We start from the raw sequence: 72089 nt of genomic DNA, 5'->3' as shown, positions 1-72089 counted from the left end.
AGTTTTCCATTGTATTCCAATCCTTCGGAATGAAAAATCTGTAAGTGTTGTGCTTAGTGGCCCAATAACTAGAAGCCATTCTCAATAACTAGCTGCTCAGGACACCTGGTGTGAATGTGTGGGGTTTAGCGCCTAGGCTGAATGTCCCAGGCTGTGAATGAGTAGGTGGATGAGGAGGAACTCAGATGAAAGGGTCATTGGATGGTGAACTCATTGCTACTGACTATGTGGGGGAAGAGGGGAGAAGTTAGTCAATAAGGTGGCTTGGGGGCAAGGGTGGGCCCTGGTGACATGGGCCAGGAGGAGACTGAATTCCATGACTAAACTCACAGTAATTACAATAACTGAAGCAGATGCTGAGTGGTCATGACGCATGTATTAAACATTCTGTGTTGGTTATTTCATAGACACCTCATGGGAATCCAGTATGACCATTTTTTTTCAGGTGAAGAAACAGAGATGGACAGGCTGGGTGACTTGCCAAGGCCACATAGCTGCTCTCTGGTAGGGCCAGGAATTCAAATCCACTTTCTCCTCACACGTGGTGGATCACCATCACTTTCCTTTGCTGACCTGACTTGTTGAGATCATTTGCAGTGGAGTCATTTGAGAATATATGTGATTTAATAAGTCCAACTCCACGAGTATCTGGTTACTGAGGGGCTTATTCTGGTTCTTGGCGCTGTGGGAGATATAAAACAAAGAGATGATGCCGCCTGCTCACTTTCAATTACCAGCAAAGATTTCTTATTGAGCACTCCCGTGTGCCGGGCACTGCAGTGAGTATGGCCCACACAGTCCTTTGCCTCATGCAGCCTGCAGGCTAATGGCAGTGAGACACATTACTCCAATAACCACGGCATGTGATTGACAGCTGAGACTGTGAAATCGAGAGCTTCTCAAACAATGGGGGTGCATGAATCTGCCTGGGGAGCCTTCCAGACCTCCCACACCTGGCCTAGTGTGGGCAGTCTGGAAGGCTCCTCCGGGCAGATTTTGTACACACATGTATGGTGCATGCATGTAAAGCTAGAACCAACTTCTTTTTATCCAGTCACTGAGCACCCTCAGGTCCTAAAGTCTCCACTTCTGGAAAAACACGATGGCTTCTCCCAGAGAGCCCACCAGCTAGTGGGAAGGCAGATGTGAAAACCTGGAGAGGGCTGTTCAGTTGGTCTGTGGGAGCCAAGAGAAACAAATGATTAACTTGACATTCAAGGATGACTTCACAAGGCTACGACAAGAGAGAAATGTCAAGGATGTCCCGGTTGACCACGTCTGCTTGTTCCTGCCATCCTCTCTTTTTTTGGCTCACTGCTGAAGGTGTACCCATGACCTCTTGTTCTGTGCCCCCCTGGCATCCTGTCCTTTGCAGAGCACTGCCTATACCAGCAGATGGTAAACTCTTTAGGATGGCACTTGGCACAGTGCCTGTCACATAGTAAGTGCTCAGTAGAGCTTTGTGAAATGAATGGATAGGATGAGGGGTAGCTCATTTTCAGAGGTTCAAAGGAGTGACAGAGCATAGAAGCTTCTGGGGATAGCTTTGGAGGAGTGCTGTGCCAAATCACAAAGAACTATGGAGACTACGTTAAAGATTTTGGACTTGTGTCCCGTAGGCACTGCAGATGTTTGGAAGGCTTTGAAGCAGTTGTATGTCAGCAAGGTTTGCTTTTCTGAAAGCTCAGTGTGGTGGTCTGGTGGAAGATAGGATTGGTACGGGAGAGGGTGGATTCTGGGGAGTTCCTTGGGGTGATTGCAAGAATCTACAATGACTTGTCTGTGTTTCAGGGTAGTGGGCCTGGAGACAAATGATTGCGTTCTAGTCCTATTTAGGAGGTGGGAATGCCAGGACTTGTTCAGGATTGGGTAGGGGACGTGAGGGAGAGGAAGGAGTCAAGGGTAATAATGGCTATAATCTGTGGACTACCGATGGGGTACCAGGAACCTACCTCAATTATTTATACCCCTTATAAACCACCCTTCAGGTTCTGAGTTATTATCCCTGTTTTAAGGATGAGGAAACTGAGGCTAAAGAGTAAGCAAAAGAGTGAGATTTCAGCAGTGCTAGCCAGAGGAGCTTTGGAGGCGAGGTTATCACTCCCTGCTGTCGAGAATTCAGGCAAGCTGGAGAGCTTACGGGGAACTAATGAGGTCAGTTTTAAGCATGTTCAGTGATCAGGAGATAACCCAAAGGAAATGCCTTCTAGACAGCTGGAAATGTAGGATGAGAGGTGAGGAGAGAGTTTGAGACTACGGGGAAGATTTGAGAATCACGGGCAAATGGGCGATGGTTGAAACCTCAGTGCAAAAGCAGTTCCGGGAAGTGGTGGGGGTGAGTGCTGGTCCCAGGAGAGAGACAGAAATGGGCAGTGAGGAAACAGCATGGGCCAGGACCAGTGCAGACTCTTTTGTTAGAAGTTTGGCTCTGAAGGGGAAGGGAGGCGGGGCAGTTGCTAGATGGACGCAGGATGAAGGGAAGGAGCATTTCATGGTGTTTGTTCATTCATTTGTTTTTAAAGCATGGGAAGCCTTGAGTGGGTTAATGGGCTGAGGAAAGGAGGAAAGCCGCTGGCTAGGAGGCCATAGGTTTTTCTCCAGTGGACATTTGAATTGATGAATGTCCTCTGTACATGCTTGAATTGGGTGACCATGTCAGAAGGGCTCTGGAGGAGGTAGCAGTCACCTGCATTCATGCGTTGGTTCCCCAGTCCTCATGTGCATGTTTCTCAGGAGAGTGAAGGACTTCCTCTTTATGGACAATTAGGTAGCTGGATGGTAACTCAACAGCTTCCAAAGAGGGCAGGAGGCTGTCATCCCTGGAGACAGAGGGCTTTAAAAGCAGCATGGAGGCTGGTATCCGGGAACTTCTTGCCTTCTGTTCACATATGAAAAATGCATGGCTTTTCATCACTACTGTCCTTCTGGCAGGGCATTCTGAGTAGCAACACAGGGGTTAGCACACAGTCTCAGTGCCATGGGCCATCCTGGTCCCCATTATGCTTCACATCTGTGCCCCAAAAAGGACTGGGCTCTGTCTCCATGGCTGATGCTGGCGGAGGCTGTGGGGATATGGTAGTGAACAAAACAGGTTTGCCTCTTGGAGCTGACATTCTAGTGGAGGGAAGCAGACAACAAAAGAGTTAACAGGGAAATTTACACTAAACATGTCAGGTGGAGAGATGTGCTGTTAACTGATTGTATAGCAGAGTAAGGGGCTGGGGAACATGGGGAGGGGGTTGCAATTTTACTTTGTAAAAGGTGGTCAGGGAAGGTCCCTGAGAACGTGGTATTTGATCAGACAGCTGCAGGAGGTATGGACAGCTGTGGAGATAATGAGAGAGGCATGGTCTAGCACAGAGGGACAGTAAATGCAAAGGCCCTGGGGCAGGAGCTAACTACAACAAGAGCCAGTTGAAGCCCCCACAAATGTATGTGATCCTCTTGTCTCTTGGCTTCAGTCTGGCTCTGTGGTTCTTAAACTTGCCCCCAATTTGTGAATCCATGGGGCAGAGCTTTGGAGCACATGAACCTGGATTCGAATCCCAGCTTTGCTCCTTTGTACTTACTTTGCCAACTGGGCACCTACTGGAGAGAATCACAGGCTCTTTGAGTGCCTTTCAGTTGGAGGGGAACCTTGGGCATCTCCCTAGTGCCCCTCATTCTACTTGCAAGGAAACCGATACCCAAAGAGAGTGGTTCCTTACCTAAGGTCACACATGGTGGCCAAATGACCCCTTTTCTCAGTTTTGTTAGAAAACAAGATATCTTAACTGGCTCTTTCATCATCTCCCTGATTTTTATTTGTAGTCAACACCAAAAACTCTACAGCTTATTTAGGTCTGTAAAAGCCTGTTCACCATTCTCCAAAGAATACAGAAAAGAACCACAAAAGATTCCCTGCTCCCTGCTTCCCGCACTGGCTCATTGGGTTAGACACACCTTGGGCCAACCAGCGAGTAGCCATCTTCAGAGTGGATAGATGGATGGGTTAAGATAATGAGGCAGCACACACAGTTCTTTCGAACATTTGAAATCACCTCACTACCTTGTAAGACACGAAAAACTCAGCCATCCACACCAGGGGTCAGCATGTTTTTCCTGAAAGAGAAGATAGCATCGATTTTCTGTCACAACTACTTAACTCTGCCCTTGTGGCACAAAAGCAGCCATCAAAAATACACCAGATTTCCAGAAGGGTCTGCAATCATAAAAAGCTAGGAATCACCAATTTTTGCCCTAAAACTGAGGGCATATTTCGTCATGCCACTTGGGAGGGCCTACCCTGGGAGATCTACTGGAATATCATGGAAAGTTTCCACTTGGACTCCTTAACCACAAGGGTAGGACAGATGCCAAGTCTTTCCTTACATCAAATCTAATCTCTTACATCTCTCATTGAATCCTAGAATTAAAACCAAGTAGCTTCAAAAGCATCATGAAGATATTCTAACTCTTTCACAAACTCAGCCTGGAGAGTCTGAGCCTCCGACCTGCCTTCCTGCCTTTCTTGTCTGCGCTGGACATGCCTCAGCCACTTCTGGACAATGTGTTTCCACCAATCTGAAACTTTTCATGAGTCTCCACCCACTATTTATTTTTAATTAAAAAATTTTAAATAGACACATAATAATTGTACATATTTATGGGGCACATAGTGAGTTTCAATACTTACAATGTATGGTGATCTAATCAGGGTAATTCACATATTATTCATCTCAACATTTATCATTTTTTTGTGTTGGGAACATTCCAACTCCTCTCTTCTACATAATAAATTATTGTTGACTGTAGTCACCCTACAGTGCTATAGAACACTAGAACTCATTCCTCCCATCTAGCTGTCATTTGGTATCCTTTAACCAATCCTTTCCTACTCTCTCTCCCCTCCACCTTTCCCAGCCTCTAGTAACCACTATTCTACTCTCTACTTCTTTGAGATCAACTTGTTTAGCTTCCATATATGAATGAGAATATGCATTATTTAATTTTCTGTTCCTGGCTTATTTCACTTAATGTAATGTCCCCCAGGCTCATCATGTTGCCATGAATGACAGAATTCCTTCTTTTTTATGGTTGAGTAATATTCCATTGTGTATAGATATCATATTTTCTTTATCAATTTATCTGTTATTGGACATCTGGGTTGATTCCATATCTTGGATATTGTGAATAGTGCTGCACTAAACATGGAGATGCAGATATCTCTTTGATATGTTGAGTTCCTTTCTTTGGGGTATATACCCGGTAATGGGATTGCTGGATTATGTGGTAGTTTTATTTGTAGTTTTTTATATACCCAGTAATGGGATTGCCAGATCATGTGGTAGTTTTATTTGTAGTTTTTTTGAGACACCTCCATACTGTTCTCCATAGTGGCTGCACTAGTTTGCATTCCTACCAATAGTGTATAAAAGTTCTGGTTTCTCTGCATCTTTATCAGCATTTGTTATTTTTTGTCTTTTTGACAATATAGCCATTCTAACTGGGATGAGACGATATCTCATTGTGGTTTTGATTTGCATGCCCCTGATGAATAGTGATGTTGAGCATTTTTTATACATTTGTTGATTATTTCTGGTTTTTTTGAGAAATGTCTGTTAAGATTTTTTACTCATTTTTAAATCATATTTTTGCTGTTGAGTTCCTTGTATATTCTGGATATCAGTCCCTTGTAAGATGAATAGAATGCACATATTTTCTTCCATTCTGTAGGTTGTCTTTTCACTCTGTTGATTGTTTCCTTTTCTGTGTTGAAGCTTTTTATTTTGATATAATCTTATTTGTCTACTTTTGCTTTTGTTTTCTATGCTTTTGAGGTCTTATTTATAAATTCTTTTCCCAGACCAATGTCCTGAAGTGTTTCCCCTATATTTTCTTCTAGTAGTGTTTTATAGTTTTGGGTCTTAGGTTTAAGTCTTTAATCCATTTTGAATTGGTTTTTGTATAAGGTGAGAGATAAGGATCTGGTTTCTTTCTTTTGCATATGGAGATCCAGTTTTTCTGGCACCCTTTATTGGAGAGACTGTCCTTTCCCCAGTGAATGTTCTTGGTGCTTTTAAAAAAATCTGTCGGCTGTAAATATGTGGCTCTATTTCTGGGTGTTCTATTCTGTTCCATTGGTCTATTTATCTGTTTTTATGCCAGTACCATGCTATTTTGGTTCCTACAGTGCCTTATTTCCTTTGTGTTGCTATGAAGGAATACCTGAGGTTGGGTAACCTATACAGAAAAGGGGTTTATTTGGCTTACGGTTCTGTGGGCTGTATAAGAAGCATGGCACTGGCATTAACGTCAAGTGAGGGCCTCGAGCTGTTTCCAATCATGGCAGAAGGGGAAGGGGAGCTGGCATGTACAGAGATCACATGGTTAGAGGAGGCAAGCAAGAGAGAGAGAAGGAGGTGCCAGGCTCTTTTTAACAAGCAGTTCTCATGGGAAATAATAGAGCATGAACTCACTCACTACTGTGAAGACGAGGGTGGCAGCCAGTCATTCATAAGGGATCTGCCCCTATGACAAAAACACCTCCCACTAGTTCCCACGTACTAACACCGCCACACTGGGGATTAAATTTTAAAATGTGATTTGGAGAGGTAAACAAACCATATCCAGACAATACCATATAGCTATGTAGTATATTTTGTAATCTGGTAGTGTAGTGCCTCCAGCTTTTTTCTTTTTTCTTGGGATTGCTTTGGCTATTAGGGGGCTTTTCTGGATCCATACGAATCTTAGGATTGCCTTTTCTGCTTCTGTGAAGAATGTCATTAGTATTTTGATAGAGATTACATGGAATCTGTAGATCACTTTGGGTAGTATGGTCATTTTAACAATATTAATTCTTATGGTCCATGAACATGGGATGCTGATATGGTTTGGCTGTATCCCCACCCAAATCTCATCTTGAATTGTAGCTCCCTTAATTCCCATGTGTTGTGGGAGGGACCCAGTGGGAGATAATTGAGTCATAGGGGCAGTTTCACCCATTCTGTTCTCCTGGTAGTGAATAAGTCTCATGAGATCCGACGGTTTTATAAGCAGAAACCCCTTTTACTTGGTTCTCTCATTCTCTCTTGCCTGCTGCCACGTAAGACATGCCTTTCACCTTTCATCATCATCGTGAGGCCTCCCCAGCCACGTGGAACTGTGAGTCCATTGAAGCTCTTTTTCTTTATAAATTACCCAGTCTCAGGTGTGTCTTTATCAGCAGCGTGAAAATGGGCTAATACAGGTGCCTTTTATCTTTGCTGTCCTCCTCAATTTCTTTCACCAATATTTTATAGTTTTTCTTGTAGAAATCTTTCACCTCTTTGGTTAAGTTTATTCCTAGGCATTTGATTGTTTTTGTAGCTATTGTCAATGAGATTGCTTTTTTGATTTATTTTTCAGCTAGTTTGTTGTTGGTGTATAGAAATGCTACTAACTTTTGTATGTTGATTTTGTATCCTGCAATTTTACTGAATTCATTTTTTAGCTCTAAGAGTATTTTTGTGAAATCTTTATGTATATATATATATGCATGTATGTATATAAGAGCATGTTATCAGCAAAGAGGGACAATTTGACTTTCCTCTTTCCAATTTGGATGCTGTGTATTTATTTCTCTTGCCTAATTGTTCTGGCTAGTAATTACAGTACTATGTTGAACAAGAGTGTTGAGAGTAGGCATCCTTGTCTTGTTCCAGTTCCTAGAGGAAAAGCTTTTTAAGTTTCCCCATTCAATACGATGTTTTGGGTTGGTTTGTTATACATGGCCTTTACTGCATTGAGTTATGTTCCTTCTATATCTAATTTGTTGAGAGTTTTTGTCATGCAGGGCTGTTGAATTTTATCTAATGCTTTTTCTGTGTATATTGAGATGATCATTTAGTTTTTGTCCTTTATTCTGTTGATGTGTTGTATCACATTTACTGATTTGTTATGTTGGAACATCCTTGTATCTCTGGGCTAAATCTCACTTCATCATGGTGAATAATCTTTTTGATGTGCTGTTGGATTTGGTTTGCCTGCATTTTTTTGGAGGATTTTTGCACCTCTGTTCATCAGAGATATTGGCCTGCAGTTTCCTTTTGTGTTGTGTCTTTATCTGGTTTTGGTATTAGAGTGATGCTGGAATGAGGCTCCACTGTCTAAGAACAATAGGGTGTTGTAGATTTTATCATTGTTCTTGCCTCAAGATGTGGCAGTGCCTCCTCCTGAAGCAGGAGAGAGAAGGGAGACTCTGGCTTCTTTTATGGGCAACAATGGCAGGTCCCTGTCCTGGGTGCTGGGAGGGAGTTGTGGTAAATAGGCATACAAAGGGTTTATTCTCCAGCCCCCCTTAACATACCATAAGACACTACCAAGGAGGGTGGTCTAGTAACATTGGTCTCCAGGTGTGCTCCTGGCTTCCTGATGTGAACAGATACCATTTAGGCCCACAGAAATTTCCTTTAATTTTTTACTGGATCCCATGACTGCTGACTTGCCCATTACCTTATGCTATGTGTTTCTTTAGTTCCTATCTCTTTAACCTGGGGAACTTTTCTGTGCTGTGTGTGTGTGTTTTTTTTTTATCATAGTACCATTTTAACTGTAAAATATCAAAAGCAAACCAACATCCAACAATGGCTAAATTATCCATTCAATGAAATGTCATGCAACCATTAACATGACATTTAAAACTATTTTTTAGCTTGGAATATTGTTCAAAATATGTTAAATAGAAAAAAGGCAGGATATAAGATTGGAGGTACTGTGATTTTCTTTCTGTAGGTCTTGCAGGAAGCAGGAGTCACACTTGAGCTGGGTAATTGAGGGGAATGTGGGCTGGAGGTCGGGAAACCTCAAGGGATAGAGCCATATCCTGGGGCTGGAGACAGTGAGGATGATAGGATGTGGTTGGCAGTGCAAAGGAAAATGTTACAGATGACTCCACTGTTTCTAGCTTGGCACTTGGGTTGGAAGGTGCCACCAACAGAGACAGGGACTATGGGAGAAACCACATGGTGGAGGGATGAGTTGGTTTTCATCATGTTGGTGTTGAATTGTCCTGGGGCTATTCAGGGGGTCTTTGGAACCATGGAACTGGAGCCCTCTTCCATGATCTTCTGAGTATCAGTTTCTTGGCTATTCTATTTTCTCTTTTCCCATGTTGCCACATGCTGTCTGTACCTGTCGTGATTCACGAAAGAGGGCCGTCTCTCTCAAGATAGAACTACAGTGTGTCTCTTCATTCTCAGGAACAGGATCAACAGCTTCCAACTGTAAGTGATGTTAGGCCTGGTGCAAGAGAAATCCAGTGGATTCTTGAGTTTTGGAGATATGTATAGACATGCCTGGCCAGGGTAGGAAGAAGGGACAAGCAGGGATGTGGAAGTGAGAACAGCTTAGCTTGGGTAGGGAGCCCCATCAATCATCTCCTTTGTCTTGTACCCCTTTCTCTTCCCTGGAGGTGAGGATAGGGGTGATTTGGGATGAAGCAGGGCCTGCCGCCTTTCCCATTTCCTCTCTCCTTGTGTTGTTTCTTCTGTCACCTATTGTTGAGTAGGATGGCTTCAGCATTCTATCCCTGCAATGTGACTCACACTTTAAAAATGGTCTCAAGGATGTCTCTATAACCTTTAGGGTTGTTGGGACAGTGGAAGTCGCAGCAGGCTGGAGTGTTCCCTCTGGATCTTACCCTTCTTGTTTATGTGGTTTCTCCAAAGTTGAGTGGATTTGCATCTGGTTAGAGTGGTGTGGCTGAGAGAGAGAGAGAGAGAGAGAGAGAGAGAAGGGAGAGAGAAAGGAAGAGAGACAGTGAGTAAACAATGCTGAGGGCAGAGCTAGGCTTGGTAGAGAGGCTCATCTCTGGTACTTCCTAGCCATATGATCTTTGGGTACATATTTTCACCCCTCTAAGCCTCAGTTTTCCCCCTTTATTGTTTGCTGGTTATGTAAGCCACTTGTGCTTATCATGGAAAACCAAATGTTATTTATTGTCTTGAAACCTAACTCTAATGTCATTAGTGCATTCTTTCCTTTCAGTCATTTTTTTTTTTTTTTTTAAGCAGGGGCGAGCGTGTGTCTTTAAACATACTTAGGACCATACTGTATATTTAGTTTTGCTTTTTTCCACTGAATCATTTTTTCATGACAATTAAAATTCCTTAAAAATTCTTTTTCATATCTAAATAATAATTCTTCACATTGTAGTGTAGTTCTCTGACGTACATAACCAATCAGTTCTTTGTTCATCATTTTGGCTTTTCGTCTGTTTTGACTGTTTTCAATGATGCTGCAGTGACCATTTTTACATTTAAACCCTTATTTTCAGTCTCTGGTTTGTTTTAGGATAGATACTAAATGTTCCTTTACTGGCTCAAGGCGTTAATGCATTTTGAGGGTCTCATTCAATATGGTCAGATTGCTTTCTACAAAACCTTTACCAAATTACACTCGATGGGCAGTGTCTGAGTGAGAGTTCCTTCTGAATGTGCCTTGTCCAACGTTCCTTATTGCCTTTGTACAACCTTCACTAATTTGATAGGTGAAAAGTGACATATCATTTTAATTTGAATTTGTGTTTGATAACTGGTGAGTCTGGATGTTGTTTGAAGCATTAATTGGTAGATTACTCTTCTATGAATTGTGCTTTCATATTTTTTCTTGCCTATTTTCCTTGTCAGGTCTCAGTGGGTAGGCTGAGACCTATATGTAGGACTCATGTGAGTCCTATACATAGGACCAGCAGTAGGACACTTAGGTTGATCTCATATCTTGGCTATTGTGAATAGTGCTGCAATAAATATGGAAGTGTAGATATTTCTTTGATCTACTGATTTCCTTATTTTGGATATATACCCAGTAGTGGGATTGCTATGCTGGATCATATGGTAGTTCTACTTGTAGTTTTTTTTTCTTTTTTCTTTTTTAAGAGAGCCTCATACTGCTTTCCATAATGGCTACACTAATTTACATTCCCATCAACAGGAGAAACATGGGTTTTTGGTGCACCGGGAATGGTTCTCAGCCCTAACTGCACAGGAACATGTGGGTGGGGCTCTAAACTTGTATCGGTGCCTGGACCCCATCCCAGAATGTATGTACTTCTTTCTGTTTTTCTTTTTCTTTTTTTTTTAGATGGAGTTTTGCTCTTGTTGTCCAGGCTGGAGTGCAATGGTGCGACCTCAGCTCACCACAACCTCTGCCTCCTGGGTTCAAGTGATTCTCCTGCCTCAACCTCCCGAGTAGCTGGGATTACAGGCATGTGCCACCACGTCTGGCTAATTTTGTATTTTTAGTAGAGACAGGGTTTCTCCATGTTGGTCAGGCTGGTCTCGAACCCCCAACCTTAAGTGATCCGCCTGCCTCGGCCTCCCAAAGTGCTGGGATTACAGGCGTGAGCCACTGTGCCTGGCCGAGATTTCATCTCTTCAGAAACAGAGTTGAACTGGGACCCCATTTGGAGAAAGCTTGGGGCAGTGAGAAGCAAAGTGCAATCTGGTAGAATCTCTCAGTAGCTGGTTCCCTGGGCCACTTAACCTTTCTACGTCTCTCTCTCTCTCTCTCTCTCGATTTGTAAAACAGGAGCAATGATACTTACCTTGTAGGTAAGTGACATGCAGGCAGGTACTTAAAGTAAAGCAGTATATGAAACCTTCTAAGATATGAGGAAGCAGGAAATGACACTCACGGCTAACACATTCACTAGAGTTTTGTCTCTCTGTGTGTGTGTGTGATTCTTTCTTCTTGGAATATGTCTTCAACTGTCAAAATCTCCTTACAATTCCAGATTAAACACCTTTGGTCTCTGATAGTCACAGCCAGGTTCCTACCTGGGAATAACTAAAAAATGTTCCACATGTAACAAACTGCAGCTTGAAGTTTCCGTTACATTGAGCAGTCCTGTGCATCTAGGTGTTCTGTTCAAGCATGAAGTTTGATGAAACTGCTCGAGCTCATGAAATCTGTAGTTGTCACAAGGCTTAGAGGGGCAGTTAATACCTAGATTTACTTTGTGGGACAAGTGCAGTGATGTATTTATAGTCTAGAATGATAATTGTACAAATACAGAATGGGCAGCACTTTACCTACTCGATAAATTTGCATTAAATTTACAAACATGCAGGCACTGGGTCTGTAAAACGACACGAGGTTGTTCACTGACAGACGAATGGATAAACGAATTGTGGTACATCCACACAATGGAATAGTATTCAGCTTTGGAAAGGAAGGAGATTATGACACATGCTATAACATGGATGAACTTTGAAGACGTTATGCTGAGCAAAACATGCCAGTCACAGAGGGGAACATACTCTGTGATTCCACTTATACGAGGGTCTAGAGCAGTCAAATTCATGGAGACAAAAAGTAGAATGGTGGGTGCCAGGGTCTCAGGGGAGGGACAGAAAGGGAGCTAGTGTTTAATGGGGGGACATCATTTCAGTTTGGAAGGATGAAGGTCTCTGGTGATGGATGGTGGTGATGGTGGCACAACAATGTGAATGGACTTAGTGCCACTGAAGTCTACACTTAGACATGGTGAAAACGGTAAATCTTGTGTTATGTGTAGTTCACTACAATTAAAAAAAAAAAGACAAGGGAGTCAGTCAGAAAGGTTCACATATGACAGGAAGCCATTTCTATGAAACGCCCAGAGAGGTAAATCCATAGAGACAGAAAGTGCATTTGTGGTTTCCAGGGGCTGGGAGGAGGAGTAAATGGGGCGTGACTGCTAATGGGAGGAGGAGTCTTTGTGAGGATGATGAAATTCTTTTTGGAACTGGGTAGAGATGGTGGTTGCACAACATTGCAAATGTACTTAATGACACTGAGCTGTACACTTTAGAGTGGTTAAAATAGTAAATGTAATGTGATGTCTGTTTCACCACAGTGAAAGCAACCCCCACCCCCGCAGTGTGCTGCAGATGTGCACCTGCAGGCAGGTGGTGTTTTCGTTCCCCGTTGCTGCCGTAACAAATGATCACAAACCCGCTGCTTCAAGCAACACAGATCTATCGTCTTACAGTTCTGGAGGTCAGAAGTCTAAAATAGGAAGTTCTAGGGGAAGAACCCTTTTCCTTGCCTTTCCTGTCACCTTGAGGCTGCCTGAATTCCTTGGCTCTTGGCTCCTTCCGTCTCCAAAGCCAGCAACATCCGGTTGAGTCCTTCTCTGGCGGCATCATTCTGACACTGACTCTTCTTCCTCCCTCTCCCTCACTTAAGGACCCTTGTCCTTCAAGTGTAAAGACCTGGCCAATCCAGGATAATCTCCCCACCCATCTCACATCTGCCCGATCGCTATTGTCATGTAAGGTAACATATGTGCAGCTCCCAGGGGTTAGGCCACGAACATCTTTGGGGGCTGTTACTGTGCCACCACGGGCGGTAACGAGCTGAGTCTTGTGCACCCTGCTCAAGGGCTGGGTCCTGCAGATGAGGTGAGGAGATACTTCTGGCATCCTTATGGCTCCCTGTTTGATTCTGGGGGGGGGGCCCTAGGTAAAGGCCAGGCTCTGCTAATCTGGGCCAGGAGCTCTCCTCTCTGCTCTCCCTGACTTCTGTGCTCACTGGCCCTGCAGTGGCAAGGAAAAGGATTCTTCCCTTAGAACTTCCCATTTTGCACTTCTGACCTCCAGAACTGTATGGCAGGGCAGGGATAGCAGAGAGTTCAGACCCAGGAGGTGCCCACAAGGGCACTGAGCATGCGAAGACTTCCAGGCAGTCAGCTCTTCATCCCCATCACATTCTTTCTAGCCGAGGGAAATCCTCCAGATGCAGCGAGTGTGGCAAAGCCTCCCGCCGCCTCTCGGGCTGGACTCCAAGGCAGAGGGCAACCCCTGAGAAGCACGGCCATGCACAAGCTGAGACAGGGCCAGGGTCATGGCTGAATTGTGCCCCCCCACCTGCACCTCCCCCCCCCCAAAAAAACACACATGGCCTCATCCTCACCTTCTGATCTTGCAAATGTGACCTTATTTGGAAAAGGGGTCTTTGCAGAGATCATGAAGTTGAGCATTTTGAGAGGAGATGATCCTACATTACCCGAGTGGGCCTTAAATCCAATCACAAATGTCCTTATAGGGACCAAACAGAGGAGAAACGCAGACATGGAGACCCAGGGGAGAAAGCCACATGAAGAAGGAGGTGGAGATTAGGGCCAGGAGGCCACAGGCCAAGGGACACCTGGGGCCACTGGAAGCTGGGAGAGACGAGGAAGGATCATCCCCTGGAGCCTTCCCAGGGAGCACGGCCCTGCAGACAGCTTGGTTTTAGACTTCTGGCCTCCAGAACTGGGACAGAATCAGTTTCTGTGGAGTGATTAGGTCAACTGGTTTGTGGTGCTTTCTTACGGCAGCCGAGGGAAGCACACAGAGGCAGATGTATTTAGAGGGGTACCCCCTGCTGCAAGCCTCCTGGGGGCAGGGGCCATGCCACTCTCCTTCTTGAACTCTGCTGGCCACATTGTGCTCGCTCAGGAAACGGGTGCTGAGTCTACTGCTGCTTGAGGCAGAGCTTACGGATTTGTAACTGCTTCTGTGTGGTGGCAGCTCCTCCTTGCCCAGCTCCTCCTTGCCCAGCTCATCATATATCAATGATGCTGCCGCCACAAAACATCCCCCCAACCCAGCCACACTCCTCCTGTCTGCCTGCACCTCTTATCTCTGCTCACCATGGGGCCCCTCCAAGGGGCCGTCTTTGCTTCCATCTCCCGCTGTGGGCTGGCAGACACTGGCACTCCTAAGGCTCTTTTGGCATCCCTAGAGGGCCCAACAGACACCTCCCCACCAAAGAAGTGCACACCTAGATATGTCCAAATCACACACGTCACTGCTGTAATATGCTACTTACTACCCTATGAAACATCCACAAACTAGACACTCAGAAAGTGGTGTTGGAATAAGGGAGGTTCTATGGCCCTTCTTCTCCTGCCCCCCACCCATGCGCCGCCCACCATTCCTTTCCGTGGACCACTGACCTTGAAGTTTGAACACAGAACGGGCAAGTGGCCTTTGGAGCTGAGGGTGGGACATGGCCTGTTGAGAAGAGCAGGGCCAAGGAAGGACGGAAGCCTGAGAGACACTGGCAGGGGGTGGAGAAAGGCCTCCTCTCTGCCTGGCACCTCATTCATTCACTTATCCATTCATTCATTCTCCAGGCCCAGCCCCGCCTGTGGGCCTATGGTGCCACCTCCAGAGCATGGATCCTGCCCTCTGAGCTGTTGTTAATGACTTAGATTTATCTTCCCCTCGGGAGCTCTCTTCCTCTGGTGTAAGCATTATTTTTTTAGTATTTTTTCAGTGCCTGGCACTGTGCTAGGCACTAGGGATCCACATACGGCTAAAGCATCGTCCCTGCCCCTGGGGGAGGCTCTTGAGGGAAACAGGCACTGCACAGGCCATTGCCCTGGAGCACAGAGGTGTGGCACTCAGCTCCTTGTGGGGTTTAAGAAAAGGGTCCCTGTAGGATGCAGAACTCATTGTCTCCCCTGCACCCCAATAAAAGAAGGAAGGAAAAGGAAGCCGTGCTCTTCCTTCTACATTCCATGGCTTCATCATGGACATCCATACAGTGACCCAGCTGGACAAGCCCAAAGCCTGGCCTGCTCCTGGACTGCACCCTCTCCCCATCACATAGCTCCACTCAGAAATGCTTCTTGGCCCGCCCCAACTTCCACACCCTGGGCCTGGCCACCAGCTGGTCTCTTTGGGGCCATTTCAGTCCCTTTCCAGTCCCTCCACCACCCTGTAGCCAGAATGAGCTTCATAAATAACATGGACCCATGACCGGGTCACTTCCTTGCTGAAAACACCTCCGTGTCAGCCCTCCACTGCCTTTAGGATCAAGTCCCTGTGTTATACAGGTAGCTAGCCATGAGTGGGGCAGGTGAGGGCTCTTCCCCCTACCCACTGGAAATGTCGGGTGATGGTTCAGCAGTTATCGCATCGCCTCTCTAAAAGTAGTGCCGGCGCCAGAGAGAGGCCAGTTCCTGATGGTCCGCACCTGTTAACATTAAAGTGTTGATTAAAGGCAGGCCCCAAGGGAGAAGCAACTTCCTGGGCATGCACATTAAGAGACAAAAATGCTGAAGTATTTTATGATCTCGCGGATACACGCCACTGGAAAAAGGGAAAAAGCCTGAGGTGGGCATGTGTACAAATCCCTCAACACACTGGGCAGGTGCAGTTCTCAAGGGTAAGGAGGACACGGTGCGTGCAGAAAGCCCACCCTAAGGGAAGAATCATCGGAAAGATGTGAGCCTATAAAGTCCCAGGGTCAAGGGGGAAAGGCCCTTTTTTCTCTTTCTCTTTGACCTTCAGGTGCCCACTTGGATCTCTTCCAAGGGTTCTTTCCTATTCTAAAACCTTTTTTAATAAACTTACACCCCTGCTCTGGAACTCACCTCGGTCCCCCTTTCTGCCCTATACCCCTCAGTTGAATGCTTTCTTCTGAGGAGGCAAGAATTGCAGTTACTGCAGACGCCTACAGATTCGCCACCAGTAACTCGGGGTAACTCGGATCTCTGCCACCGCTGACACCTGTTCCTTCATGAGATTTAGAAAGTCTCTTCTGTAACAGAAAGGTACAAAGCCAAGCCAAACCTTGTGAGTGGCAAAGCGATCCATCATCAGTGATGTAGTTTGGATCTGTGTCCCCTCCCAAATCTCCTACTGAATTATCATCTGCGGTATTGGAGGTGGGGCCTGGTGGGAGGTGATTGGATCCTGGGGGTGGATTTTCCATGAATGGTTTAACACCATCCCCCTGGTGCTGTCCTCGTGATAGTGAGGAGTTCTTGTGAGATCGGGCTGTTTTAAAGTGTGTGGCACCTCACACTCTCTGTCTTGCTCCCGCTCTGGCCAGGTGACGTGCCTGCTCCCCCTTTGCCTTCTGCCATGATTGCAAGTTTCCTGAGGCCTCCCCAGAAGCAGAGTAGATGCCAACACCATGCTTCCTGTACAGCCTGCGGAACCGTGAGCCAATTAAACCTCTTTTCTCTATAAATTACCCAGTCGTCTCAGGCATTTCTTTATAGCAATGTGAGAACAGACTAATACAATCAGCAAAGTCAAAGGACAAATGACACACTAGGGAAAACTATCTCCAACTCCTATCTCAATACGCAATGAACTCTTACAGAGAAAAGGATGAAGCACCCAGTGGGAAAAATGGGTAAAGGACGTGAACAGACCGTTAAGAAGAAAGGAAATACAAGAGGCTCTTGAACCTATGAAAAGATGCACATCCCCAGACATGCACATCAAAAGACACTGAGATAATCACTTTTGGTTTGTTGGTTTGTTTGTTTTTACTGATTCAATGGGCTAAATTCTAAATGTCAGATCACACAGTGTTGGTGAGCCTGATGGGACACAGATGCCCCCACTGGTTGTTGGCAGGAGTAGACATTGGCACAACTCCCATGGAGGGCAGTTTGGCAAGATCCACTAAAAATTCAGATGCACAGAACCTTTGATCCCTCCACTGTGTGGGAGGAATATCCAGCCGACAGATGAACCCTCTCATAGATGAAAGAAATATGTTTAAGATCTTCTTCAGTGCAGCATAGCTAGTGACAGCATAAGACTGGGAAAGTTCCAAGTGTCCAGCCCGGGGAGACTGGTTAAATGACCAAAGGGAGAGTGGTATTATCTCAGGACAGGCAAGAGTGATGGGAAATGCAGATGCCACTGTCCAGGAATCAAGTTGCCATGATCCTTCATCTCTGCGTTGTGCCTGTGGGGTGGCTTTCGTGCCACAACCGCAGAGTTGAGGTCGCAAAGCTGAAAATATTGACCCTCCGGCCCTGCCCAGAAAATGTTTGCCATCCCCCGCCTTCCAATGACTCTGCTCCTTTTTGTCTGGAAGTGCTTGTCCCCGCCTGGTATTGCCTGCGCACCCCTGTCCTCAGCCTGGGTAACTCCTACTCGTAGTGCCTTTCTCGCTTAAACGGTTCCCACGGGACGCCTTCCCTGCCCACTCGGTAGGGGCAGGCGCCCTTGCCGTTGCCTCCTGTAGTCCCGTGGCTTCCCCCGTTTGGGATCTTAGCACGCATCCCACTGACTTCCAGCTGCTGCTTTCGGGATCCCCTCTGGGGGGCTGTCATCTTTTGTGGCACACCTTGACCGGGGGTGTTTTGTAATCCCGGCTCCCAGCCGTCTTATTGGCGTAGCGTGGGTGCTCCCAAAGTGCTTCTTGAATGAATGAATGTGTCTCTGTGCTCACATTACACAGGCTTTCAGCTAGATAAACACCAGAACTCCACGTTGTGGCCGACTAGAGTAACTCAGTTTACGTTCCTGCTTCATCGTAGACTGGAAAAGAAATAGCAAATGCTCCTGCTTGTGCACACTCCGATTATTCTTCCCATCTAGCATGAGCCAATCCCTAGGACAAATATGGTTTTGGGCTCCACGTGTGTGTGTATATTTTTACTCAGCACCGAGCACCGTGTTGGGGGAAGGGGGATTTATGAACGCTGCAGCCAGTGGGAGAGCAGAGAGGAGTCCCCACAGGCCCACGCAGCAGCGGTGAGCCCCGCCGGGGAGACGAGACTGGGTGTGCGAGTTGGGGCTGCCAACAGAGCCAGTGTGCTTGTAGGTTCCAAATCCACACGCTGGGGCCGTGAGCCGGGCCAGGTCAGGTCAGATAGCTCAGCTGGGCATTCTGGGTACGCTAGAAGAAAATACTTTCTTTTCCGTGATTGCCAAGGAATGGATGTGCTCAAGTAACTTCTAGCAGGTCAGTGAGGTGCCTATTTCCGAAGGCCCTCTCGCCTCTCTTGGTTCCTCCCTGTGGTTGCAGGAGGCTGGCTGCGGGCCACAGGTCGAGCCGGCCCTGGATACCGAGAGCCTCGCCTCTGCGATGGGCCGCGGGCCACAGACATTGGCGCCTGGTGACTCTCTCTGGTGGCCAGCGTCTCCAGGTTCTCGAATCCCGGTGGTGGAAGTCCCTCGTTCTGGCTGTGACATGGAGTGTCAGTGTGCCGAAACTAAGATGCTTGGCCAGCTTTTCTTTTCCTTTCTACAATTTTAATCGTGGTAAAATACACATCACATAAAGCATACCACTTTAATATACCACTTTAACCATTTTGAAATGCACAGTTAGGAGGCGTTCAGCACATTCACGGTGCTGTGCAGCCATCACCACCATCTGTCACTGGAGATCTTTGTCCTCCCAAACTAAAGCCCTGTCCCTGTTCAGCACCAACTCCCCGCACCCCTCAGCCCAAGGCAACCACCCTTCTACTTCCTGTCTCTGAATTTGACTACTCTAAGGGCCTCATGGAAGTGGAATCTTACAGTATTTGTCTTTTTGTATCTGGCCGACTTCACTTAGCATAATGTCCTCAAGGGTCATCCACCTTGTAGCTTGGCTCAGAATTTCCTGCCTTTCGAAGGCTGAATCGTATTCTGTCGTGTGCGTGGAGCACGTTTGCGTATCCATCCATGGATGGGAGCTTGGGCTGCTTTCACCTTTTGGCTACTGCGAATAGTGCTGCTATCGGCCAGGTGCGGTGGCTCATGCCTGTCATCCCAGCACTGTGGGAGGCTGAGGTGGGAAGATCCCTTGAGCCCAGGAGCTCAAGACCAGCCTGGGCAACATACTGAGACATCCCCTCTGCAAAAAACAAAATGGGTAGCTAGGTGTGGTGATGCGTGCCTGTAGTCCCAGCTACTTGAGAGGCTGAGGCAGGAGGATCACCTGAGCCCAGGAGGTGGAGGCTGCAATTAGCCATGACCACAGCACTGCACTTGGGCCTGGGCAACAGAGTGAGAGCTTGTCTCAAATAATAATAATAATAATAGTAATAACAATAAATGTTGTCAAAATGGATGTTCAAAAACCCCTTTGACTCTGCTTTCAATTTTGGGGGGTATTGCCTAAAAGTGGGGTTGCTGGGTAATTTTATGTTTCATTTTGTGAGGAGCCATCATAATATTTGCTTGCTTTTTTAAAATAAAAATAAAAATAACCAAATCTCTCCCCAACTTTGAGATAGAAAATAAAATTATTTTACTAAACAAAGTGATTGATTGTTTTGCTCTGATTCTTCCCCAGGTCCTATTACGATGACAAAGTATCATCATGGAAATAACATAGAGCTCACCTTCGGAAGTCAGGCTCCAGCTGGGACCATGGATGGGGCCAGGGTGCCCGTGACTGCCCGGCCAGAGAAGGCACCCTTCTAGGGGTCTTGTGCATTCATGTCTGTTTCCAGGGAAGGGCCCTTCCCCCTTCTGGTTCTCAAAGGGGTTCACGATCCCCAAGGCTGAGGACGTGCTGGGCTAAGGGACGCCTCCGTCAGGCCCGGTCTTGGGCTTGGAGGGATGTTATTCCGCTCCTTATTCTCTTCTTTCTTTTAGTAACTTTGTACAAAATTTGCCTTTGATCCTCTTGTCAACTGGTTTTCCCATGAAATCAGTCCTTCTGCACTTGTGGAAGGGTGGGAGAGGCTAGGTTTTCTGATTTCGCGTATGAAGGGCACTCTCTTCTGGTGACTGTGAGAACTGTGACCATCTGTCTGTCTACTTTCCATTGTACGTTCTCCGTTTGTTCTCCCTCTCCATTGTGATTTGGACTTTCTCTTTTCTTTGCCCCTATTGTGCCTGTCTTGCTTTACTTGTCTTCTATTCCCAGAAGTTTCTGCTCTGTGGGGGCCTTTGTCCTGGAGGGAAGATTTGAGAGTTAATTGGGTCCAGTCTGTTTCAGTGCCTTTAGACCTTCAGGGTGATGATGAGCCCTCCCTTGCGTCTCCTCTGGGAGACTGTGGGCTCCTGGATAGTGGGGACATTGGCCCCTACCTCTCTGTGTGCCTGGTGGCTGGCACAGGGGCTGACTCCACCCTGAGATGTCTGTGAAGACACTGGCCCACCAGCCCCACTCACCACGTGCGTGTCTCCTGGAGCAAGGGCTCGTTCAAGCCACGGGCCCCTCCTTGGTAACAAATGACAGAAACAGGCCTCCCCCACCTCCCCGAGGTCTCCTTGACCCTCCGCACCCCCGACCCCTGAGCAGGTTTATCCAAGAGCCCTGGAAGGCCTTTTGTCACTAGGCCTGCTGTGGGCCCAAGTCACCATGGGGCCCACCTGCAGGCAGGGGAGTGTGGCACTTGCTTCTCCTTCCCGCCCTCTCTCTCCCTCTCTGCCCCCAGGCCCTTCTGACCTCTGCAGCTTCACCGTCCAGCCCCCACCACCCCCCAGCATTCCCCTCCCCTTCTGAAGCCACTTGGGCCGCTCTAGCCATTAGTGGGCCCTCTGTGCTGCAGCTGGACCAGGAGATCGGCCTGCCTGCCTCCATTGACAGACTGCCCCCCACCACCTCGGGAGGGAGGCGGAGGGTGGAAGAGAGAAGCACTCACCCTGTTGCACAGCCACATGGCCAGGCTGCTTCCAGGCCTTCCCTCCCAGCATTGCAGCTCCTCCCTGGGGCAGCCAGATGCTCCCCTCTCATGGCGGCTGCCTCTGCCTTGTGCCTACCGCCCCAAGGCAGCTGACACTCGCTGAGGAGCGCCCTCCCGTGGTGGGATGGGCTCCCGGGCCCGTGGGGAGGCCCTCTCCAGGGTCCGGCTGTTGGAGAAGGTGGGCACAGGGCCTCACAGTGTGAGAACCCCCCACCCTGGGCCTGGGGCCCCCACTCCGGCTGGTCTACAGTGAGTCAGACCCGGGGATGCAGAAACACGAATGAACACGCAGTGTTCCAGCCTACCGCCCCCACGGCGGGAGCCTGCAGGCAGTGGAGGGAGCGCCTCAGGCCCGGCCTTCCTGTGTGCCCTGCCGCCTCAACCCGGGGGGCAGCTCCCGGATTTGCAGGGTCTCACAGCGGTTCTGGACGTGGCTGCGGACCACTGTGACCGCACCCTTGGAATTTCCCAGAACGTTTTCCCATGTGTCCTCAGGAAGGCTTTGAAGAGGGTGATGCACTTGAAAGACAGAAGCGGGATGCTCCATTGATTGAGGGTCCCTCTGCCCCTCTTATTGGTCAGGGCTCAGCCCGCCTCAAATCTGTCTTACCCTTGCTTCTTCCCCAAGGGCAGTTTTGGGCTTTGCCTGGGCAGGACTACAGTAGCAGTCCTTCCTTCAGGGCGTGGTCCCCACTGCCGAGGGGTGACCTGCTTGGTGTCCCGCCAGATGTCTGTCTTTGATGTGGTCCAGGCATTGTCTGCACCCAGGCTGGCCTTGGCCTCCAGGGCCTCTGCCCGGCTCTCACCCAGTGCATGTGCAGCCCTGCCTTGGGCCGGGGACTCATGGGCCCCCTGAGCCTGCCCAGGTCCCTCCTCAAGTGCCCCACCCCGGCCAGCAGAGTCCGGACACTGCAGCTGCCCTGGACTCTGCTCTGCTTCTCAGGCAGCGGGTCGCAGTGATCTCGGGGCCCACGCGGCAGCTTCCCTTCTCTGACGGCTGCCGTTCTGGGTGCCAGTTCTGTAGTGGGGAAACTGTCGTCTCTTCCTCTCGGGTCCTGGCTTCTGGTGCTAGTGTGGTGGGGGCAGAAGTCCAGTTCTCTTGTGAGTCACACCCAACTGGCCAAAGGTGTGTCCCTGTGTCTTCTCATTCAAGAGAAGTGTCCCACATTCCTTTGGCTTTTCTGGGGACACGATTTGGAGTTCCTTTTTCCCTCCGGTCACTCTGGTGTAGGGACTGGGTTTTGTCCATGTTCCCCTTTAAAATGTTGTCGGACCAGAGATGCGGCACTCTAGGTCTGGCCCGACTAGAGTCAAACAGAGCGGAAAACAATACTCTCTTCCTCTTTGTTTATGGCTTGCACTTCTAGTCACACAGCCTCAGAAAATGTGATGTGCCAGAAGCCAGGTGGAGACACCTTGAAACAGCAGCCATGCTCAATTACATCGAATGTTAACGAAGGGTTTGAGAGCAGAGGACGATATTGGATTCAGCGAGAGAAAAGTCACTGGGGATTTTGGCCAGAGCCACGGCAGTGGGAGGTATGTATAGAAGCTGTAATACAAGTGGTGTGTGTAGAAGAAGCCGTAAGACAAGTGGGCTCAAGAAGAACCCGGAGGGGAGGAGGTGCAGACAGGGAGGGAGAGGGAAAAGCCCTTCCAAGGAGCAATTCTGTGCAAGGGGAGAGAAGAGAGGGGCAGAAGCGGGAGTGGGATGTGGGAGCACGAAAGGCTCCTGCTCTTTGGAGGTGGGCGATATTAGTGCACACTGGGAAGATCAACTGAGGTGATGGGGAGAAGAGGGTGCTGGGCTAGAAGAGGGGACACCATGAGAAACGGCAGAGCGGGAGAGTGAACTGACCAGGAAAGTGGAGTAGGATTACTGGGTGGCTCTAAGGAGCAACGTGAGAGGAGCCGTGATGCATTGAAAAGGAGACCCGTTGGCAGGGTTGCGCTGGGGTCTGGCCGCATGAGCGTGATGTGAGGAGAGTGGCGTGAGGAGTGATCATAATGCCTTCCAGGATGGAGACAAGGAGGAGGTGGGAGATGTAGTAGTAGGGCTAAGTGATTGTTGGGGAATCGAGTGAGCGTGTAGGAGAGAGAGAAGGGGTGGTCAGCGGGTGGGATCCTTGGCATCAGGTATTGGTGGTAGGCAGCAGGGGATGTGACGGTGGCTGAGGTCGCATGGCTGAAAAGACTCTATGAGTTGAGAAATGCAAAGGATGGAGAGAGCAGGGAGTTAGAGGAGGATTCCAGAGGCCTGAGGAGCCAAGACAGAAAGGGTGGTGAAGACCAGGCATGGGAGATGACAGGGAGGTGTGCAGATGACTGACTGCAATAGGACAACGGTCTTGTGTCTTCTGGTCCTGCGGCAGGTGCTCCGAGGCAGGTGTGGGGCTTGGAAGCTGGGAGGCACCCATTCCGCAGGGTATGGGCAGGGCATGAGTCATGCGGGGAGAGGAATCGGCCTCTCCCTCTCTGTCCCCAGGCCCTTCTGACCTCTGCAGCTTCACCGTCCAGCCCCCACCACACCCCAGCATTCCCCTCCCCTTCAGAAGCCACTTAGGCTGCTCTAGCCATTAGTGGGCCCAAGAGAGCTGCAGTGGGGATGACACAGTCAAGGCATGGAGGCAGGTGAAGGGCGCAGTGGAAGGTGACGATAGAGGCGTTTGTGGCTGGCAGGCTCCAGCATTTCCCAGCACATGCATGAGCAAGGGGCAGTGGGAATCTCAGCCAGATTAAGGACAGCACGTGCGGTGCTTTATGCAGAAAAGAGTCTGGGTGATGAAGAACAGGCTGGGGGTGTTGGGTTTCTATGACGCCTGGGTATCTAACATACAATGATCTTAGCCTGAACCTTCTCCTGGAAGAGGGGGACAGCCAGTTGGATGTATCGCTTCCTGCTGTTGATGGGGTCAAGGGCCGGGAGAAGGGAGGTCTCTATGATTTACATGGTTTGAAAAAGAAGGAATGGTTGAGTTATACTGACTGGGCTCCAGTTCACAGACAGCATCCCGATAGATGGCTCAAAACACAGGACTGGACAAAAAGTGGGTCCCGTTTTCAACTCTGGTGCACGTCCTGAATGTTTCATTGCATCTGCAAAGTGGAGGCTGAACTAGGTGAGTACAACCGTAAGGAGACGGGCAAGAGCCATCCATGCTCTGGGCTGAGGAGCCTGGCCTGGGTGAGGAGGGGCAGTGGTCATGCCCAGTTAAATTTGGAAATGCATGGGACCCCTTCTACTCAAGATAGCCATCCTTAATGGGATGTTTGAATTTAACTGGGCTTCCAGTGTTTTTATTTGCTAAATCTGGTAATCCTAGCAGTGTAGTCTGAGAGCATGCACTTCAAAGGGACTGGGTATTTTTCAGGGAGGATTGAGGGAGAATGATGTGGAAGCCACTGTGAGAAGCAAGGAGGTCACCTATGCCACCTCCAGGCCCTGTGCTCCAAGGAGGGTGGACAAGAATAGCCCTGCTGGAAAGGGCTCAGAGGATGCGGTATCCGGGGGTGGGGGTGGGGGTGGGGAAGTCCTGTTTCCATGACAGCATGCAAGGGAGGTACAGAAAGGAGTTTCCAGGAATGTTGGCGGGCGGCAAGGCTGGGGGGCCAGTCTGTGGCAGGACACGGGGCTCTCAGCAACAGGATGCTGAGCTCTGTTGGGCTTCTCCAAAATGAGACTGGGAGGCTGTCCCATCTGGAGGATGCATGGACTTCAGTTCAAGGAGGAGACCTATTCCTCCCCTGCAGCCTCAGGAGGGTGCCTACTCAAGACAGTGGCTACCAAATGTAGACAGGCTTCCACTGAATGTCATTGCCCTGCCCAGTGGCTTGCTCTGAAACCTTATTGCTCATCACACACCTAAACCCTTTGCCCCACTGGGTAGCCTTGCCAGCCTTACTGAAAATCAATGATCAAACATGGAGGTGTTTATTTCTGCACTCTCAATTCTATGCCATTGATTTGTATGCCTAGATTTGTGGCAGTACCACACTGTCTTGACTGCCATAGCCTCATAGTAAGTTTTGAAACTGGGAAGTGCGAGTCCTCCAACTTTGTTGTTTGTTTCCAAGATTGTTTTGGTTTCAGAGTCCCTTGCAATCCCATAGGAATTTGGGGTCTGCTTTTCCATTTCTGCAAAGGGCTGTTGGGATTTTGAGAGGGATTGCATGGAATAAGTAGGTAAATTGGGGGAGTATTTTCATCTCCCTAAACAATAACAATTTTATATTATAGCAACATTACCTCTTCCAATCCATGGACACAGTATGGCTTTCCATTTGTTTAGGTCTTTTATTTCTTTCAATAGTGTTTTGTGGTTTTCAGTGTACACCTCCCTGGCTAAATTTATTCCTGAGTATTTTGTTCTCTTTAAGGCTATCGTAAATAGAAGTGTTTTCTTAATTTCCTATTCAAATTGTTCATAATGTGTGGAAATGCAAATGGATCTTGCATATTGATCTGGTATCCTATAACTTTGCTGACTTTGTCATTAGCTCTGATGGCTTTGTTTGGTGGATTCTTTGGGAGTTTCTATATATAAGAACATGCCATCTATGGGTCTAGGTCATTCTATTTCTTCTTTTCCAAATTGGATGTCTTTTGTTTCTTTTTTTTTTTTTTTTTTTTTTTTTTTTTTTGCCTAATTGCTTTGGCTACAACTTCAAGTAAACTGTTGACTAGAAGTGGTGAAAGTGAACATCTTGTCTTGGTCATGATCTTAGGGAGAGAAAGCTTTTATTTTTTCACCATCGAGCGTGATTTTAGCTGTGGATTTTTCATGAATGACCCTTTTCATGTTTAGGAAATTCTCTTCTTATTTTTCTGAGTGTCCTTATCATGAAAGAGTGTTTGATTTTCTCAGATGCTTTTTCCACACCATTTGAGATAATCACGTGGTTTGTTTCCTTCATTTTATTAATGTGGTGTATTACATTGTCTGATTTTCGTGTTGGACCACCCTCACACTGATCTCACTTGCAATAAATCTCACTTGGTCGTGGTGCATAACCCTGTTACTATGCTGCCCAATTTTGTTTGCTATTACTTTTTTTTTCTTTGGAGATGGCATTTAAGTCCGTCACCCAGGCTGGACTGCAGTGGTACCATCATAGCTTACTGCAGTCTTAAACTCCTGGGCTCAGGATATCCCCCTGCCTCAGCCTCCTGTATTTGCTAGCATTTTTTTGAGGATTTTTAAACTTTGTTTTCATGAGGGTCATTGCCTGTAGTTTTCCTATGGTGTCTTTTTCTTCCTTTAGTGTCATGGTAATGTTGGCCTCATAGAAGGAGTTGGGAAGACTCCCCTCCTCTTTTATTTTTTGGAAGAGTTTGAGAAGGAGTTATGTTAATTCTTCTTTAAAGGTGTGGTAGAGTTTACTGGTGAAGCCACTTGGTGCTGGGCTTTTATTTGTTCTGAGATTTTTGATAACAAAACCAATCTCTTTACTTGTTATAGTTCTATAGAGAGTTTCTCTTTGTTTATGAGCCAGTTTGTTAGTTGTGTGCTTCTAATAATTTGTCTGTTTCCTCTAGATTCATTCTTAATGTAAAATTTCTCATGATACACTCTTAGAGTCTTTTTTTTTTAATCCCTGTAAGGTAAGTAGCAATGTCCTTGCTTTCATTTCTGATTTAGAAATTTGGGTCTTCTCTTCGTTTTTACTATAGAAGTGGTATTACTTCTTTGTTCCTGTATTGTAAAGAGGGAGCAGCTTAGTAGGCTCCCATATGTACCTTTCTATGTAATGTTGCTTGAGCCAACATGAAGATGATGCAACATCCAAAATACATCACTGACAACTAGGTCCTGAGGGAAACAAACTTGGGATGGGTCCAAAGAACTATCGGATCCCCGGTTAGAAGAGCTTTAGACAGAACTGCATTATTTATGTTGGTAAATAGCCACAGGTTTTCTGGGAGAATGTGTGGCTGAGGGTTTCTGACCTCCACTTCCATCAATAAGCTCTGGGCCTATGAACTGACAGATCTGGACCCTTGGTGGGGGACCACAGTTTTCCACTGCAGCTGCTAACATCAGCCTTCTGCTTGCCAGCTCATGTTAGTCTTTTAATAAAAATCAAGAAATAGTCCAGTCAGCTGTCCTTACATGCAGGCCCTGAGATACTACAATCTGTAACGTTGCCACAGGTCCCTGTTCATCAAATGAGCCTGACCCCACCCTGATTGTGCTGCCCATTACGACAATGGTGCCCACCTGAGGCCTGATAATTTTGTGTCACCGTCTGGACCCTGCCATTTGAGAATCCTCTCATTGCCTGCCAGTTCCATGGCGGCGTCGCTTGCTTCCAACCATTGTTTTGAGAGGAGTCAAAGCAGAGGCTCTCAAAGATGCCGGGGCCACCCCACTAGCAAATTCCTCATTTTAGAGTGTCTTCTCAGCCCTCGAAGGGGACAACATTCACAGGTAGGGCCACTGGTCTCACATAATGAATCACATCTAATACTGCTCTCCGCTCAACCCTTTCACCAATTGGTCAATATTCTGCCAAGGCAGTTCCCATAACTCCATGTCATTTACTGTAGGCTGTTGTCCAAACGTGAAGCTGCCAGCCCAGCAGGATCTGAGGCCAGCCCCAAGACAGGGAACCCCACCTTGTAGCTCCGTGCTCCCACGTAAATACACTCTCCCCTATATTGAACTGTATTCTGTCTGCTGTCTTGCTGGTTCCGCATGCCCAAAATCCATTCCCACCTATGCTGTCCCAGGTCATGCCAAGGAGAACTAGCCAGCTTCTGCAGCTTATCTGAATATGAGGTATGTCCCACCCAAACAGAAACCGTATTTCTCTTCTGTGCTGTGATCTTTCCTATTCAAACTTCGCGCTTGTCAGAGCGATGAAAGTTAGCGGGATGGATGTTAGGTAAGACAAGCAATTTTTTTTCTTAGAGACTGGGTCTTGCTCTGTCTCCCAGGCTGGAGTGCGAGGGTGCCATCATACCTCTCTGCAGCCTCAACCTCCTGAGCTCAAGCAATCCTCCCGCCTCAGCCTTCCGAGTAGCTGGGACTATAGGCACATACCACCACGCCTGTGTAGTTTTTAAATGTTTATTATTGTGGAGACAGAGTCTTACTATGTGGCCCAGACTGGTCTCCAACTCCTAGATCCAAGCGATGCTCCCGCTTCGGCCTCTCAATGTGCTGGAATTACAGGCTCGAAGGCAACTTCCTTTACGGCAGCTCCCTTGGACGAGGTCTTTACAGAGCCTCCATGAATAAGGGGATTGCTCCCCAATTAGCAAGGGTTAGGTGGTTGCTAATGCCAGGGTGAGGGTTCAGGAGATTCTAGGTATTCAAAATTCTCATGGTCATCACTCTTACAAATCTGAGGGTTCCCCTCTTTCCCCATCAGTTGCTTACTTGGATATAGAGACCTACGAATGTGGTGTGAGCCGTCTCTGTGTGTGCAGCTCTGCCAAGCAACAGTTAAGATCAGGGCCTGATGTGCAGCAGTCTTCCTTCTGACTGGAGAAGAGGAGGTCACCTTAACCTAGCGGGCCAGGGTGGGTGACAGGCTGGGCTCTGTCATCAAACACACAGGCACCTGTGATGGAGGTCCAGCTGAGGGCAATCACGGAGGGGCCGCAGCATCTGCTCAGGCTGGAAAGGATCTCAGAGTGTATATATCCCTCAACCCACACACGTGCCCCGGATGCCTTTCAGTGACCCTGATTCAAGGAGGAGGAGAATAGATGCATGTCCGAGGCATGTCTGCCTCTCTTCAGTGGATGCCCCAGGTGTCAGTGACATCCAAGAGACACCAGGTCTCCTCCCTTCACCCCAAGCCAACAGGCACCTATGACCTCACATAGTTGGGTGAACCTGGGGCTGTGCTCTCAAAAACAGGCCGTCGGCCCATGACACTGGTGAGAATTTCTCACTGACAGGAGGAAGCAGTGCATCCTTGTTACCTTAAAGATTAGGTTGTCACCTGAGTCACCACATTCCCATCTGTTTCTATGTCACCTGAAGTCGGTCTTCAGAGCAGAGCCTTCAACCACACCTCACTTGCTCTCCCGATCTAGCATGAGGTCAGGAATGAATGAATGGGGTAGTAAAGTAATATTAGAAGCTAGAGATAAACATGGCTCCGTGAGAAAGCTGAACTCAGGTGATATGTTGGACTCGGAGAGACAGTGTTGTGGAGTAACTAAAGTGTGTTGTCTCGGTGTGTGAGGTCCACACACAGCACGGAGACGATCTGTTTCCAAATAATTGCCGGGGCCATGAGGATGTCACATGGACCGCCCAGGCAGTGTGCCCAGGAGTCTTGGTCACACTCAGGCAGAGTCTAGAGAGGGTTCCGTCGGGTCTGATGTATACACCACTTGGAAGGCTCTCTTCTAAAATTTCCTCAGAATTTCCAAGCTATTACTGCTTTGGAAGTGTGTCTATATATTTCCTAGACATTCCACCTATGGATTTGGACAATCTCAAGCATGACACAGCTGAAGTTCAAGGTGGGAGACACAGTGGTTTTAAGGTGACTCCAAACAGCTCCTCTGCCAATGTTACCCCAACACATGGCCATGTGAACACATAACATGGTCTCATGAGAACAGGTGACTTCCTCTAAGAACTAAAAAAGGACTCAGGTGCATGTGAAGGCCTTCGCGTTTATTTTAGCATCAAGTTTGAAAAACAAACTGGCTTTTCCATAACACTTATCCTCAAAAACCATCTTGTTTCAAGTTAGCCTAGCAATCTGTGGGCTTCACAACTTAGGTCTGAATTGCATCTGTTTAATATTATTCCACCAAGGGCCGGCCCCACTTAGCGGAATGAAGGCTGCCCCTGTGACCCATTTTTCCAACTCCCAGCCCTGGCGCCTCTAGCAGCCGGGAATGGCTTACCAGCCTGTGTCTAGATTGTTGGGACCTGTTGGAGCTGGCCCGTGAATAAGTCGGAAGATGAAGCTTGGTGACATTGAGACAAATGGCCACGTCTTGGGGGATTCTGGATCCAGAACAAGGAGCTGGCTTTACTCCAATTTACGGGCAGGTAGACGGGCTCCTAAGCAGTTGGGCCAGCCACATAGGTGGAGAGAAGCCAGGCCAAGAAGGAGATGGCTCTAGCTGCCCTCCACAGGGGACCGACAGTTAGAGGGAGAAGATCCATCACTGTCAGTTATGAAGACAGCCTGAAGCCTGTTCTAGGAAACAGTTCAGCCGTTGAAGGAGGGTGTGGAATTTCAGGGAAATGCAGAGCGATAATCTTGCATGAGGCTGACAAGACGCTCACTGCACACTGAGATTTCACTCAAGCACATATGGACTACGTGCAAGCCATTCGGTAACTTCATGTTTGGCCTGCAGTTTGCTTTTTGAAAAAGTATCGGAAGGTCGTGTTAACATAGGAGAAAATGACTCTCTCATGGGATTCAACTCTCGGGGCTACTTTTCAAAAAATAAACAAGCATAGCAGGGAAAAGGCAGGAATTATCTGAAAGAGGAATCTGATGGTTTCTATCCACGTATCGCCAAAAGAATGAAAAGTCTCACTGATGTTTCCATAGAAATATACATTAGGCTTTAAAAATTATTGTTGTTTAAAAGCTGATACCAGTGGCTTTTTTTGTAAAAGAATATAGGTCCTAAGCGAAAGTACCAAGTCCAGTCAAAAGACACGTTATGAAAATCAATGCTCTTGTCTTTCAAACCTATCGGGACAACTACACATCCAAAGACGTCGAGGGAATCGCAAGGGGTTGCAATCGTTTAACAAAATAGCTCTTCACGAGTTTGCGATGAAGACCTGGTGATGAATATGCCACCAGCACGTGCGAGAGATGGGCCCCAAATGAATTCCTCACATTCCCAAAGTCTCGAATATCCAGAACATACTTACACGCGTTGGGGAAGAGAGGAGGCTTCCTCATTAATTCTAGAAAGGAGGCAGCTCCCTGCGAAGGTATGGGTGCGGGGGAGGCGGGCGGGAGCTAATTAGCTGTATGGGTGGTTGCTCGTTCTCTTCTTGCCTTCTTTAAGATATTTCTGTCAAACAACTCTTTCTCCCGGTAATGCACAGGTGGTCCTCGCAGGTACTTCTCCTCTGCTGCCTTGTAATCCAGCCCATCAAGTGCGGCGATGGTACAAATCATGGCTTCCGGCAGAAGAACTTCCAGAACAAAACTGACTTTGTCATCCCTTATCAGAGTCAGCATGGTCTTGTCAATTTGCTTGTAGATTTCTTGTAAATGCTTGGCCACAACTTCCAACTGATCGTCATCCTCCAGGTATGTTTCAATGCAGTGCAAATCCCTGTGTGGCTTCAGAAACGTGGTCAGCCACCTGGACTGCTTCCTGCCTTGCAAGATGTCCAGAAGGTGGGGGTCGGCCCCCTTTCTCCTCACGATGAAGTCCACGAGCTTCTGGTTGTCTCGGTCCCGAGAGGCCCTCATCCGGTCCGGGAGGATTTTCTTGTAAGGCCTCTTCCCGCCCAGGGAGGTCTCCTCCTCCCAGTCTTCCAGGTCGCCATAATTCACCTTTGGAAAGTCAATCTGCAGGTCTCCCTCTTGGATGGCTCTCCTGATTGGGTAGCTGATGTCTGCGGCATAATAGTCCAGGAAAGAGCCCCGGAAAGAACCCCGGACCAGTCCTTCTCTGTAGTGGGAGATCAGTGAGAAGCACCAGTTGACGCTTTGCTTGTAGGCCTTCTGGGCTCTCTTCAGCAGTTTCTCTTTCTCCTTACAATCCAGGTGCTTCAGCCTTCGAAGAGGAGCTTGAATGCCCCGCTTTCCATGGTGCAGGTTGGCCTCAAGCAGGAGCACCCTCGCGGTCTTGTCTGTGTTGCTGACACTCTTGACCACTGCTGGCCAAAACGGATGATCTTGAAATTTGAACCAGACCATCGTTCCCCTTTCGATGGGATGTGGCTCCTGTGGAAAAGCAAGGCTGGGGGGCTGCCCATCCTGTTTACCGCCAGCCCTTTGAACGGTGGTGACAGGATTAGCAAGCTTAGCATCACCAGGCGTCTGAGGTCCTTGAGGTCTCCTCTGAAAATCTGGACCTGGACGCTTCCTTTTTCTATTGGCAAGCCGGAGTGAAGAAGGCAGCCTGTGCTGACGGGACCCAGAGGATGCAGCCATACCTGCCCAGCCTGGCTTCCAGGCACCCTCTCCGGGGTCCTGAATGTTCCCCGAGAAGGGAGAACATTCCGGGGATGCAGCCAGGGCCTTCTTCGGGCGGCTGTCCTGTGTCTCTTCCTTCAGAGCGGGGGGTGCAGGGCTGGTGAGACCTGGAGGCAGAGATGCACCCTCCTCCGTTACTGTGGGAGGCAGGGACATAAGAGTTGAGGCGTTTGCCCTTTTCTTCCCCTTTTTCTCACAAACATGCCGCGAAAGCGTCAGGGAATCCTGGCAGGCTCGGGGGCTTTGCAACACACGTGCTTGCATTCCAACTGGAGTAGGAGCAATGGCCATGAGGGCCTGTGACCTGTCCCTGCCCAGGGCACCTGGAGTAGGATCAATGGCCTTGTGTGTCTGAGAGGTGTCACCGTGCAGGGCGCCTGGAGTAGAAGCAATGGCCGTGTTTGCTGGCGAACTGTCACCTCGCGGGGGAGTAGGGGCAATGGCCGTTGAGCTGTCATCACCCAGGGCGCCTGGAGTAGGAGCAATGGCCCTGCATGCTGGTGACCTGTCAATGCGCGGGGTACCTGGAGTGGGAGCAATGGCCTTGCGTTTCCGTGACCTGTCAGACCTGTTACCGAGCAGGGCACCTGGAGTAGAAGCAATGGCTTTGCGTTTCCGTGACCTGTCAGACCTGTGACCACGCAGGGCACCTGGAGTAGAAGCAATGGCCTTGCGTTTCCATGACCTGTCACCTCTCAGGGCCCCTGCAGATGGGGCAATGGCCATGCGAGCTGTTGAGCTGTCACCACGCATGGTGCCTGGAGTAGGAGCAATGGCCATGTGCGCCTGAGAGCTGTCACCGTGCAGGGCGCCTGGAGTAGAAGCAATGTCCATGTGTGCTGGTGACCTGTCACCATGCAGGGCGCCTGGAGAAGGAATAATGGACGTGCGCCCTGGTGAGCTGTCACGGCCCAGGGTGCCTGGAGTTGGAACAATGGCCCTGAGTGCTGGTGACCTCTCAACGTGCAGGGTGCCTGGAGTAGAAGCAATGGCCTTGCATTTCCGTGACCTGTCAGACCTGTTACCATGCAGGGCACCTGGAGTAGAAGCAATGGCCTTGCGTTTCCATGACCTGTCACCTCGCAGGGCCCCTGGAGATGAGGCAATGGCCGTGCGCGCTGTTGAGCTGTCACCGCGCATCGTGCCTGGAGTAGGAGCAATGGCCATGTGTGCCTGAGAGCCATCACCATGCAGGGTGCCTGGAGTAGAAGGAAAGGCCATGTGCGCTGGTGGCCCGTCACCATGCAGGGCACCTGGAGAAGGAATAATGGACGTGTGGGCTGGTGAGCTGTTCCCGCCCAGGGCGCCCAGATTAGGTGCAATGGCGGTGCCTGTCGTTGACCTGTAACCGCGCCAGGCGCCTGGGTTAGGTGCAATGGCCCTGCGCGCCCATGACTTGTAACCTCGCAGGGCACCTGGAGTAGGGGCAATGGCCTTGCACGCAGATGACGTGTTTCCCCGCAGGGTCCCTGGAGTAGAAGCAATGGCGCTGCGGGCCCGTGACCTGTCCCTGTGAAGGGCGCCTGGAGTAGGGACAATGGCCGTGCGCGCTGCTGACCTGTCTCCACGCAGGGCACCTGGAGTAGGGGCAATGGCCTTGGACACAGATGACCTGTTTCCCTGCAGGGTCCCTGGAGTAGAAGCAATGGCGCTGCGTGCCCGTGACCTGTCCCTGCCAAGGGCACCTGGAGTACGGACAATGGCCGTGCGTGCTGCTGACCTGTCTCCGCGCAGGGCACCTGGAGTAGGGGCAATGGCCCTGCACACCCATGACTTGTAACCTCGCAGGGCGCCTGGAGTAGGGGTAATGTCCTTTGGCACCCGTGACCTGACACCGCACAGGACACCTGGAGTAAGGGCAATGGCTCCGCAAGCCCGTGACCTGTTGCTGCACAGGGAGCCTGGAGTAGGGGCAATGGCTCTGTGGGCCCGTGACCTGCCACCGCGCCTGGCGCCTAAGGTAGGGTCAATGGCCCTGCTCGCCTGTGACCTGTCCCCGCACAGGGAGCCTGGTTTGGGGGCAATGGACCTGCATGCCCATGACCTGCCACCGTGCTTGGTGCCTCGAGCAGGGGCAATGGCCCTGTGCGCCCGTGACCTGTCACTGTACAGGCGGCCTGGGGTAGGGGCAATGGCCCTGTGCGCCCAAGACCTGTAACCTCGCAGGGCGCTTGGCGTAGGGGCAGTGGCCCTGCGTGCCCGTGACCTGCCACTGAGCATGGCTCCTGGAGTAGGGGCAATGGCCCTGGGCGCCCCTGATCTGTCCCCGGGCAGGGCGCCTGGAGTAGGGGCAATGGCTGTGGGCTCCTGCGACCTGTCATCCCGCAGGGCACGCTTACTCTCTGAAGGGACCGTCGGTGAGCTTGGGTTTTCCCTCTTCCCAAGACTCCTCCTTAGGTCGCCTTTGCATCTCCAGTCATCTTCACGAGGGACAGAACTGGCTGGCTTTTCGGGCACCTTTTGAGAAAGCTGAGAGGGTGTGGTGCTCTCTAGTTCATGTGGTTTCCTTCCTCCACCCAGATTTGTTCTCTCTTTCAGAATCTCCAGGGCCACCCGAAGGGTTCCTCTGTACCCCATCTTCTCTCTGAGTGGGGCACCGAGCTTCGTCTGTGCCGCTGCAGAGGCGGCAATGTCTTCCATCTCAAACTTAGTTGGGGTCTTCACGTCTGTTCTTTTCACCTTGATTTTTTCATCTGCTGCGAGGATTTGAACTTCTAGAGAAATCGCCTTTTCAGGCTTCGTTTTTGGTGAAGTCCCACGTGTGCACAAAACCTTTGCTGGCCATAGTCGGCCTTTCCAAGAGCATAGGACGTACTCCGAGTCCATGATGAGCTGGGAAAAGGTAGCTAAGGGAGGCCGAGGGGTCTGCCTGCCACACCCTCTGCTACCGCAGGTCTCTCCTAAACCAAGCTGCTCTGCAGAGCATCCTTTGCCTTCAGACTGCAAAGGGGGTGCAGTGTGGGTGGGCTGTGTTCCTCCTCCTGAATCTCCCTGAGGCACTTGAACTCGTGTTTCCAATGGACAATTCTGGAGTATGCTGCAACATGGTAAAGGGAGAGCGGAAATGTATCAGGAAAGCATCCTTTCGTGAAACGCGAAGCACCCTGCTCAGTGAGGTTGATAAAATAAGGAAACGTGACAAGTGAGTCTTAGACAGAGGGATAGACAGATGGCAAGTATTTGGGATCATACAGAAGGTCCACAGAAGCTTTATTACACAGCAAACCCAAGGCCTTCTCCTAATTTTAACAATTCCGTCTTGAGGAGCACCTGCATGGGGAGGTGGGTGTACCAGCAGGGACCCCACGTTTCTTACTGAGTATTCTGTGCCTTTGGGCTCCTTGGGCGGAAACCTGGGGAAATGCTTCATGTTTTTATTTCTAGGGTGCTAGTATGGACCTGTGCTTCCCAGGAAGCCCAAGGAGGTCTCCCACATGCAGATGCTGGGTGTCGGCACCATGTCATGTGCAAGAGCACACAGAACCCAGAGCTGCGTGGCGATCATCCTGGTGATTACTGGCTACCATCGGTCGTGAGGATCGCTGCAGGCAGCGGTCACTGGCTGCCATCTGCACCTCTCTACCGTGGCTTTAAACTTTTGCCTGCCGACACCAAATCAGTGACTCTTATCCTGAAAACAAGTGTCTGTACAACGACGGGCAAGGAAAATTCCACTGTGAAATGTCAGCGTGAAGTGAATGCAAGTGAATGTTTAGTAAATGGGGAAATCTTACCCAGTGTCACATGGATCGCAGCAGGTTTGGTTCTGTGAGCTGGATCTCTTGCTGCTCACCCTGCAAGCGCTGGTGTGCAGACCCTTCAACCCCACTCTGTGCCCCTGAAGTGCACTGTTCTTCTGGCGACCCAGTGGCACCGCGTGTAGATGCTCAGGACCTATGCACTCCTAATGTCAACCTGGAAACACAAACACAGATAGGAAATTAAGCCAATCAAGTGATTTATCCTGTTCCCCTCCCCAACTCTTGAATGCATGCCCTTTTGAAACAGAACTGACGTCTTCATCTCAGGCATCACGTAGTTGTCATCTTTGTTTTCTGCCTTCTTTTGCATCTCAAACAATTTCCCTGTTATGCCACTTAGCGTATGCTAGTCTTTTTCCATTTCAGAACCTTGGGAACTAGTGCTTTCCCGAGAGCATCCCCCTAAGACAGAAGGATTCCATGTTAGCAGTCTCTCTCTCTCTCTCTCTCTCTGTGTGTGTGTGTGTGAGAGAGAGAGAGAGAGAAATGAAATGTGCTCAATGAGATTGATAAAATGAGGAAACATGACAGGTGAGTCTTGTCATGTTACTGTGTTTTTCTGATTCTCAAATAACATGAAATGGGTTAGCATAGAATATGAGATGTGTAGACAGACATATGAAAGGACATCACGTCACAGAATCTCAGTCTGCATGATAATGTGCCCGCTTCCGAGGCATTGCCGATGCGCCAATGTGCACACACACATGCACATATCATCTTCAACTGGAGCTCCTAACCTAAGAGCATAACTGGATACATTGTCTTGTGAATGCCCGTGTTCCTACCTCATTTGTGTGAACGTCTGTACAGTGAGGTTTCCCTGCTAGTTCCAAACTTTATTTAATGAAATGTCCCATATTATAGAAACGTGCACTGAAGATGCAACTCTTTTGTCAATCCTTCACTTCCCACCTTCCACATCGAAATACTCTGCTAGCCTGTTGTTGTTTTCTATAGCCATTGTACAATATTTGGTACTGTGCAATATTGGGTATCATAGCTCACTTACATATTTTAGCTCATGCATTGTGGACTTCAAATTACAGGTTTCATAGGCCAATAATTATTTTCTTAATAAATGCATGTATGTGTGTCTTTGTTCACGGGCACTGGTAGATGTAATATGAAATGTATAATGATGATGAGATATACATACTTTAGGGAAAAGTTGTACAAAACCTTTCTTAGACGAGGGTATATGAACGTACAGGTTTAATGCCCTCTTCTTTAGAGAACTCAGAGTACTGGGCTGTCAAGCACAAGTGTCAACTGAGGACCCCGAACAAAAGTGAGAAGGAATCACCAATGACCCTGGCACTTCAATCTCCCCTTAACTGGACCTGCCAGCCCATGTCACAAAACAGGTGTGACTGGGCACCCTCAAGCCCAAGTCAATGCCTACCCACATCCCCAAATGCAGAGTCTCTCCTCTCTTCCTCTCTGTCTTTCTCTCTCTACACACACACACACACACACACACACACACGTTGGAAACTCAAGGAGCCTGGCATTGATGCATAGAATCCATGCTCACTGCCTCTACACATTCCTGCAAATGTTTCTGCTTCCAGTACAAATGCTGTTTTCTTCTCCATTTAGTTTCTTATTTTAAACATAGACAGGGAAACATCTAAAGGGATGTCTAAAATTTCTACATAGGAAATACAGTAAGCATCAGCAATCCCATCACCCGGAAATGCTTATTGCAAGTATATGAGTCCACACACTCCAGAATTTTTGTCCTGTTTATACATGTATATTTCTACAAGATATTTAAAAGCTTAAAGTTTGCACAGCCATTTGAATATTCTTCAGTATTGGCATCTGGCAACATCTTTACAGGTGTGAAGCAGTTTAAGGGACTGCCTTCTACAGACCACCAAAATATCCATTGCAGCTAAGTTCGGATGGCCAAAGCCATGCCTCCTTAAGAGAGATCATCAGAAGGGAAGTGTGTGAAATCAAAATATGAAATGTTCTCTCACCACATGCGTTGGCCCATCGCCCAAATACCTTCTGTCAAGGGTTTGCATATAGTCTTGCTGGTGACTTTCTCCCCATATTTTGTACTAAGGGAAACACAATTGTTTTCCCTCCCTCTAGAGAGAGAGAGAGAGGTAGGTAGGTAGGTAGGCAGGTAGATGGGGGATAGACAGATGGATAGACAGATAGATAGATGGATGCATAGAAGTAGAGATGGATATAGATTGATGAGGTTGAATGACTCATAGGGATAGATAAAAATAGATGGATAAAAGATAGAGATAGATAAAGATATATATTAGCTAGAAGGTCTGTAGATATTCAGAATAATAGAGAGCCAGAGATAGAGACATAGATGGTGGAGACAGATGATGAAGAGATATATAGAGAGAAAGACAGTTGGATATAGAGTTAGATAAATATAATTTTATAGAAGATAGAGGCTTGATAGATATGAAGAATGATAAGAATAGATAGGTGATAGATGGATGGATAGAGATAAAGATAGAGATGGGTGAAGACAGAGAGATGATGGATGGAGAGCAGAGTGGCTAGAGATAGAGCAAGATAGCTAGACAGGTCTACATCTATGTCTGTCTAGGTTTACCTTTTCCTGTCTATATTGCAGATCCAGCTAGATCATGATGTGCAAATATTGATCTACTTCCGCATACCAGGATCTATGAGATAAAAAGGGAACATTCACTAAGCCCAACTCAGTTTTGTGAGTGAACCCAAGTTCTGAGACTATTGAGTGAGTAGGACAATGTGTTGAATATTTTACTTCAAAATGAAATCAAACACCGCCTGCACAATGAGACTAAGCAGATGAACATAAAAGGAAGACAGGATAAATAGTGAGTCTACAATCTATAACATCACAGTCCATTTTAGGCCCCTAAAGACATTATCAGTAGAGCATTTTCTATTTTTGGTGTATAACTTTTGTTCTATTCCATTTGCTCTTTAGTTGAGGGATGAAGGAACTAGAAGACCGTGAGCTTTTATTTCTCCCAACGACAGCCATGATTTGGGGGATAATTATTTTGGAAGCCCTGTGTTCATTCCTTTCTCAAGTGAGGGTTCATTTACTTTTTAGGAACAAGTAAAAGAAACACAGTCCTCAGCAGCTCTTCTCAAAGTGGGGTCCGTTTCCTGACATGGTCCCCCTCCCACCGAGAGTCATGCATCCTCCCTCCAGCACCCCTCCCTAGCATTACCAGAGCTTTGTGGAGCTCCCGTCGGCTGCTGGGTGTGTGATTTTAGACCTTCCCCCAAACAGGTGTTTCCTTCAAAGGATGAGCTGGCGGCATCCTTTAGTACAATAAAGGCACCGTGTATTAAATGGTTTCTCTAAAGGAAGTACATTCTTGTGTATTCCTACACCTTCCCTTTGCGCTGGTGAATTGCACATAAACTTTCAACGTACCTTTAGAGACAGGTCTACGCTTTCCTAGGGTTTGCAGTGCACTTGTAGCACCATTGGGTGAGAATTGGTATCGGTCCAGTTTTCCCCTTATTCTGTTCACTAATGGCATGCATCAGTAGAGGATGCAATTAGTGAACAATTGCACCGCTCTCCGACCTGGAGAGCAGAGCCGTTTGGTAGACAATAGGAGCACAATGGCCCGCCCTGGTGAAGGAGCCTGTGTTTTTCGCTTCTGTCATCGAGAAGGGGCCCTCACTGATTTTCACTCAATTCACCTCATCGTAGTTAGCGGAGTGAGACCAGGAAATTCACCTTTTACAGAACATGGGTCTCAAGGGTCAGCTACGCAGGATGAGCCCAGCATGAGTCCCGGCCTGCTCAAAGTGACAGGAGGCCTTCCAGTCCTACCCATGGTAGCTCCTCATTTGCCGGCATCAGATTTCCCTCTCCTAATGTATGCATCGTACGTTCTTACAATGAGGAGGTGAGCAAATTTCCATCCTGAAGGAGACCTGCTACATTCCTTTGAGTTCAGAAATCCTTGTGGATCTCTGCTTTAAAGGACTGACTCGGGTGACAATGCTCTGGCTCAACAGGTGTCACCTCAGGACAGTGAGTCAGGACACTCAACTCAATGCCACACACATTCACACACACACAGAGACACATGCTTCCTCACACACACACATCCATACACACACCCCCAAACACACACACATCCTCACACACACACATCCTCACATACAAACACGCACACACACGCACACGTATCCACACACATCCACACACACACCCCCAAACACACACACATCCACACACACACACACGCACACACATACACACATGTCCACACACATCCTCACACAGACACACCCACACACATGCACACACCGTCACACACACACACACAGACACACATCCTCACACGTACACCCTCACCTCCCCCCCTCCCCCGACACAGTCACATCGATAGCAGACACCTACTAGTCTTGACGTTCCTACAGCTATTCCAGCTGTCCGCTCTGTAAATATCCTTGCGATGTGTGTCTGCCGCCAGGAAAGAAACGTTTACCTTGGTTGTCATAGAAACCGAAGTGTCGTCCCGAGGTTCTGCTGGATGACGACTTGCTACGGAGAGCAGGAAGCGCCAATACATCCCCCGAGGCTCAGCGTCGAATCTGGAGCTCACTCAGTGACACCCCGCCCAATCTCACGCGGGAACCAAGAAAGGATTCGCAACAGGGCTGGGAATTCTCCTTGGCCTAGGCGCTGGGGGCAGGGGAAGTTTCACAGAACGGGTCATGGAGGGAGGCAAGTGAAGGCGTCACAGGTTCTGTTCTCCCTTGAGGCACAGGGACGTGGGAGCCAGGTTCCCTGAGGGGCCACCTTTCCCACCGCCAGAACACACGAGGTCAGGTACTTTTGTGTACCTATAGCTTAGCTCACACCGAGAACATGCGGTATTCGGTTTTCCGTTCCTGAGTTAGCTCACTTAGGATAATGGCCTGCAGTTGCATCCAAGTTGCCACAAAAGACACGATTTTGTTCTTTTTTTTTACGCCTGACTAGCATTTCATGGTGTATATACACATTTTCTTCCTCCACTCATCAGTCGATGGGCACTTAGGTCGACGCCACACGTTGGCGATTGTGAACTGTGCTGCGATAAACATACATGTGCAGCTGTCTTTTTCACATAATGACTTCGTTTCCGTTGGGTAGATACCCAGTCGTGGTATTGCTGGATCGTATGGTGTATCGACTATTAGTTCTTTAAGGAGTCTCCATACTGTTGTCCATAGGGGTTGGACTAATTTTCATTCCCACCAGCAGCGTAAAAGCATTCTTTTCCACCACATTTGCACCAACATCTATTGTTTATTGAGTTTTTAATCGTGGTCCTTCTGGCCGGGGTAAGGTGCTATCTCACCCTGGTGTTCATTGGTGTTTCCTTGATGATGAGCAATGTTGAACATTTTTTCAAATATGTCTTGTCCATTTGTATATCCTCTTTTGAGAAATGTCTGTCCACGTCATATGCCCACGTTTTAATGGGATTATTTGCTCTTTCTCCTTGCTGTTTTTGTAGACTTCCTTGCAGATTCTGCATATTAGTTCTTTGTCGCAAGCACAGTTTGCAAATATTTTCTTCCATTCTTCAGGTTACCTTGTTACTCTGTTGATAATTTCTTTGGCATATTTCTTTCGATACTTGTGTTGTTGTCAAAAATGGACTTATTTTTCATGGACCATATTTGTATGTAAACATGAATGGGCTGAAGATTATTTTTAAATTGAAATTTTCATTTAATTGATCGCTCAGGTTTTTTCAAAACACTTGAACATATATTGCATGGGTCTAAGAATTGTTATTTTTGAAAGAAATATTTATTGAAGTGAAACTCAGATAACATAAAATTAGATATTTAAGCATACCATTTGGTGGCATAAAGTAAATTCACAGTATTGCAAAATCATCCCCTCTGTCTATTTACACAACATTTGCATCAATCCCAAAGAAAACCCTGTACCCATGAGGCAGTCACTACTGATTCCCGCCTCCCTCCTTCCCTGGCATCCACTCATCCGTTTTGTAATCAGATGACATGATAACAACCTGATTTCTAAGTATCGCTAATCCTTAACATTTGCTTCTTCTGGACATTCCATATAAATGGAATCATAGGGTATGTGATCTTTTGTGTCTGGCCTATTTCACGTAACATGGTTTCCAAGTTCATCCCACGTCGTACCATGTATCAGAGCGTCATTCTTTCTCACAGCTACGGAGTATCCCGTTAGGTGGATCCATCATGTTGTGTTCATCCATTTATCTGTTGGTGGTAATGTGGGATGCTCCTATTTGGCTGTTGTCCATGGTGCTGTTAGGGACATTCATACACATGTATTTGCTTGAATGTCTGTTTTAAATTTTTCTGCATGGAATGATGGTGTCATATGTTCATTACTTTTAACATCTTCAGGAAACACCAAACTGTTTTTCGTAGCAGCCACACACCATTTTACATTCCCGTCAGCAGTGTATAAGGCTTGCAGTTTCTCCACATCTTTAACAGCAGCAATTTTTGTCTTCCTCTTAAAAGTAAACAACCTGGGGGGTGGTTAGCTGGTAGGATTGTGGTGTGATTTGCATTTCCCTAAGAGTAATGACGTTGAGCCTATGTTCTCCGTCCCTATACCCTTGCACATGCCTGGATCCTATTTTGCTTATTGCATGGGCCATCTTTTCCGTCCTCATTCATGTGTTAAACTCCTACCCACATCTCAGTATCGATCGGCAATATTTGGTCTGCTGAGTGCTTCTCTAAAAGCCAGACTCTCACCTTGATTTCTTTGAGACTACGAACGAAACAACAAAGCGTGATATTTAGGCTGTCAAATGGCCTTGAGAAAATTCTACACCACGGGCTCCTAAAACAGTGAGAAAATGTTTTGTCACGAGTCTAGGTAATCAGAAGGAGTAAATTGGCAGTGATCAAGGTGGAGTAGTATTAGCAATGTGCTGTTCTTAGAATTAGCACTGAGATGAGTTATGAAATCTTGATGTATCTATGGTACGTAGACATCTATGTATTACCTCTTGGAGCACATGGTGAAATCTCCAGATATTTTCAGACTACTATATGCCTTTTCCAGTAGTAACGTGCCATTGTGACGGAGATCAATCTGAGGCAATGTTTAACATGAGTAAGTGAAACGAGAGATAATTTTCAGTAAAGTTACTGTAGGAAACCACATTCAATTATATGATCTCACAAAGAGTCTGTAGTACAGCAAGGGCTCTGGCAGCCTTTGCCCATTGTTCCTCACCCAACACATTGGTGGCTTTCTATGAGCCAGTGAAATGCTGATGGTCACAAGCAAGTGAATTCAAAGGGAATAGGATACAGTAGCCTTACCTTTAAGCTGTTACTCGCACAGGCAGTGGGAAAGCACGATGAGAGTGAATACAGTCTTGAAGACTTTGCTAAATGTAGATGAAAGAAGGAAAATGCATGATTACAAACAGAAAGAAACTTGCAGAGCTGGTAGCAAACAAAGACAGGTACGAAAGTTAAAGATAATTTTAGAAGATGTAAAGACAATCTATAGCTGTATCTATTTGAGTCCATAGCTATGTCTTTATGTATACCCACGCCTCTATCTATCTAGAGAGAGAAAAGGATGAAAGGAAATAATACCCGGGATTTTAAATGGAATATTGTATCTGCTTGGTGGAATTATGTGTGAATTTCATTTCCTTTATAAATTATATTTTCATAACATTTTACAGTGAAGATGTATTACATTTTTAACTAGAGCACAGACTTGAAAGTAGAATTTAAGTTACCTTAGAGAGCCTCATATTATAGTATTTCTTTATTTGTTATTAATTTTAATTTTGGTATTTTGTATATAAATTTATGGGTACATGTGAAATTTTGTTACATGTATACAATGTGTAGTGATTAAGTCAGGATATTTAGGGTGTCCGTCGCCTGAGTACAATACATTTTTGTGAAGGACCGTCACCCTACTCTGCTCTCAAACACGGAATTGATTGCTTCTATCTTACTGTAGGTTTGTTCCCTTCAACGCACTTCTCTGCATCCTTCTCCTGCTGACTCACTCTTCCCAGTCTCCATTCTCTACCTCTCCATTCTCTAGCTCCATGCGATCAGATGTTTTAGCTCCCACATATAATAGAGGACATGTGATATTTGTCTTTTTATGCCTATTTTATTTCACTGACGATAATGGCCTCTAGTTCCGTCCATGCGGCTGCAAATAACATGATTTCATTCTTTCTTTTAAAGGAATAATTGTGTTCCACACACACACACACACACACACACAAATACACCTAGATATATGTATACATATATACACCATCTTGTTAAAAAACCATTCATCTGTTGATGCACACTGAAGTTGATTCCACGTCTTTGCTATTGTGAATAGTGCTATATAGTAAACATGCAAGAGCAGGTATTTTTTTATGTATTGATTTCTTTTCCTTTTGGTAGATACCCAGTCATGGGATTGCTGCATCGAATGGTAGTTCTGTTTTCAGTTTTGTTGAGAAGTCGCCATACTCTTTTCCACGGTGGCTGTAGTAGTTTACACTCTCACCAACAGGCTGTAAGATTTGCCTTTGCTTCATATTCTTGCCAACCTCTGTTATTTTGTGTCTTTTTAAATAGTGGCCATTCTGACTGAGGAAAGATGATATGTCATTGCGGTTTTGGTTTGCATTTCTGTGGTGGTTAGTGAAATTAGGCCTGTGTCTCTCACCGTATACAAAAATGAACGCAAATAGATTAAGGAGTTACATCAAAGAGCTGAGGCCGGGTGCGGTGACTCACGCCTTTAATCCCAGCACTATGGGAGGCCGAGGCGGGCGGATCATGAGGTCAGGCGATCGAGGCCATCCTGGCTAACACGGTGAAACCCCGTCTCTACTAAAATTACAGAAAATTAACCGGGCGTGGTGGCACGTGCCTGGAGTCCCAGCTACTCGGGAGGCTGAGGCAGGAGAATCGCTTGAACCCAGGAGGTGGAGGTTGCAGTGAGCCGAGATGGCGCCACTGCACTCCAGCCTGGGAGACAGAGCGAGACTCCGTCTCAAAAACAAAAGAAAACAAAACAAAACAAAACAAAGCAAAACAAAACAAGGTAAAATAAAAGAAAACACCAAAAACAACCTGAAGCTATATAAATGCTAGGAGAAAACCTAGTGAAAACTCTCTTTGACACCGGTCTAGGCAAAGAATTCCTAAGACTTTGAAAGCACAGGCAGCAAAAACGACCAAAAATAGACAAATACAGTGCATACAGCTGAAAAGCTTCTGCACAACAAAAGGCACAATCAGCAGAGTAAAGAAATAACCTATTGAATGGGAGAAGATACTCGCAAACTAATCACCCGACAGGTGACTAATATCCAGAACATACGAGGAACTCAAACGACTCGACAGGAGAAAAAGGATCCCCTTAAAAAGTGGGCCAAGGAACTGAATTGACATTTCCCAAAAGAAGACATACCGATGTCCCACAGGTGTATGAAAAAAGTGATTCACATCACTAATCATCGGAGAAATGGGAATCAAAACCCATATTAATTTATTAGTGGAAAGCAGAGGGTTCTTTATTAGCTAACTTCTGGAAGGCTAACTTTACAAATTCATTAAATGCAGCATTCTTAGAAGTTAGAAACTTGGTGTAATGATCTGTAGAGGGGGAGCCATCCAATACCTGTGTTTTCCTGCCCTTAGATGAAAATGGAAATGTGTCCATTGGATTTACTCTCAAAACTGTAATATAGACAAGTTCTACTTTGTGCTAGACATGCCATAAAATGATGTAATTCAGTCTTGATTATTTGTGGAGTAGAGACTCCATTCATATCCTGTTTTTTTACTTCTTTCTCGTTTTTCACATTTTCAATAGTTTCCTAATCTCCATGGACTGTATTTGCAAAAAGAAGACGATGGTGTCCAAAAGCCACCAGATGGAGGTGTTGAGCTGCCATTGTTAATGTCAGCCAGGCAGTCCCTGACGCATAGTGTGTGGGTATGAGAACAACCTGGATAACTTATTCCCGATGCAGATTTCACATTCCCTCCCACAGAGAGAGTTCATTTGGTAGGCCTGAAGAGGGCCATGAAATCCAAACTTTCCCAAATCCCTTTCACTGTGACCCTGATACAGGCTGGTCCACAAGTCACACTTTGAGAAACTTTGATTTCAATGGTAATGGTAGTTATGGCCATATATGAAAATAAATAGAGAAACAGTATACAGCTGGAAGAGAATTGAGCAAGACCCAAATCCCTGGAAATTCCATCTTGAAAGGGCCCCGTGGAGAAGGTGCTGCTAGAAAAGATATTGAGACGTGGCCAAAATGAAGAGAATAACAGGAGAATGTGTTGCTATGGAAGACAAAGGAAGACAAAAGGAGGGGACTGAGAAAAAGAGGAGAGTGCTCAACAGTGTTGACCGCAGCTGAGAATCAACTGAGATGAGTGCCAGAGAATGTGCATTAGATCTAGTCACATGGAGGTCACCAGTGACTTTTGAGGGAGAATCCTTTTAGAAGAGATGTGCGGGCCCACGTTGGTTTCTAGTGGATTACAGAACATGTGAGAGATGAGGCAATAGAGGCACCAAGCAGAGATAATCCTTTGGAAACTTTGACACAAACAGTAAGAGAGTGGTGGGAATTACATTGGTGGTGAATAAGGCCCAGGGATTTTCAAGTTGAAGGAGATTCGAGTATGCGCAAATGGGAATAAGAAGGATGGCAAGAGAAAGACATGCAGAAGATAGAGGGAGGAGAAAGATAATGGATAAACTAATGGATAACACGAGGTTTCTGGAAGACAGGAGGCCATGGAACCTAGAACACAGGGGCAGGGACGTCTTTCCTCCTCTAACAGAGGGAGAGACGGGGCACAGATGCAGGTAGCTTGTAGGTTTGATGGCAGAAGTTTTGGGGGATTTCGTCTGAATTGTTCTGTCACAAAACCAGCAAGGGAGTCAAATGGTGCGTGTGACAGGGAGTTGGGAGTGGAAGCAGCAAAACTGAAGGGTGAGTAGAGCAGAGAAGACAGAGAAAGTGATGCTCCTATAAGACAGAGATAGGGAACCCAAAACAGAAGAGTCAGGTAACGGAAGGAGGAAATGTAGAGAGATGGAATGGGGAGTGAGCAAGTAAGAGAGATACTGGGAGAAAGCTGGCAGCTGTCATGAAGCTCTCCTAAGGGGACTTGGGGGGAAATAGAGCTCTGGTTAAAGGGAAGGATTTCCTCTGTGGCTGAAAATAAAAATCATCATGTAGTTTTTTGGGGGCTTAATGGAGGTGAGTCATCTGTGACCCAAGGATGCGACTTAGTGTTGCTCAAGTAGAGACTGGAGGATCCACGTTCAAAGATGGCTTGCTCTCATGGCTGGCAAGCTGCAGCTGGTTATTAGCTGGAAACTTAGCTGAGGCTGGGAGCCTCTGATGCTCTCCACGGGTTTCTCCACGGGCTGCTTGAGCTTCCTCAAAGCATAATGGGTGGGTTCCCAGATCAAGTGTCCTAAAGGAGCAAGGTGGGGTTTCACGGCATTTTTGTCCTAGTCTCCATAGACAGAAATCCTCACTTGTGTGGTCCTCTCTCACACTCAGCAGCTTCATACACTGCCTGAGTCCAAGAGAAGGACATATAGGCTGCACTCCTTGATAGGAGCAGGGCCCCAGGTCACATGGAAAGAAGGTGGGAAAGAAGGTGGTACTGTGACCATCTTCAGAGAATGCAATTTGCCACAACCAGTTAAATGGTTAAAAAGGAATAACAGTGTAACATAAAAAATTTTTTTAATTTTAGCTTTAAAATTTTTATGTATACATAGTAGGTGTATATATTTATGGGGTACATGAGATTTGTTTGTTTCTGTTTGAGACAGAGTCTGGCTCTGATTTCCCAGTGTCACTGCCACTGTGGGTTCATGACTCACTGAAGCCTTGATTTCCCAGACTCACATGATCCTCCTGTCTCAGCCTCCTGAGTCACTGGGACTGCCAGGACATGCCATCATGCCTAGCTAATCTTCTTATTTTTGGTAGAAACAGGATCTCTCTGTGGTACTAAGTCTGGTCTTGAGCTCCTGGGCTTAAGTGATCCTCCCAACTCAGCCCCGCAAAGTGCTGGGACTACCAGGGTGAGCCACTGCACACAGCCCACTGTAACACTTTAAACATATTTGAAAAGGTAGAACTAATGTACATGTATTGAAACTACAACATGATACTGGAAAATATACCTTCTCAAGTTTACAAAGAACATTTACAGAAATTGATCATATGTGAGGTCACGAAGAAAACATTAGTAAGCTCCACATATAGAGATATCACAAACTACTGCTGTGGTCGTAGTACAATACAACTAAAAGCTGTAAATAAGCTCACGTGCCCCAGAACTCATAAAAATCAACTGTTAAAGAATTACTGGGTGCCGGCCTAGATATGAGGAGGAATTATCTACTTTCTGATAAATTATAATAAACCCTATAGATTTGAATCTATGACATATATTTAAAGAGGTGATCAGAGAAAAGTAGACCGCTTTGAATACTCATAACCATGACAATGGGAGTATAAAAATGAATCAGTGACATTTCTAGCTCAAGGGCTAGACATAAAACAAAGTTAAAAGGAAGCACGAACAAGTAATAATGTTAATATATAAAGCAGACATTAATGAGGGAGAAACAGAAATAGGAGACACAAATATTGAAGAGGGTCTTTTTAAATCAATGAGGCAGATGAAGCAGTAGCTAACTGAATCAAAGATGCAGAGATAGTGTTTCTGTATATATATAATAGGTACACAGACAGGTAGATAGGTAGGCAGGTAGATAGATAGCTAGATAGATAGACAGGCATAGAGATAGATAGATGATAGATAGATGTTTGCACAGGAGACACACAAGTACCAGCATACTTTGTTTGATTGTGCTTTATTGCACTTTGCAGATGCAGCTTGTTTTGGAAGGTTCCTAATGACCCTGATTTGAATAATCTGTGGGCACCATTTTTCACAGCATGTGCTCACCTCGTGTCTCTGTGTCACATTTTGGTAATTCTTACAACATCTCAAATTTTCAGTAGGACTATATCTGTTTTGGTGATCCGTGATCAGTGCTCTTTGATTTTGCTATTGTAATCACATTGGGAAGCCACAAAATGCACCCTAGAAGAAGCAAGCTTAATCAATCAATGTTGTGTGTGTTTTGACTGCTCCACTGACTGGCCTCTCCCCATCTCTCTCACTCTGCTCTGGTCTCTCTACTCCCTGTGACACGACAGAATTGAAATTAGGCCAGATAATAACCCTAGGATGGCCTCTAAAGGTTCGAGTGAAAGGAGGAATTGCAGATCTCTCACTTTAAATCAAAAGGGAGAAATTATTAAGCTCAGTGAGGAGGGCACGTTGCAAGCTGAGACAGGCCCCAAACTAGACCACCTGTGCCAAAGTCTTAGCCGGGTGGTGAAAGAAATGAAAAGTGCCACTCCGGCGAACACATGAATGATAAGGAAGCGAAACAGATTTCGTGCTGATATGCAGAGAGTTTTAGTGGACATATCATCAAACCAGCCACCAGATGCCCTTAAGCCAAGGCCTAATCCAGAGCACAGCCCTATCTTTCCTCACTTCTCTGAGGCTGAGAGAGATGAGGAAGCTGCAGAAAAAAGACAAAAAAGAAAAAACAAAACAAAACAAGACAAAAAACAAAAACAAAAAAAAGGAGAAGCTAGCAGATACTGGTTCATGGAGTGTAAGGAGAGAGGCCATCTCCATCACATAAAAGTGCAAGATGGATCATCAAGTGCTGATGGAGGCACTACAGGAAGTTCTCCAGAAGATCTAGCTGAGATCATGGGTGAAGGTGGCCGTGCTCACAACAGGTTTTCCTTCTAGATGAAACGGCCTTCTATTGGAAGAAGATACCATCTAGGACTTTTGTAGGTAGAGAGGAGAAGTCAATGCCTGGCTTCAAACTTTCAAAGGACAGGCTGACTCTCTTGTTAGGGGGCTAATGCAGCTGGTGACTGTAAGTTGAAGCCGATGCTAATTTATCGCTTTGAAAATCCTAGGGCCTTTAAGAATGATGCTAAAGCTACTCTGCCTGTGCTCCAGAAATGAAACAACAAAGCCTGGACGACAGCACATCTGTTTACATCGTGACTTACTGAAGATTTTAAGCCCACTCTTGAGACCTACTGCTCGGAAATAAAAAGATTCCCTTCCAAATATTACCACTCATTCACAGTGTGTCTGGTCACTCAAGAGCTGTCATGAAGATGTACAAGGAGGTTTTTTTTTTTTTTTATGCCTGCTAGCATGCATGAAACATTCACTCTGCAGCCCATGGATCAAGAAATGATTTTAACTTTCAAGTCTTCCTGTTTAGCAAACAGATTCCATAACGCAACGCTGTAGCTGCTATAGATAGTGATTCCTCTGAAGGATCTGAGAAAAGGAAATTGAAAACCTTCTGGAAATGATTCCCCTTTCTGCATGCCACTAAGAACATTCGTGATTTATGGGAGGAAGTCAAAATATCAACATTAAAGGATGAAGTTGATTCCAACCCTCACAAATCACTTTGAGGGGTTCACAATGTCAGTGGGGGAAGTACCTGCAGATGTGATGGAAATAGCAAGAGAACCAGAAAGAGTAGTAGAGCCTGAAGAAGAAACTGAATCACTGCAATCTCATGATCAAACTGGAAAGGACAAGGAGTTGCTTCTTACGGAAGAACAAAGAAAGTGATTTCTTGAAATGGAATGGAATCCATTCCTGGAGAAGATGCTGTGAACGTAGTAGTAGTTGAAATGACAGTACGGGATTTAGAGTATTGCATAAACTTAGTTGATACAGCAGTGGCAGGGTTTAAGAGGGTTCGTTACAACTTCGAAGAATATTCAACTATGGGTGAGTAAAATGCTATAAACAGCATTGTATGCTATGGAGACAGGTTTCATGAAAAGAAGAGTCAATCTATGTGTCAAACTTCATTGATGTCTAATTTTAAGAAATTGCCACAGCCACCCCAACTTTCACCAACCACCCCACCGATCACTCAGCAGCCATGAACATTGAGGCAACACTTCACACCAGCTAAGAGTGTATGACTCACTGACGGCTCAGGTGATATTGAGCATTTGTTATAATAAACTCTTTTTAAGTTAAGGTATGTATATATTTTTGCCATAGTGCTATTGCACATCTAATAGACTATAATATACTGTAAACTTAACTTTTACATGCAAGAAACACCAAAAAATTCATGTCACTTGCTTTATTGTGATGGTCTGGAACTAAACCCACAATATCTTTGAGGTATGCCTGTAAATAACAATAAAGAGGAAACTTTTAAAAATCAGAGGGGCTTCTTTACACATCTCTATGCCGATAACCTTGTAAAACTATATGAACTATGTAATTTCTTGTGAAAATACACTCACTATATAATTGACCCCAATAGCGCCCAAAAGGATAAAAGAACATTTGTACAGAGGAAATAGCCTTATGAAGGAAATCTCCCATATGAGACCACCAGGCACAGACTGTTTCATAGGCACTTTCTCCAAACCAAAGCCTACTCTTGAGAGCTACTGCTCAGATCAAAAGGCTCCACGCCCACCAAAACATAACCAGGTAGGGGATACAATTACAAATAAAACAATCATTTACAAAAGCAACAAAAATGATAAAAATATTTAGGCATAAAATTAAGACATATTGAAAGCACTATACAGTGCCTTTTAAAAAGACACAAAAGCAGGCTTGGACAAGTGGGTAGAAATCGTTTGTTCAGTGTTAGGACATTACGGCATCATCAAGATGTTGGTTCTCCCTAAGTGAGTTTATAAGTTTAATACAATTCCATAAAAATACCAACACCATTCCCTTTTTCCGGGAGAGAAGAAGATGATATCATAATGCCCATTTCAAAAGGCAAGAATAGCTACAAAGTCACGGAAAAGGAAGAGCTATATGGGAAAACTGGCCCCAAACACATTACAGTATACACCCAGCCTCCATAATTAAAACACTGTGGTATTCACTGGCATGGGAATAGAGAGACAGACCAAGGCAACATTCTAGAAAGTGATAAGACGACCCAGTAATATTTGCAAATTGGGAGTATGATAAAGGTAGCATTTCAAATCAGCAGGAACAAAGAGGGACTTTGCAGTAAATAAGCTGATAATGGGGAAAGTGTATGCTCTTCAACTAATGAGGACAAGAAAACCGAATTTCTGCACGGGAAGGAAAAAAAGGAATTGGTTCTCCACCTGACATCAGGCACAAAAATCAATTGTAGGTAAGTCAGGAAAAATAACTAATGGGTACTAAGCTTAATAAGTGGGTGATGAAATAATCTGTACAACAAAGCCCCATGACACAAGTTTACCCTATAACAAACCTGCACATATACCTCTGAACTTAAAGGTTAAAAAGAACATGCAAAATTAAATCTCACAATCTTTATTAGAAAATAGAGGGGAAATTTTTATGACTTCAGAGAAAAGATAAATTTATTATAAAAGGCACAGGTAAACACAGTTATAAAGCTTAGCCTCACAATATATAAGAACTGGAAGAAAAACATCTTATTAAAGTGAAAAATGGTTAATTTACCAACGTGGATATTGTACTGTAAAAGGATATGCAAACAGCCGAGAAAAAGAACTCAGTCTTATTAGTAACTGGAGAAATGCAAGATCCCAAATCCATGCCATTTCACACCCACTAGAATGACAGCATTAAGCAAAAGGCCTATTCCACCAGCGAGTCTGTGTAACAGTGGGAACACACTCTTCTGGTGGGGGATGCCTCTTGGAAACAATTGAGCACTAGGGAATATTCCCTGAGTCTATGATCCAGGAATTCCACTCTCTGATACCGTGTAAACCTTTGGCACGTATGCCAGACATCTCACTCTTCATAGCATCCTTGCTTAGAAGGGACTGACACTGGAAAGAACTGACATGTCCATAGACAGAGAACTAAGCGGATTTTTTGTAGATTAGCCCCACAGAGGTAGGTGATGGAATAGGGGAAATGAAAGCAGCATGTCTACAGGTAACCACAACATTTAATCAAAGTCAGAGCGGCCCTCTTTCACAACAGCCCTAACCACAACAATAGAGCAGCCCTCTTTCACAACAGCCCTGCCCAGAGGTGAATGGACAGGAAATGGACGCATGCAGGGTGGAGTGGCCCCACACGGGTACCTGATGCAACAGGGGAGATGAGGGCAGGACGGCACCTGCCACCCCATAGGCACCCTAAGTGACTCAACGGTGAGCTAAGGAGGAAGGGGCAGAATCCCACAGAGATAAGGAAGCAGGTCTTGTGATGTGGTGGGTGCACGGGACGCACAGCAGGAATGCCTGGGATGCAGCTGGGCGTGTTGGAAGCACACAGGGCATGGGAGGGAGCCTGGGCCCCACTTCCAGGGTGATGGCCATTTCTCCCAAAGGAGAAGGGTGGCTGGAAGGAGTCCAGGTACAAGGTCCTAGGCCACAGCCACATGGCCTCCACCTCTCAGGGCAGGGTCAGTAGCTGCTCCCCACTCCGCTCCCAGGTCCTTCTGTCCTTCCCCAGGATGAGGAGCTGGAGGACCGTAGGCGTGGAAGTCCAGTCCACAGCAGCCATGGGCCATCCCTCAGGGGAAGGCGTGCCCAGTGGGGGGGGGGCGTGGCTCCACATAGCCCCACCTCCCACATGCACTGAGCCAGCCAATCAGGAAAGGGCACCCACAGTCAGGCCAGCTGCTCTCACGAGGACCAAGGACCCAGGCCCTCAGAGGAGCATCAAGGTGCCAGGTCCTGTAGGTCCTGTGAGGAGGAGAGGTCGAGGGTACCTCAGGAGAGGACCTGGCCGGAGGGGAGACTGGGACCGTGTAGTCCGAGGTCCTCAGAGGACGAGAGTGTGGATCTTGGGGCAGCTCAGGCTGACCTGTGAGGAAATCTCCCCAGCGTCACCTGGGGCCTGGGTCAGGGAGAGTCCCCTAGGGGCAGGCTGGCGTAGGCCAGGGAAGGGAGATCGAGGGGTCCAGGTGGTCCCCAGTGCCCGGGAGCATCACTGGGTTCTGTGCATGTGCTGGAGGCTGGGGGAGAGTCCGCATGTGTCCCTCCTGCTCGACCACCCATCTGGATGGGACACTTGGTCACCGGGGGTCTGCTGGGCGTCCAGGCAGGTGAGAGGGCAGATGCCAGCACCTGACTGTCGAGGACGGGTGCACAGAGGTTCATTCCCATGCAGATGGCTGGGGAGGTCCTGTGTCACCCTACAGCTCTCCCGACCAACACGGGGTCACTTGGGGACCCGGGGCAGGGGCAATCTCTGTCCCAAGGGCACGGCAAGAATTCAGCAGAGGACCTGGAGTTCAGGTGTGCGGAGCAGGTGTGAGCTCTGCAGGCAGCCCCAGGGAAGGGCTGGATGGGACACAACGGGACAGGTGGGGACGCTGGCCTCTTCTCCCTTGTCCTTTCCTACTTCAGCAGTAGACACGGAGCATGCCAGCCCCACTCTTCTTCAACCTGGGGACCTCCCCGTTGGCTCTCATTTAACACACCTGGGTTCCTTAGTGTGTCTTTGCACTCACAAGGTTCAGGAGTCGTCTCTAGCCTCCCAGGACAGCCAGCTATGGTGTGTATGGACGGGAAGTGAGTCAGGAAGGCTGACAAGGCCCTGCTGTAAACTCAGTTTATGGTAGCCCAGGAAACGGGGCATGGACGTAAAACTGGAATGAAGGGTCAAGGAAACAGGTGCCCGCCCAAGGGGACCGTCTGTCTTATCTCCTTGCACCGGGTCGTGGGGAGCACATGGGCAGCCCGTGGCACCCTCGTTACTTTGGTGCCCACCTTGCATATGCTAAGAAGCCCTAGGTTTCTAAAGCAGTTTCAAGGGCTTTAGGTTTCCCATGGGAAGCTCCTGCCCCACGGCAGAGTTACAGATGCCCTTAGAGCTGCTCTTCTGGATGTGTGCAGTCCGTGACGTCCAAGGAGTCTGATCCGCAGTGCATGGTTATCTATGACTTCAGTCCTGGAGGGCTTGCAAAAATGTCTCTGTAAAATGGTCAGGGCTCAAGGGACTCCATGTATAGGTCTGCTTTAAAGCTTTAATTGGCAAACAGCCATACAAATCCACAAATAGTACATTTCCATGTGAAAAAAAATGTCCACAATAGCATCCTTCCTCTAAAAACGTTTGCCTTTTCAAATTTTCAGTGCAGCAGGGTATTCAGGAATGCACAGCCATCCCGAAAGTAGTCATTTTGCAGAAACAGATGAGGAAGACATGTGGTAATGTGTTTAATGTAATTGTGCCTCCTAATAAAGTAAGTTCAGAAAAATCAACTTTGACTCGTGGCACATTTTGTGTTTAAAACACTGGGCATCAGGCATGCCCTGCAACACAAGCGTGGTATCTTATTCACACCTAGTGAAAAAAAAAAGTAATTTCTTCCAGGAATGAATTTCAAAATATGTGGGAAAGCTTTGTAGGTGTTTGGGAGATACTTGTAATTCAAGAACATTGTTGTCAGCCATATATCTTTTATAGCAAGAAATGCTAATGAGGGGGCTGCATTAGTGTTATTTAATGCTTTGTTCTCCTATCCAGGATGCCACATAAGGATTGAGTGTGATTCAGCTCCATCGATTTCCTTCCTTACCCTTTTAAGCTGTTGAGTGAAATGGATGGTACACACAGTGGTTAGGCAGAGTAATGCTTTTACTTTATTCACTGTGGAATATTAGAAAATAATTTACAAATAATATATATTCCACATTGTGTCAGATAGTAAGTGATATATCTGTTTTTCATATCCATTGTTGTTTTCTTATTCTAGTTATTTTATAAGACTTTCCCATTTCTTTCTTGGGGTGGGCAGTGCAAACTGAGGCCTCTAAAATAGCCTCTTATTGTTATGTTTACATTAATAACCTCTGTAGTGGAGAACTCAGACAACTTTGCTGGCATGTGAGAGACGTGTGATCACAACCAAAAACATCTAAGTTTTAAATGGATACCTCAGCTATCAAGCATCTAAGTTTTAAATGGATACCTCAGCTATCAGTTAAATTAACTATGTAAAAGGACAAAATCTTAACCGTGTCATACTTCAGTTTTGTCTCCTCTCTATGGATCATACATACAAGCAGATATGTGTTGAAAGCTTTGCTCTATTTTGTGATGAAAGTGTGCTTGATGCATGAGCTGTCTTATTAATTGGTTACTATAGATAGTAAGCTTGATTTGTAAAATATTTGTAAAATAATACATCTCCCTTATGAATACTAGAAAATATGCATTGATGGTAGGCCCATAACTTAGAATCAACCATATGGTTAGCAAAGCATTATTTGAAATATTAAAATGTTTTTTAAAAAACATTTTAATGTTTGTTTTAGCTATTGAAAACATTTTAATGTTTATTAAAATGGTATCTCACTGTGGTTTTGATTTGCATTTCTCTGATGACCAGTGATGGTGAGCATTTTTTCATGTGTCTTTTGGCTGCATAAATGTCTGAGCTCTTCTTTACATGCTTCACTTGCTACTCTAAGAAAAACCTCCACCACTACCACTTCATTTGTATAGCCTGCAAATTGAAATTGTAATTTGAAATTATGTATCGATTTAAAATAAAATCTAAAATAAAATAACAGCACAAAAGTTGAATGCTCGACTTAATTAAGTAGAAATTTAAAGTTGGACGAAAACTTGAAGGCCTTCTAACACAAGCCCTTTATTTGACAGATGAAGAAACTGAAGCACAAAGAGGTAAAGTGAGGTGCCCAACGCCAGACAGCAACTGAGAGGCACAGCGAGTTCCATAGCTAAATATCCTGACTCCCAGTCCAGTGTTCCTCCCGTTCCTCCATGAATCTTGTCTTGAAGCTTCCTGACAAATGCTAGAACAGTAAACCTCCACTAGTATTTTTCCAGACCGTGTTAAAACTGCTAAGGAGGTAAGAAGGGATGCTTTCTTGGATAATGTCAGCCATACGTAGCTCACACTCTCTAAAGTTCTGGGACAGGGTCTTTTTATATAGCCAACAGAGTGCGAATGTAGTGCTGTGTTCCCAGTTGGGCCTTTACTGAAGGGGGAAAAAAAAAAACAAAAACAAAAACAAAAAAAACAAAATCCAAGAATCATCTTGTTTCAAAACAAGGGACATATTAGACTACCTCCCATACTCGTTCAGAAAAAGAAAAATCAAGTTATCTTTAAAAGATTCTAAAACGCCTCTTCCCAAATATGCAGTCAGTTCCTTCAAAGGGCCCTTTGTTTAATTGCAGGAAGAAGCCCGAGACACCTGAAAAGCAGAAGGCATCTGAGCAAAATGAGATTACTCAGCCAGGTGGCTCCAGCGCCAAGCTAGGCCTTCCCTGCCAGAACTTTGAAGCTGTTTAGTCTCCAGACCCAGCCCATATCCACTCAACACATTCACTGACAAACTCGCTCACACAGGGTCATCTGATTGTAAGTACACCACCAAGGTGATGGTGTCTTGGCAGTGCTTGGAGTAGTGCTTCTCCCTGGGTTCTGGCTTTTTTACTTTCCAAACAAGCTGTTTGCTTTCAGTCTTCTAAAGCAGTCAAAAGTAATGTGCCACCATTTTCATTCAGCCAACATCTGTGTATTTTCAAAGCTAGAATATATTTTAAAGCCAAATGACAAGCCATTTGGCCTCAAAAGGCTGATTAATTACGTAAACCACATTCTCTTCATAACACTAACTCAGAAAAAGAAGTTTTGTTGCCAGTGTCTAATTATTCTTGATCTGAATAATGGCACTTCCTCAATTATTAAATTGAACAACCAAACACGGACCTCAGAAGGTCAGTTAGACACAAGGAAACATCCATTTTGAAATTACATAACACAAGCCAGATTTGCACTAGTTATTAGAGTCTCATGTAGCTTGGCTGAATTTCTGTCTTTCCAGTTTTTAATTTATTTGAAATGGTTAAAGGATAATGCAAATTTACATCAGAAAAGATAATGGCTTTCAAAAGTTCAGAAGTCATGCAGACTTCACATAGCCAATGAGAATTCAGGTTTAAAATATTTTTTAATTAGAAAAACAATCGAGGTGATGTGGCTCACGCCTATAATCCCAGCACTTTGGGAGGCTGAGACAGGTGGATGGCTTAAGCCTAAGAGTTCGAGACCCGCCTGGGCAACATGGTGAAACCTCATCTCTACAAAAAATACAAAAATTAGCTGGGCATGGTGGCATGCACCTATAGTCCCAGCTACTTGGGAGGTTGAGTTAGGAAGAAGGCTTGAGCCTGTGAGGCTGAGGTTGCAATGAACGGAGATGGCGCCGCTGCACTCCACCCTGGGTGACAAAGCCAGACCTTGTCTCAAAAAGAAAAAAAAAAAAAAAAAAGAAAGAAAAGAAAAGAAAAAGAAAAAGAAAAAACTGCCTAAGTGCTAAATTTGGAAATGTGCAGCCTAATGGGATTGTCACTATTGAAATCACTTATGTGATGTTTATTTTTGCCATATTCACACTAATCTGGAAGTCGCTTTAAAATCTATTTCAAGAAAGTTGATAAATCACGTTTAGGAGATTTTCTTTTCTTTCTGAAACGTAACCCAATACTTCAGAGAGAAAGAAACATATGTGTTGCCAATGGAAAGGAATGAAATAAATTTGCAGTTGAATCCAAAAGAATATTCCTTTTAGTCTTAAGATACCCAACAATTCTTCTGAACTGATCTCCATAAAGGATATCTGGTAACATGCAAAAATTAGGAAACTTTTTCTTTAAAATGAGCAATATAAGACCAACAAAGTCTTATTTCAAAAATAAAATCCTGTCCACAAAGACAAAAATTATTAATTAGGAAATGAGAATCTAAATCTCCTATTGTTATTTTTCTGAAAAAAAAATGTAAAATTCTGCAAAGACGGCAAGAGGTAAATGGGTCCAGGAGATTCCATTCTCTACTTACTTCATCATGATAGTCTCTAAATAGAGAGAAACGACCTGGGGGGAGGGTTGGAGTAAAGACAGCTTGGTCTACTTATGGTTGGGCTGAGACCACCCTCCAGCTGTCAGTAGAAAATGGAAAGAGAAATAACGTGAGCCAAATCTCTATGGCCCATGTGGTTTGGACAATCAAACTTGTAGCTTCTATAGAGGGCAGAAGCAGGGATTGTGTTCTTTGGACCATCCTAATAGTCACCTCCTTGGACCTTCTTGCCTAGCAGTCTCCAGCATAGTAGTAATTACAGGAAGAATTGGAAAGGAGCAAGGCACAGTGCCCATAGGCAGGTGCATGCTGTCCTTACCCACCAGGAAAGTAGCCCCTTCGCATGGTGAAGGGCCTGGAGTTTCTGCATACAGACCTTCATTACCTGGCTTTCTGCCACACCTTCGGGGTGTGGATTATATACAATTGCCTTAGCCCAGAAATCTTATGTTACAGCAAAAATTAATGTTTTACCTAATAGAAAAGGCAGTGGGGCTTCACTTATTGTGCTTTATCATAAGCATTCTCTGTCCAGGCCTTGGCATTAGCATGAAATATGTTTTAAGAATTGTGCGAGTATGGTGTCACCATATAGCTCCTTGTTGGCCCTGAAGAAGCCAGAGGATTTGAGCTCACTAGTTTGTCTGAATGTAGTTGGAAGAACAAACTGGGAGAAGAACCCTAATCTCCAGGTGTTTAGAAAGTCATTTTGATTCTACCATTAAGATGTGTAAGTCTTCCCTGTTTCAACTTGTTTAAATTGATTATACTTTCTTCAAATATATTTGGATTGTAGTTTGTCTTGACTTGAGCCTATACTTACATGAAAATTGATTTTAGAAAAGATGCACAGAAATCTGTCCATTTAAAGATTGCTTGGGAGAAGACAGGAAAACCGTGTATTTTAAGCTGTTAAAATTTTCGGATGCTCTTCTTGCATTCAAGAGGATTTTTGTTTTTACTTTCAAATGTAATTCTTACCATAGATTCATTTAAACATCTAATTTCTTTAAAGTATTCAGTTCCTATTTAAAACTAACAGATTTGGGGCATCTAAAAATAATGCCCTTGATTTGTTAGTCTCTTTTACTTCAGAAAAATTCCGTTAAGTTGTGGTGTCCAACCTTCCACAAGTGCCTGAATTTTTATAGCACCTTTTTATTTGTTGTGTTTTTAGCAAAATTAATCTTAATCATGCCTTAATGCCTATTTCCTGTCAGTCAGTATGATCTTTCCCAATTTACAGGTGAGAAAACTGAGGAAATGGACACCCAGTTAGATGAATGACATGGTTGTGATTAACTCATTTGAATACTGAGGGGTGTTTATGGGTTTGCTTTCATTGTGAGAGCATTTCTCTTAGGAAGTTTCGAGACCAAAGATGGCATTCCTGACTCTGAAGAGGGATCTTGAAAATGAGCAACTTATATTGGTGATTGGGTTGTAAAACATAATGGATAAAGCATACACCCACAGGAAGAAAAGTCAACTCTGCATATGAACTGGCAAGGTGGGTAAGCCACAGTCTTTTGGCATATGAATGACACAGGCCTTGTTTTAGAGAAAAGATGACAAGTCTGACCCCCTAAATTCTCAGTTGGCTATTTTACCTGATGATCCACTTCAAATTTGGCAAAAGATCCCAGTAATATTCAAAACAAGAATGAATACAGTTGAGATATGCTTTCCTTTGTGAGATGGTGAGGTTAATATTGCTGCTAAAATGTGTGCTGTTTTGCAGTGCGCCCACTGACACAATTTTCTATGAGCAATATTCCCCCATTGCCTCCTAGCTTATCACTCCTTCACCATTTCTAAAACTCTAATAGTAAACAAATTCAGATAGTGATAATAGAAGGTATTAAGATGAGTTATGGAATCCAAAAGTGAAAAAAGCCTAGGTGTTTGACAGAGCAGTTACCCACTAGACAGGCTGAGTATGAGCTGAGCCAAGCTCCGCCTTTAAATGCTTTAGCGGCTTAAGCAGGACTAAACCAAGTCAGTAGAGCAGGTGAAGCTCTCCATATGAAAAAACTTTCTTGACAGCTGTCAAGCTGTAGCACATCACAGTCATGTACATTTGATAGACACAACCAGAATTTTTACTTGCATATTTCTTCCATTTTGTTTTCTCCCAAATAAGGCTCTCATTGAAGGAAGTGATTTTCCTCCCTTTGGCGGTCCTCCCCACTTTTGGCTGTAGATTCACCTATTCTTTTGTTGGAAGCTGATATCCCATGTTTTACACTGGCCTCATCAGACTGTCTCGTTTTCTGTCTCCTTGCCATGATGCACTTATGCATGAACAGTTTTTACTTATTTTTCATTGAACCTCTACACATTACCAAACTGTTGTATGGGTGCGTTTAACTTTAGCTCTGTAGGTAGCATGACTTTGCTGGGGCTGAACACTGTGGAGGAGACCGGTGAGCTCTTCCTTTTCCATTTCTTGCCATCCACCTTCCTTGGTCTTCCCCTTCCCAACCATTTGCTTCACCAGTCCAAGTTTCTGTGATTAAAATTTTTAGTACACTTTACTCATTTTGAATTTTTAAGCAATGTTTTAGGGAACAAAACAAATACCACATGAAGGCTGCATTTCCAAAGTCAGGAAATGCAAAGTTCATGTTCCCACAGCAACGGAAACTGTCCCCTGAGTGTTGGCATCACAGCAGATTCTTTCATTCCCTGATTACATAGCATTATTATAGCTCTACGTGCATACTCTATGTGAATATGGACAGAATTAAAGTTGCTGTGGGAACATCATTAACTCTGATTTCCAGACTTCCGTGCCAGTCACATTTAAACCATAGTGTAATTTTTGGCATGTAATAAATGTGCATTTCATATACACAGGCAGAGAGAAGCATAAATGTAATTTAAAGAGAAAGTAATTACTAGCTTTGTGATTAAAAAACATTTGGTGCATGTTCCTTCCCGTTTAACATCAGCTGCTGGTCTTTAACCAGGCCTAATAGTTGACATACTGTGTCTCATCCTGTATCTCAGATGTACTTACTGTATGTTCCTATTCTTCCATATAATTAATTCCCCTAATAAAGCTGTAAGGGGAAAACAAAATGGGAGGAATATGCAAGCATGTAAATAGGGTAAGGGATATTTTGAAGGAAATTATTCATTTCTGCAAATAAACATTTTAGTTTCTGATAATGAGCCAGAAATCTGCTAAGTGGGTATAGACAAATGTTTTTGGCCACCATAGAGCATCTGGTTCATGGCCATAAGAACAACTTGAAAGCATATTTCCCCTTGAATTCGAGGCATGCCCACTGGGAAAGTGATTTTACTCTGTAATAACTTTTAGGCTTAAGGCTTAAAAAGTTATTTTTGCGCTATAACAACTTTTTAATTTTATGCTGTATTCAAACTGGCAAGTAAAATTTACGAGGAATCAAGCAAGATGAGGGCTTTGCCAAAGAACCCCTGAGTGAAAGAGTAGTGTTTTTTCTTCCTTTACATTTAAATCTGGTTTACCCATTTGTGTTAGAGAAGGAAGCATTTCAAAATAACTGTTTGAACAGGTTTGTGAATGAAAGAAATTAGTAGCAATATTCTGATACAGTGTTTAAAAATGCAAATGCTTGAGTATATATTTGAAACCTGATAAGACAAAAAAATTTTACTGAAAGGATGTGTAGCTTAAACTCTTAGGTAAGGCTTTAAGGGTTCTTGCTACTTGTTCATTCTGTTTCCTGTCATGTATTTCTTTTTGTTCAGTCTGGTTGCATATGGTATTTAATCTTTAAGACAGATATTTCAGTTTTACAGGATTCCGATTTACTTTTACTTGGGCTGTCTTTATGTGTGAATGTATGTCTGTGTGAGTGAAAACTGCTCAAGCAAGTTTGAAGGTCTCTTTGGCAAATTTGATTGCATGTTCAGAAAGTTTCTGGTCAGAAAGTTGATTCAGTATAAAACCTTCCAAAAACTTCTTGAGGCACCCACATGAAAATATTGGATTTCTGTTGGAGGTGCTCAGAAGGTAGTATTTATAACTGAAGATCTCTGTTTGGTGTGCCAAAAAATGAAAAATGTTTTGGCCCCCAAAAAACTCCATAAATGTTCAAAATGTATAATAATCAAACAAAAGCTTCATTTGGATTCAAATGCATGTATTTTAGCAGATGTGTCTAAACTAACTGGATCCCACAGAAGCAGCTGAACTGGATTTTTGTGTGTCTTGATAAATGAAAGAGTTATTCTTAGACTTTGGAAGGACAAAAATGGTCCATCTGTGAAGAATTGTAATAGAGACATGGCAAAAAACAGCATCCTCTGAAAGAGTTTATTTATGGAATTTAGGACAAGTTGGACAATCCTGAAAACATTTTGAGGTCACACTGATTTGCAGAGAAAATATAGCCAAAATGGGATGGAATAACAGCCACAGAGAGTTACTTTCCAATGGCTTGTTATTTATTTTCTAATAAATTTTCCTATCAGTTAAGCAGTAAATAGAGCATCTTTAATATAACTAAGTGCTGTTGTTGCCTCCAAAGTGTCTCACATTCTACTTTATTCTATGTTCTTTGAGAAGTTATATATTTGTTTTGTTCATTTAAATTGTTTTTCTGGCATTTCATTAACCAAGTAAGCCCCTCATCTGTGAACTGTGGATTTTGTCTTTAAAGATATTCTTTCCCTTTTTAAAAAAGTCACCTTTGTTCCTCTGAGTTAACTGATATATAATCTCTTTGGAATTATTCGTATTACCTTTTACACCCTTTCTTTAGAGTTTTTAGTGCTTAGTCCAGCACTTATACATTAGAAGGCCATTTTTTAAAAATTTGCCCTAATTTCCTAGAGTTTCCATTTAGTATATTTGGGGACACATTCATTTTTAAAAAGCACAGGGTTTGATATTTTGCATTTTAGTCTACCTCTGTATATAAAATTCGCCCTCTTTTGATGAAACTTGTTATTTCCCCACAATACTAATTTACTTGGGTTTCTTTCATGATCACGTAATGCAGTAATTCCTTACCTAGGATTAGAGATGAAGATAGGAATGAGACTGAATCCCCTCACTTTAGGAAGTCAGGATGTTCCTAAGTACTTTACTAAACACTTTATTAAGCCAGTAAAGGGGTAAATACAAATGCAGAATTAAAGTGTTCTACTATGCACAAAATGCTACAGAGCCCCTGAGGAAGGAACCTGTAACAGTGGGGAGAGTTCTACACCAAAGATGACATTAAACTGGTAAAGTAGAAGACAGAGGGAATGGCATTCCAGGTAGAAGGAACAGAAGCAAAATCACAGAGGCATAAGAAGAGCATGGTGTTTTCAGAAAACAGAACAATTCAGTTATGACACTGAGACCTTCTTATACTTTGCCTCATTTCAATCGTGGGACAATTTGTATTTGGGTAACGTTGCCTGTTGTTGTAATTCAGCTGGGCTGAATCATATGTCCCTTTTAAAGACATTTGCTTTCCCCAATATATAGTAAAGGAAGACACCCGCTTATTTTCTAATAGGCAAAAGTGCCCTTCTGTCCATACAGTCAGAAAAAGTAAGAAAGTATTCCGAGGGACCTAGTGATGATTTATTGATCAGTAAATATCAAAATAACTTTTCTTAACGAGAAAAGTCCATTCCTGGAGCCACAGTCACCTATAGTTGCTACGCTGGAACTTTGTCATTGACTTGTGGTCTTTCCAGTTTCTAGCAATCTGTCCTTTTATAAAATCCTCCCAGGTTTCTTGGCAAGTCTGGTCTCATTGCCCATTGTCTCAGGTTATACCATGCCCTATTGTTATCCCAAACATTGCATAGATATGCTTATGATTGTCCACATGTAATTGTTAGAACCTAGTGCCGATTCTAGGGTTATATTCTTCATCTTGCCATCACATCTTATGCAGGAATACATATTTAATCCTTATCTGCAGCTGCTTGTGGCAGTTTCACATGTGCTTCTCTACTCATGGCAAATTTCATTATATAAAATTAGTGCTTCTCCGTATCTGTCAAGACTTCCCACATCCTTACTTTAAAAAAAGGCCACATGCACTACCACCCTTGGAGTTGGATCATTTAGGATTGATTGGAAACGTGCATGAGGATTATTTCAGGACTTCCTTGCTGTAAGGAAATTTCAACCAGATCCTTCCATCAGTCACCTCACAGTAAGTACGACAGTCAAATACCTTATTACCTCATCAGCAGAATGAGCACTTTCTGCTTTCTTTTTTTGCTTTTCTTCTGTCTCTACATCTTTTGTTCTCTCTGAGGAATGTGTGCCAGTTCAAATATTTTTCAGCATTACTGTATACCCACTATTGTACACATGAATAAACTGAGGCCCAAATAAGACAAGTGGCGTAACAAAAGTTTCCCAGCATAGAGAGTGACGGAGCCAGAAACAGAACCCTGCTCTTTCTCTCATCATGTATGCTGCCTATATCCAAGTCTGATTCTGAGTGAACTTATGTTTTCTGAACAGAAAGGAGTCAGGACTACTCATCCATCAATATAGTGGATACTTTCAGTGTAGAGGACTACAGGCTAGGTATTGTGCAGGATGCAGTTTTATAAACAGGAGCCCTAGGCTCAGAGACTTAGAGTCTTGTAGAGAAGATCAAATAACACTCACAAACAACCTCCCTGTAGAAGGGCTAAAGATATGTCCTGTCCCCACATACACAGATCCACGAGAGCATTGACTCAGTCACTTGGCAAGTATGTATAGAATATATCTTATGTGCCTGTCACTACAGTGAGTTACATGAGGGCACAAAGGTAGAGAAAAACAGACCCCATCACCAAGATTTTTTTTTTTTTTTTTGAGATGGAGTCTTGCTCTGCTGCTAGGCTGGAGTACAGTGGCGCAGTCTCGGCTCACTGCAACCTCTGCCTCCCGGGTTCAGGCGATTCTCCTGCCTCGGCCTCCCGAGTAGCTGTGACTACAGGCATGTGCCACCAAGTCCGGCTAACTTTTTGTATTTTAGAACAGACAGGGTTTCACCATGTTGGCCAGGATGGTCTCAATCTCCTGACCTTGTGATCCGCCCGCTGTGGCATCCCAAAGTGCTGGGATTACAGGCGTGAGCCACCGCGTCTGGCCCATCAAGAATCTTAAAACAGCACATGTCCTCACATCACCATTATCTTAGATAGAATTTAGAAAGTTTGTAAAGTACATTTTAACCCAGTCGACAGTGATATCTACTTAGGCTTATCAGAAATGGTTCCATTTGAGCTTTTTTGAAAGACTGGAGGTAAGGCATTAGGGTAAGGAATGAGGGCTTTGCACTCTGTTGTAAAGCTGTGGAAAGGTTTTAAGTAGAGGCTGCCATGATCAAGACTTTGCTTTGGAAAGATAAATTTAGCAGCAAGGGTGTGGAGGATGCATGGATGTAGGAGGGAGCCACTGGAGGAAGGAGAGGGCGCAGACAGCATTGTTAGTAGTTCACACTATTGGTACCCTAAGGGGGCTGGTAATAGGAGGAATGGGGTAGCCTGGTGCAACAGATTTTGTGGATGAGGGTGGACTGCCCCAGAAGCTGAATATTAGGTACAAGAAGGGCAATTATCAAAGATAACTCCAAGATATCAAAAAGTGATGAAAAGTGTTTAGAGGGATAGAATAGAGTTCCATTTTGTATAGTGCTGAATATGAGCTACCAGGGGTGTTCCTGGTGGAGACAACTAACACTGAGTTACAAACAGGGTCCTGGAGTGGAGCAGAAATACTTGAAATTACGACTAGCAAACACATTGGCCAAGAGGCTACACTACAACCTATAAATATGGGAATAAACTTCAAAGAAGACTGTTGAGAGAAAAAAGGAAAGTAGAACCTTAAGGAATATTTACATTGGGTGATAAGCAAGAGAGCCAAGAACCATCAAAGGACAAAAAGAAAATTTAAATATAAAATGTATGAGATTTTGGATCCAATTATGTTTCTCGCTGGGTAGAAAAGTTGTCTTTACTTTTACACTACACAGTTTATTAATGGAATAATAATAAGAAATAATCATCTTAGAGATTCACTTTTTGGTGGTACTCCAAACAAAACAAAATCAGAAACCTATGAAGTTATACCAAGTTATACCATGAAAACAGAATAGCTAAAATAAACGTTTTAATAAACACTAAAATGTTTTTAATAGTTCAATTAAGAACATGAAGGTTACTGCAGCCAAGGTTACTGCAGCCAAGGTTACTGCAGACTAAAGCAGAGGTTCGGGTACAAACTTGTCTTCTACCAGTTTTCCACAGCTTTGCTATCAAAAGCATCTGAGGAGGTGGCTCTGCTGTTGAGTTGGGTGACCTGGAAGAAAAACTGTGTCCAGTTTGAGCCTTAATACTCTCATCTGTCAAAAGAAGAGACTCAAGATGACTGATTATTCAAATTTGCAAAATGCCTAGATTTCACAGGAGGTAGAAGCCTTGACTTATCACAAAGCATTTGGGTTTTAAGTTGTTTACAGTATTCTTGTAACCTTACCTGTTAGGGTTTTGGCTATCCAAGATAGAAACTTATTTTCATACAAAAAAGTAATGTTTTGACATATTTTTGAAAGAGAGACCCTTTGCTATCAGCCTGGGTATTATTCACTATGTAAAGCTATATTCCCTTCTCTCTCTACCCCAGAAAAAAGTTTGCTTTTCTGAGTTCACATCACAGGTGTGATCAAGGATAAAGGAAAGACAGGAGTTTGAGGCTGCAGTGAGCTATGATTGCAACATTGTACTCCAGGCTGGGTGATAGAATGAGGCCCCAACTCTTAAAAAAGAAAGAGAAAGCAAGAAAGCAAGAAAGCAGAAAGGAAGAAGGAAGGAAGGAAGGAAGGAAGGAAGGAAGGAAGGAAGGGAGGGAGGGAGGGAGGGAGGGAGTTGGGTGGATACAGCCACATGAGGAACATAGCTGATTCTGAGCAGGCAGGAGGGTAAAAAGTCTCCTTGTTAGTAAGGTTTTCCAAGACTTCTGAGATGCAAATATGCCATGGAGGGCTTAAAGCATTCACGTTTTGATGCTGTAATCACTTAAACTCCAAGAGAGTTATCTTAGTGTAAAGCAGTTTTGGACTGGAGCTGCGGGAAGAGATGGGGATCATATTGGAATAGGGGAAGTTGAAGGAAATAATCAGATTAACACAAGGATCCTGGGTTTTGCTGGCAGAGGAGAAGACGAAAGAGGTGACCAGGACTGAAAAGGACTCAGTCTCTTTTGCAGTTTTTGCCTGGGGCCTTGTCTAGAGCTACAATTTATTACATACAGTGTACATATATTTCCCCGCTTGGTACCAGGAAGAGACATGATCAAATTTATTCTATTGGTACTGAATATGATATAAAACTGACCGAAAATTTTGTGGCAGTTATTCATTTTAATTAATTTAAAAAGAAATCAACAAGCAGTTCTTCCTTCATTAAAACAGATACTGAAAATCTATTTTCTGTTATTGCTGAAAATATTTTGGCTTCCATAAAGGCACTTTACTAATACGCCTACGTTGCCCTCCACTGTGCTGTCACACTGACATTTTAGTCAGGTTCTCTAGACTAATTAGATGAAAAAAGTGCATCACAGTATTAAGATTCCTTTGAAGAATCAAATGAAAGGAGATCTCCACAGTTTGGATAGCTTGGTAGATTTGCAATGAATATCGCCAAAATCTTGCAAGTGCAGTATATTTTTCTACATTTACAAAACAGCTAATAAATAAGTATATTCTACAATAACTGCTGGATTTAACTTCATACTTAAGAATATCAACAAACCCACCCCATCCTTAGTGTTCCCCTGCACGGTTTTGCATTTCAGAACAAATGCTTCATGTCTTTTGAAAAGCACCAGGAAATCTCTTCTCCAGCTATGCAGGCCTCAATTTTATGTGTGTAGTATGACATACCTTAAAAGAGAGAGCCCCACTCTCTCTGGGATGTTCATTTAAATACAGACTTAAAGAGAAGAGCTCCATCTACTAAATCAGTTAGATCATAATGTGCACCCTATAGTTATTCCATTCACTGCTTTCAATCACTTAGAGGCTCTGGAGAGAATAGAAAAGTTATAGACCTGAGAAGCCACAAACAACAGCTATGAGCCTAGTGCCATTTCAGTTATTTCCCAGAGAATTAGCTCTATTCTTCTTTGTATACACAGATGAAGTGATACATCAGTCTTTAATATCAGAGTTCTTCATGTTCTTAATTTAGCAATTCTGTTTTCATTGCTTTCTGATTTTGTTTTCTTTGGAGTACCACTCAAAATGGAACTCTCTAAAATGGTTCTTTTTCATTATTATTCCATTAATCAACTGTGTAGTAGAAAAGTAAAGACAACTTTTCTACAAAGTGAGAAACATGTAATTGGATCTAGAAACTCATAAATTTTATATTGCCATGTGAAATAATCCTTGCACTGACTATGTTATAGGACCATATTCTTTAAAAAGTCTGAGTAAATTTCTGTCAAGACTGTAGAGACAATGCTCTTATTTTTAAAAAGTCCAGTTTAATTTTTGACTCTTCTATAGAGATAATTCACACAGGCAGTATATGTGACAAGCTTTGCTGTTCATGTTGGTGACAAAGTGCTGGTGTTGTGAGCTGCCTAAAAAGTTGAGTATTATAGGTGGATACTGTATGTGAAAATATTCATATTATGATGCAGTTCTTTTATGGTTGCTGAAAACTAGCAATTAATGGTAGATGTCTGATGTGAAACCGTGTTTAGGAAAGGATTTGTAGTATTACAGTTTTCTGAAACACAGCACTATGGATAAAAATATCATATAAAAATCTCCAAGAAAATATTTCAAAAGTGTCCTTGTATTTATTTATCTACTTAAATGTTTAAACCCATGGCCATTGCTACTTTTAGTAAAATATAGTTAAAAGCACCAGTCATTGGATTGCTTAAACATAATTTTCTTATTTTGTATTATTTCTACACTTTTGATGGTCTTATTAAATAAATTACTTTTTTTTTTTTTTTTTGAGACGGAGTCTCGCTCTGTCGCCCAGACTGGAGTGCAGTGGCACCATCGTGGCTCACTGCAAGCTCCGCCTCCCGGGTTCACGCCATTCTCCTGCCTCAGCCTCCCAAGTAGCTGGGACTACAGGCGCCCGCCACCACACCTGGCTAATTTTTTTGTATTTTTAGTAGAGATGGGGTTTCACCGTGTTATCCAGGATGGTCTCGATCTCCTGACCTCGTGATCCGCCCGCCTCGGCCTCCCAAAGTGCTGGCATTACAGGCATGAGCCACCACGCCCAGCCTAAATAAATTACTTTTGTGTGTTTTATGCAATGAGTTGTGACAATATTTCATATAAACATGTCATTTGAGTTGTAGGACAATTTATAAATTTAAAAATAAAAGATTGTGTTTGTAACCCTTTATGTACATTTAAAAATAGCAACTATTTTCATTATTAGCCTTTGTTTCCATCTATTAATTAAAAGTGATCTTCAGTTATATCGTGTAGAATAGGAGTACCAATATCTGAATGTTTTCACAGAAATTAAGTGAGCAAATCTTGCTTTTTGAAATGATGCTTGCATTATAAATTTTTAATGTTCTTCTAAAGTTGCTGAAACATCATATCCCATATTGTTTTGAATATATGTGAAGAAACTACTTTTCAACATTACCTTTTAATTAATTTTCGTTTACTATCTCACTGACATTAAACAGGCTCTTCTTGCAAAGAGAAAAAAGTTTGAAATGAATACAAATGCTTCTATCAAAAAAATCAAACATGTTTGGAAAACACACGGAGAGCAAAGTATGGCTGTTGGCTTTTTTGAACCGTGATATTTGTATCATTGCTTTGTATTCATTGCTGCAAATAATTTCAGACAACCACTATCCTGTAATTATTGGAGTCTCCAGTGAAGAATATATTTTACTTGATTTTTCTCCAAGCACATAAGTTTCTTTAATTTTATAACCTCAGTTTGACAGAATTGAAATCCATTACCTAGAAGCCAAGGAAGATGACGTCTTTTTGCCATTCATATAAGAGTAGAATCTTCCTGTAAAATTAATTTATATTAATTTCTAGAAATATGCTAGCTGAATACATGGTAAATGTCTTTGATGTTTAGTCTTCTGATCCTTAACAGTATTCAATGATGTAGAAAGGGATAATCTTATGTTGTAAATAAGATATATAGTTTAGTTTAATATTTTTTCACTATTCCTTTTACAAAATCATTGTTGTGCCAAAGTGTAGAAATAGTTAAGTGAAATATTTCTTTTGGGAGATCTTATGGGATGAATGGCTATGATATCTACTAAGAGGAAATAAAAAGTAAACTGCTTTTAGTGAAAATGAATGTTTCTGGGAAATTTATAGCATAGTCCATCTTCCTTTGGTTTTAAGAGATAAAGAATGTGAGACAGCTTCTCTAGTAGTCAGAAGAAATGCTTTTAGAATGAGAGAAACTTCATCCTTTTCCAATGAGAAGTTTTCAGCTGCTATTATGTCCTTATTTTGTACTACAAATTCTATGAAATCAATTTTGTCTTGCTTTCAATTAAGTTTTCATCTCCTTAGGAAGTATGACCATGTTCCTTATTATGTGTTGCAGGCAGAAACTTCATTACAAATATTTTAAGCAGTTTTGGAAGTTGTTTCAAGGCTGGAACACAGACATGAAGAAGAAGACTCAGAAACAAGAAGAAAAACTAGCTGTTGGTATCAGGATTAACTTGATAATTAATCCATTGTATCAATACCTCAAGTAGTAAGAGTTCATGCTGAAATTCAAAGCAAAGAAGGTAGAGAACATGAGCCCAGAGAGGGTTCCCATTAACAGACTAGGGGAATATAATTGCCAAGTAGCA

General features: G+C 44.8%; 1 protein-coding gene across 1 annotated transcript; it reads right to left on the bottom strand.

Moving 5' to 3' along the window:
• Nucleotides 1–29993: 29993 nt before the first annotated feature.
• Nucleotides 29994–36356, bottom strand: LOC117977675 (PWWP domain-containing DNA repair factor 4-like). The gene is made up of 2 exons (XM_055106569.1): nucleotides 36259–36356; nucleotides 29994–35561 (listed from the first exon to the last, which is right to left on the bottom strand). The coding sequence occupies exon 2, from the start codon at nucleotides 35348–35350 to the stop codon at nucleotides 31334–31336; it is 4017 nt and encodes a 1338-aa protein (XP_054962544.1). The 5' UTR covers nucleotides 35351–35561; nucleotides 36259–36356; the 3' UTR covers nucleotides 29994–31333.
• Nucleotides 36357–72089: the final 35733 nt, after the last annotated feature.

Source organism: Pan paniscus, chromosome X (genome assembly GCF_029289425.2).
Source record: "Pan paniscus chromosome X, NHGRI_mPanPan1-v2.0_pri, whole genome shotgun sequence".
Taxonomy (NCBI): domain Eukaryota; kingdom Metazoa; phylum Chordata; class Mammalia; order Primates; family Hominidae; genus Pan; species Pan paniscus.
Note: the sequence above shows the minus strand (reverse complement) of the source record. Positions and strands in the feature narration are given on the sequence as shown.

What these genes read in the sequence shown, in the direction of transcription:
- LOC117977675 (XM_055106569.1), bottom strand. Translation starts at nt 35,350, where the DNA reads ATGGACTCGGAGTACGTCCTATGCTCTTGGAAAGGCCGACTATGGCCA.